This window comes from Pipistrellus kuhlii, unplaced genomic scaffold (genome assembly GCF_014108245.1).
Source record: "Pipistrellus kuhlii isolate mPipKuh1 unplaced genomic scaffold, mPipKuh1.p scaffold_m20_p_7, whole genome shotgun sequence".
Taxonomy (NCBI): Eukaryota; Metazoa; Chordata; class Mammalia; order Chiroptera; family Vespertilionidae; genus Pipistrellus; species Pipistrellus kuhlii.
In genome coordinates, this window is record NW_023425573.1 from 63,490,629 (window position 1) to 63,562,717 (window position 72,089).

A 72,089-nucleotide genomic window follows, 5' to 3' on the forward strand; every position below is an offset into this window, starting at 1 on the left:
ATGTGTAATTCTAGGATTAGATGAGCCTGGGATATCTTCTGTTTCTAGAAGGTTAAGGAAGTATTTAAAACAAAACAACCCAATGTGATGAGGGTATGGAAAAGGCACACAAGAGCCAACTGAAAGAGCACCACAGCTCCACTGGCCAAAGCCAAAGCTACTTGAGCAATAAAATATGTAATAAACCAAATAGTATTGGGTTCTATCTCAAAGTATAAAGAAAATACCTGTGATTTCATACTGATATAAATGATTGGATAAATGAATAAATGGGGAGAATAAACAAATCTCAAGTGCAGATGAACTGCAAATAACTTTAGTGGTAATCAGCCTTAAAGTAAGTGGAGCATTTATCCTACCTCATAAGTGGCTTTTTTTCCAAAGAGGGGAAAGAATAACTTTCCAGCTGACAAACCTTACCTCTGCCAGGTGATCAAGGTTGACATCATCAATGAAAGTCATATTGATAGATTAACCCTTGATGTGAAGTGATGATGAAAATAGAACTTTATCTCTGTGGTCTTCCTCACAAAATTTCCAAATCTCAGTGTAATCATAAATATTATCTACACTAATAAATGAGAAATATGCAAAATTGACTGTACCTCTGTGATGCCCACCAGTCAATCAGGAGTGAGTATGCAATTAACCCAACAAAGATGGTGGGTTAATTTGCATATGCAGGCATGGAGAGACCAGGCAGGGCAGGACATCTGCTATGAGGGGAAGGGTAGGAGGTGGAGGGAGCTATAGTAGTGGCATTCTGGCCAAAGTGAAGACTGAAGGGTCTGGCTGGAGTGAAGGCCTGGGTCCCAGGTACGGGAGGAAAACCAGTGCCAGCAGCCCAGGGAAGGAAGGCCTATTCTTGTATGAATCTTTGTGCAATGGGTCTCTAGGTGTTTTTATTATTATTATTATTATTATAAAACATTATTTTTTAAAGTAGGGACATTCTATAATGTGTCTGGGCTTTATTCCTCAGAACTACATTATTAAAAACAAGAAAAATCTGAGGAGCTGTCAGAGCCAAGAGCAGCCTAAAGAAAGACTGCTGACTAAAGTACTAATGCAGCATCCCTAGTGACAGCTTGGAACACAAAGAACATAGGTAAAAACTAAGTACATTTGAATAATGTATGCGATTCAGTAGATAATCATGCATCAAATCTCCTTTATTGGTGGCCAAACATATACCATTCTTAATATAAGATGTTAACAACAGGGGAAACTGAGTGTTAGGTATATAAGAACTCTCAGAATGAGTTTCACTATCTGTGCAAAAGACAGAGCTGAGCATAATACAGCCCATTTCCCCAAAGATGTTTTAGTCTATTGGGGAAGGCAGACTAAATGTTCTGTAAATTTAAAACTATTCTAAAATTAAGAGTTTATTTAACTAAATAAAAAGCTGATCTCACAAATGGTAAAAATCTGTCATCACAATCTCCACCCAAACAAATTATCTCCCACCTCAGCCTCCAGCTGGCTTTGCCTATGTTCAAAAGTAGATTTTCTACTTTTTTCCCGCTGGAGCGCTAAGTTGCCAAATTAATTCAAGTTTAAAAAGCTGGCAGCAAAACCATTAGCGGTGGAGGTAAGTGACTGAAATGATGCATTTTCAACATCATCAGAGCCCTCTGGCATGCAGCTCCTTATATAAAGCAAATAAAGTGTTATGAGACAGCACAATGAATATGATGTAATGCCAAATGATCAATTCAATGTGCCTTGTCAACAGAAAAATAACAACTCCCTGCAGAAAATCAGCCAAGTAATTGTGTATGACACAGAGAGTGTTCTCCTTGGAGCCGATGCTGAAATCCCCGAAGAGGAATGGCCAGGTGCTGATAAAGTCGCTGCCACTATTTAAGGCATTGTTTCATTTTCCCTGTAGTTTTTTTGTTTTTGTTTTTTTTTTGTTGTTTTTTTTTCCTCCTCTTTTGGTTGTTGTCACTAGTTGGTCTCTCTGGATAGAGGTCTACAGATTTGTAAGCTGCTCAGCACAGCTGAAGTTGAATAGCTTTCAGATTAATGCTCTTACACCAGTGTTCCTACTGTGATGGGCTACCTTCATGCAACTTCCCTACCCAGCTGCATTTCCCCTTGTTGAATAAAAGATATTCACATATCATTCCCCACTTTCCTGTGTGTCCAGAACTATGCTAAGGCATTATGTACATTAACTTAAAAAGCCCTCAGAATAGCCCCATGACTGAGAGATTTCATCATACTTGTTTATTAGATAAAATGAGCACATTTTAAATAATACTGTCTATTCCTGTGTTAAAATGTGTATTATACATATAAAACTACATTGACCTAAAAAAGCATAGTGAGGGCTCTCTAATATTTTTGTGTCTTTTTATTTTTATTAAATTGTTGACAGTATTACAGATGTCTCCAATTCCCACCCCTCCCACATGCCCCTCCCCCCAGGCCTTTTTCTTGTTATTGTTCCAGACATTAAAGGGCAAAGTAACCAAGAAAGCTTTACAAGCTGAGATGTTTAGAGAAGGAAATAGCCAGTGACAAGTGTGCTATTTTAGTTGAACAAAATCAGGTTTTGAAATAACATGTCCTTGAGCAATGGGTTTCAGGAAGGATGCTCCCTACTGGATATTTGCATAGCCAGCAGGGTAGTGTGATTATCTAGAGTAGAAAATCACTTTGTGAAGTGGCCCAGTGCTTCTCGGAGATGCAAAACATGATTAGTTGTGACACTGAGGACTGAGGGAAAATGCCCCATCTCCCCGGGACTGGTAGCATCCACATGTTCACATGTTTCAGGACTTGCTAATCGTCTGCAGCACACTGACTAACTCTCTGATGGAGGGAGATGGCACGTCTCTGAAGACATAAAGATGCCAGAGGACCAGGGAAACATATGCTTCCACATCATTAAATGGGAGCAGCGACAACTGCTCTGAGACTTTTTCATCGGTTCATGCATTTTGTAATATGGACTGAGAGGAGAGTTTCTGAACCTTCTAGGCATCCCTTAGCATTCATAAATAAATGGGCACCTTTATTAAATAACTCTGCCAGTATTTCCTGCAAGGGATCTATCAGGATGTCAGATCTGGGAAATCAACCTAGTAGAAAGAAATGGTGGCAGAGTAATGCTGTTTTTATTCTTGCCACTGGGATCCACACTAGAAGGTGAGTGAGAGGTGAAGAAAAAGAATAAGAAGTAGAGGGAGAAAAAGAGGGATAAGAAAAGAAAGAGTAAGAGAGAAGCAGGTGAGTGAGGAAAAGAGAAAGAGGTAGAAAGACTGTCCTAACAAATTGCCAAAACAGGATGTCTTAAAACTACAGAACTTCATTGTCTCACAGTTTATAAAATAAGAAAATGTCAGCAAGGTCACGTTCTTTCTAAAACGTGTGGAGGAAAACTCTTCCTTGCTTCTTTTAGTTTCTAGTGTTTCCTGACAAAACTTAGCATGCTTTGGCTTGTAGATGCATCACTCCAACCTCTGTTCCCCTTGTCACATGGGCTGTCTTCTCCTGTCTCTTTCCATTGTCTTCTCTCTCTGCATCTGTGTCACAATTTCCCTTTCCTTATAAGGACACGGGTCATATTGAATTAGAGGTCTACCCTACTATAGTATGACCTCATTTTAACTAAGTTCATCTGGAACAATACCATCAATAATAATAAAAGGGTTATGTGCTAATTAGACCGGACATCCTTCCTGACAAATTTGAGGCCAGAAGAAAGCCAGTCAGAGTCTCAGGTGGCTGCAGGTGGCCTGAGGGAAGCAGGCCAGGGTCCCGGATGCCCAAGGGAAGCTGGCCCGTATCCCCGGTGCTGAAGGGAAACTGGTGTCGGCAGCTGGGGGAAGCAAGACCTACTCTTACATGAATGTTCATGCATTGGGCCTCTCATTTCCAAATAAGGTCACATTCTGAGCTGTTGGGGATTAAGATTTCAATGTATCTTTCAAGGGGACTTGATCAAATATAATGGAACATTTTTCCAATTAAAACTAGTTTTAAAATGTGCCATGGAAAGAATACAGTTTATTATTAAAGTTCATATAATCTCCTGACAAAAATAAAAAAGTGCCTACTGTAATTGGCCTTGTGAACACACATATGCCTTCACTACCTTCCTAGAGAAGCCCTGGGGAGGGAGCTGTGTGCGGTTAGGTGGCACCTGGCCCTCTGAAGAAAGCTGAAGGGGTGTGATACTTAATTTTGCATGTGCAAACTGACAGCCTTGCACATTAGACTTCGTAGATGGGAGATGAGGGTGAAGAAATGAATAAAGATCACTCATTTGGGGATAATCTGTGAGTCATAAAATTCAAGTGACTCGTTGGACTAGAAAGAAGCTCCATAATCTGGTTTTTTTTTTTTATTTTTGTTATTGATAATCAACATTGAATTCCAGTTCCTAGACCACTGTCTGGCACAGAATCATCTCTTGATACATTTCCATTGTCTGAATAAATGGAGGAGTTGATGGAAGCTAGTGTTGGGTGATAGAAATATCAGAGGTTAGTAATCAGAGATGCTAATGCAACTTCTAGCTTCCTCACATATAATTGTAGGATAGTAGCTGTATTCCTTGTCATACTAAGACATCATATTCTCATAAGTAATAGCACATAATTATTAAGAATTTTATGAATATTAAATTAAATTATAAAGAATACAAAGAACCCAGTATCGTTCTTGAAACATGGTGGTATTTAGTCATAAGTAACCCTCTTTTATTTGGTCAGTGACTTCTTCAAAAATATTGCCATGAATTCAGGACAACACACAGACAGGCACTGGGTAGGAATAACTTTTATAAATATACAGAAATCTTTACTTCAAAGGACTTTCACTACAGCTAGCCAGGCATACAAAAAAATCAGTACCTTAAATTATTAGGTTAAAATTACACTGTGTAGCTCTAACCAGTTTGGCTCAGTGGATAGAGCATCAGCCTGTGGACTCAAGGGTCCCAAGTTTGATTCCAGTCAAGGGCATGTACCTTGGTTGTGGGCACATCCCTAGTAGGAAGTGTGCAGGAGGGAGCTGATCGATGTTTCTAACTTTCTATCCCTGTCCCTTCCTCTCTGTAAAAAAATCAATAAATATATTTTTAAAATTACACTGTGTACTAAATAACTATTCAAAGAAATAAGACACACATAGAAAAAGCCATCTGCTCATTTCCTAATAACACACACTTTCCACAAGAACACACACTTCTAAATACCCTATTAACTAAATGGCTTGATGTCACTTAGAGTCATTATTGTTTTTAAATTAATTTCCTCAAACATTTCTGTTCTGGTCTGTCATTATTCACTATTTTTCATCTATCTGTCTCAGTGCTATGTGACATGGTTTATTTGAGGCATTTTTCTCGAAAGGAACTAATAATTATGTAAGAAACCTCCACATGCCAGAGGACCAGTGAAACGTATGCTTCCACGTCATTAGATGGGAACAGTAACAACTGTGCTGAGACTTTTTCATTGCTTCCTGCATTTTGTAACATGGACTGAGTGGAGGGTTTCTGAACCTTCTAGACATCCCTTAGCATTCACAACTACATGGGGACCTTTATTAAATAACTCTGCCAGTGGTTCCCAAAAGGAAACTGCCAAATATGGAGAGATGGTAGTGACATTGGAAGATACACACACCCAAGCATCCAAGAGGCTCTCAGTGCAGCTTAAGAGAGACCACATGGTAGGGGAGTCCAGTGAGCCTGCCTTCAGGAAGGGGAGAACATACAAAACCTATCCCCTATAGGGTTCCCCTGGGAGGCCATGGAGAATGGAGACGACGAGGGGGACCAGAGGAGCAAACGCTCTCTGATCCTCGTCGTGCTGAACCTGCACTGCCACGTGGGCATCTCGCTCTATTTCCCCCTGGTATTCAACTTTCACTTGGCTTTTTCACCCTCCAATCAGTGAGTCTTTCTATATTGCATAGCTGTTTCTGCTTTCTGCTTCCTAACAAGTGCAGGTTTGTGTGACAGATCTGATGCTTTCTAGCAGAACCTGCTGCTGCTGTCCTGTTTTCTTCACTTATTTTCATCTCATGTTCTTGACAAGGGTTTCCCCAAAGGTCTGAGCGTCTGACAAGCACTATGATGGGCTTTTTTAAAGCCCCTTGACATTAACCAGAGGACCTTTAGAGCTATACATCCCACATTGAGGAGAGACCACTGGCAGCCTCAGTGGAAAGATCATTGGACTGAGCAAGAGGAGGCTGGCATTCCAAGTGGACTGTTCCAGGGTTATCACTGCTCACGCAGCCAGGTTGCCCATGCTTCATGGACCCCAGTTCTTGGTCTGTACAATGGGAATAAGCATATCTGAAGAATAAATGAGATAATATGTGTGAAAAGTTATTGAAAAGTCTAAAGTTTCATATTTTTACTATTATTGTTGCATTATACAAGAGTCAAAAACCATTAAAATAAAAGAACTTAAAAATTTAATCAGGGAAGTAGAGAGCTATTTCTCTTCCTTAGACAAATAAAAATTTTAAAACCCTATAAATTTTTTTTCTCTGTGCTCCTTTGTATAAAAATTTTATACTATATGTGAGGTAAACACAGTATGATACAGTTTAGCATCCACTGGTCTGCATTCTGATTGGAGGTGTAGATATCATAAATCAATAGTGAAATCAGTATTCCTAAATACCCTCCTGCAATCAGCTGCCACTTTCCTTGGGCTGGTAAGCAAAGGGCCATTTGCAAAGCTGCCAAAGCTCAGTCCCTTGTGCTACATTCTGAGCCTATTTCTTTTATTTTATCCATCACAGAAAGGAATAACAGCTGGACACATCAATTTGCATAATAACCTCGCCTGCTTGGAGATTGTTACAAGGTTAGGTCTCCACTCTTGCTAACAAATCTCAGGAAGAATCTGTCCCTTTTTCTTTTGTTCTTTTCATAGCATTAACTAAAGCCGTGTTTCCCTCAACACTGGATGCCTATCTATGTACAATCACTTTTCCAATTCTCTTACATTTTCTTATGGAACATTTTTAAAAAAAGAACAATCAATCAAACAAAAAAACACCCACTCCTTCTTTTAGGAATGATTCCTGGCTAGTATTCTGGAGTCGTTTGGAAACATTTTACCTCAGTCACTGCTGAGACATACGCAACATATCAAATTCAACCGAGATTAAAGAAAAATTGGGGAACTAATTTTTCTCATACTGAGAAATTTTGGAATCTCAGTGACAAGGGATATGTACTGACTTCCAACTTTACACAATATTTTTTTAATATGGATAAGCCAAATAGAATCAGGGGAATAATTTGATGTTCATATAATAAAAACGAGACATAACACAAGACAGAATCTTTTTCTCATTTCTCTGGGGAGACCACTCAAAATTCTTGGTTTGTAGTTGACTTACAGATAGCTAAATTCGACAAAATGCATAGATATTTTTATCATTTAGAGTGGGAAACTTTAGAATTGCTAAAAAAAAAAAAAAAAAAGGTTGTGGTTCATTTTAAATTTGAAAAATAGATACATTTTCAACTTCAAATAATTTTGATTTAGTTAGGAGTGACTTAAGGAGATACAGATATAGGTATAATGATTTTTTTGTAGATTTTAAAGAAAGTTGGAACTGATAAAAGACATTCATATAAAAATTTAAGTTAAACAAACCCAATTAAGCAGGCTTTTACTTTTGGTCATGATGAAGTAACTGACACTGTACAAAACCTCTTATTTAAATGAACAAAACAAAACTACAAAACTGGGAGAAATATATGAAATAACAGTTTTCAGGCACCAGGCAAGACTGTTCTCCATGAAAAAAAGTAAAATTCATGTTCTCCCTGCTTCTTTGTATGTTGCCATTTTCTTAAATCGAGTGTAGGTAGCTAGATTACAAGAAAAATAGTAGGTCCACTGATTTTAGGAAAATCGAGTTCAGGGCTAGTGAAGTGGCTGGAATCTGATGAGCATATACAATAAGTACACAGTATCTCCAAAAATGTACACACACTTTAACAGCTGAAACCTCAATTTTGAAAATCAAATGTATTTTAATAAACACTGCCATTGTAATTACTCAAAGTGTTTGTATACATTTTTGGGGGGACACCCTATATTTAAGAATGACTTTAAGAAAAATTGACCAAGACATTCTCACTGAAAACTATAGAACATTGCTAAGAAAAAATAAAGAAGAGCTAACTAAATGGTAATTTATACCATGTTCATAAATTGGAAGATTTAGTATTATTAAAATGTTCATTCTCTTTACATTTATTTATAGATTAAGCACAACGTCAGTTGAAATCTTAGAAAGTTTTTTTTTGTATAAACTGGAAGTACTTTAAAAATATATCTTGATATTCAAAGAACTAGAATAGCCAAATTAATTTTGGGAGGAAAAAAATATATTTGAAGTATTTATACTACCCAATTTCAAGAACATTTTATAAATGTTTTACTTATTAAAACTATATGACATTTGGGTAAAGATAAACACAAAGATAAATAGGAGGAAATTAAGTCCATAAGTAGACCCTCACAAAACCCCCAAAACTTGTTATATCTCAAATGTCCAGCTGAGGTGGATGGATAAACAAATTGTTGTACATTTTTTAATTTTTTATTATTTATTTATTTTTTAAAATATATTTTATTGATTTTTTTACAGAGAGGATGGGAGAGAGATAGAGAGTTAGAAAGATCAATGAGAGAGAAACATCCACCAGCTGCCTCCTGCACACCCCCTATTGGGGATGTGCCGTTTGTGTCCCACAAGGGATTATGTGGTTTCAACTCCTCATTGAGCCAGAGAAAAGCACATTCAGTCTATCTTATCCCTTTGTTTATATGGGGCTTGAAATCTGTTAGCAGATTAAAAAAAAAAAAAAAAAAAAAGTCAGGGTTCAGCCTCAGTGGCTCAGTGATTTAGCATTGGCCTATGAACCAGGAGGTCGTGGTTCGATTCCTGAACAGGACACATGCCTGGGTTGGGAACTCAGTCCCCAGAAGGGGGCATTCAGGAGGCAGCTGATCAATGATTCTCTCTCATCCTTGATGTTTCTATCTCTCCCTCTCCCTTCCCCTATGAAATCAATAAAAATATATATCTATATCTATATCTATATCTATATCTATATCTATATCTATATCTATATCTATATCTATATCTATATCTATCTATCTATCTATTTATAAAATAGAGAAATATGATAATTAATTGGGATGCCATCATGGGTCAACCAGATAGGAGGAGGTTGCCAAGGCAGCATCAGAGGCAGGGCAGCAGGGGCCTCCACACACCTGCGCTGGGGGAGGGCCTGATCAGCAGCAGATGCGGCTCCTTCAAGGGCCAGAGAAAGAGTCAGGGCAGGACCAGGAGCAGCTGAGGCTGCTGTGGGGCCCAGGGAGTGAGGCAGGGCCAGGCCAGCGACTCGAGGGTGAGCAGTGCTGCACGATTTCAAATCGCATGCTGGGATCCTAGTATATATTAATAATAATAATAATAATAATAATAATAATAAATGGAATCCGTTTTCATTACAGGAAAAAACATGGAAAAAGAAATCAGATACCATGAAAAGCAAAGCATATTATATTTAAAGTACCTCAAATAAATAGATAGGCCTTAAAAGAGTTTCATTTTAAGTTGTTGTTTTAAGTAAGTTCACTTCAAAGAATATAGGAATTACCTCCTGAATACAAATTTGCCGCAACTCTAAATAGAGAACATAGTTTTGGCCACTCGTGACATAGCATAGCCACCAAATATCACAGGTAGGGCTGTTTGTATGCTGTGAAATATTCTTGTAAGCCCCCAAAAGCCCTATTCTATACAGAATTCTGGATGGATCATTTCTCTAGTCTTTTCTACTTTGCTTTGAGTCTTTGAAGTTAAGCTTATTTACTTAGTTTCTTGACACAATTGGATCTTGTTAGGGAGAAGCTCTTTGAACAGCAGTTTTACAGGCAATTTTTCCCTACAACAAATTCAATTTTTTGATGCATTAATGCCCCCCATTGATGCATCAGCTATTTTCTGTTTAACACACCATCTATGACCGAAGCTTTCAGTGTTGTTCATGGTTATTCAGAATTGGCTTCATCATTGCTAGCTATATTCACAGGAGGGAAGTGTTTTGTTTTTTCATCTGAAAAGAGTCTCCAGCCACACACTATTTGCTAGTCAGAGATCCAAGTTATATTTGACATCTGCAAATATTAAAATGAAAGTGACAAATACTCAGGTGGCAAACAACTTATGTTGGAATAGGAGAACAGAACAGGCAGTGAATGTGATGCATCATTTATCTTTCTTAAACTTAACTGTAGCTAAGTCAAATATTTCTTGTTTCTACATCTTTATGGGAGATTTTTGAGAAACTCAGTTGTTCTCCTAAGTCATTTAATAACAAGGGCAAATGGAAGGGAAATTACATTTGAAAAGCCAGTATGCAAATTCTAAGAACTGGATAATATAAGTTTAATTTGAAAAAACTATGTTATGCCTAGAGTGTAAATTTTCAGGCTGGGGAACATTTACAACAATATAGGACTACATATTTGCTACTTATAGCCTATGTTTTGGGGACTTAAATTAAAGATAACCTTATTTCTTATACTTGTTTCATTTGTTATCTCTACAAATATTTATTGAGAACTCATCATGAGCTAAACAAATTATTCATATATGACTGAAAAAGCAAGGTAATCCATATTCTCATAAGGAAGTTTCTAGAGAAATCCTGGAGCTGAACAAGTAAACAGGCCAATTGCAGCACAGGGAGATATGCTCGATAATTACTATAGATAATGTGCCATAGAAGCCTATAGGGGGGTAATTAATTTAGTTGTCAATAGTTAGGGCAGTCTTATAGAAAAAGTGAATTAGAATTTGAGAAGCTACACTTGGTAGAGTTGTATATGGAAATCAGGCACACACACACAAAAAAAATTGAATACACTGATGACAAGAGAGCGTGGCACCTGACAAGAACAGCAGTAGAAAGTGAGGAAGGTCATCCTCAAAAATGATATTGCAGGAGTTTTCAGAGCACAGAGCATAAAGACTTAGGAAATGATTAGGTATTTTATCCCAAGGGAAATACAAATAAGTGAAGGATTTAAAGTAGAATTGTAATTTAATCAAGTCCATCTTTTAGAATACTGTTTCTCTAGATTAGTGTGAAGAATGAATTGGAGGGAGCAAAACTAGAAATAGTGTGACTGTGGAGCCAAGCATCAAATCATCCTTTAAGTCACTGCCTCAGATTTCTTGTTTTATATGAGGGATGCAAATGTACCCGTCAGCTAAGCACTTCCACTACAAAATACATTGTATTTAAGGTAGGTGGTAAAATCCCACTGCTGATCATTGTCAAATATCCTGTCATCAATATAGAATGTTTCTTGAAAACATATCCAAATGGACAACCTTCTGGAATCTTTTTTTAAAAATATATTTTATTGATTTTTTTTACGGAGAGGAAGGGAGATAGTTAAAAACATTGATCAGCTGCCTCCTGCACACTCTCTATTGTGGATGTGTCCACAACTAAGGCAGATGCCCTTGACAGGAATTGAATCTGGGACCCTTCAGTCCACAGGCTGACGTTCTATCCACTGAGCCAAACCAGTTTTGGCCCTTCTGGAATCTTTATGAAGTAAGCTTATTTGTTGTACGAAGCGTGAATGGAAAGTAGGTTCTTGAAAAGAAAATGTTCAAACTTCAAATATTTACCATAAAGCAGTTATTTATTTAAAAGCCATTTTTAATATTTAATAATATGTTGATACTTTATTCTTATTTTAAAACCAGTGAAGATATTTTACAGCCTACTACTTAACTTTAGATAATGAGATGCCAGATTTCTCATAATAGCTTGATTTGGAATGGAAAATATTCCAAATCCACTGTTTGGGTCCAAATTAACTGTATTTTAGGTAATTTTTTATGTCAGCATTATACAATTAGTATGTACCTTATAACTGAAGCATCATAAATAAATAAACTTGAAGCTTTTGTTGTCAGTGGGGAGCTCTCCTTGTCCCCACTGGGTGTTTGTGGGAGTGGCTTCCTATGATATCAAGAGAAATAGAATGTTCTGAGAGTCACACAGGAGGGTGAGGTATTGTAGAAAGCTTTATTCTATAGAATTACACCTCTGAATTCTCAAGGTCCCATGTCTGTTCATCCCCCAATAGAAGGTGTAGCCATGACTTCTTTAGATCTAGAATTAAAGCTGTTGCCCAGCGTTTTCATTCCACGTCTGCACAGTCCAATACAGCATCATGCTAGCTTAATTTGTGTTCATTAGTCCACTGTGTGGGGGGTATGCAGGGCCACGTAGCTATTCAGGGAACATGGGTTGCAACACAGCCAAAGGCTCCAGAGAGCCAAGCAAGTGAGGTGCTTTGTCAAGGGGATCATGGTTTCCCACATTTTACAGGCTTGCATTGGCCCTGTCCTCTCTAGCCAATCCATGGTTCCCTGGGCTACACTGACAAGCAAATACCTTGACTACATCACCCCAACTTTACTGCGCATGTGCCCATCTCCTCTTTGTTGGATCCCTTCCCACAGTGTTTTGCAGGGAGTAGGCTGGCAGTTCCCTGAGGAGTGTGAAGTTGCAGCTTCCTGGTTAAGCTGCCCAAATGACATGCCTGTAATGTCTGGCCTTCCTTATGTTCCTGTCTTATCATTAATAACTAGCTAATTACAAGGTTAAAACTTTGACAAGTTTATAGTTATGTTCATATATTTAATCTTTAAATCTGTTTATTAATATTTGCAGGATTATCATAATTCAGATATATTTTATTCACATTTATGAGATATATAGAATTAAGGCACATAATACAGGAAGCACACTAAATCACCCAAACCAAAGTAGGTTATAGATCTTTACAATTGATTTGAAATGTACTTGAACTAGAATTTGCAACCATAGTTCTAAATCCCAAGATCAACTGAAGTGTAAATAAACTACAAATACTTCCTAGAGCAATTTGCTATTTTGCGGGATTTATTATTAATATTTTTTAAAATATGAATTTATTGGTTGTTTTGTAAGAAATGGGAAATTTGAAGTTATATGTTTAACCAAAGTTGTTTTTGCACAAAATAATGTAATTTTCCAAAAGCTGATTCTGTCATCTTAAGAAAATCAAATACTGTGAAAATTCAAATGTGCTCTCCTTCTGGGAACTGGGAACTCATAGTACTTTTAGATAAAATATACTCTTTCATTACGTGAAGTGAAAGGGCTCATGTTTGTGATAGGAGAAAACACAAAGAAATGAGTGGCTTAGATGGGATCATAAGGATGAAGCATCTATATCACAAAGAAGACAAATATTGTTACCTACATAGCAGAGAGCTTATATTTATGTGAGTTAGATTTCTAATTCCACAGGGAAGGAGGCAGAGCCAGAATAAATGAAAGCCAACTTTTAACTTTTATTCACTTCCACAACTTAAAATCTCTGAATTTAGAGCCTTATTGTCAAATGTAATTACCTTAACAATGTGGCTGTCCAGAGTCAATCATTATTTCATTTACCAAGTATTTATTGAGTTTCTTTCCCAAAACTAACGTTTACCTTACACATAGAAATTTATATTGCGTTTAGATATTTCATCCACATTGACTGGTGTTTTTTAGAAACTTGATAAAAGTTTGATGATCTTATTAATTAATTAAGTGCAGCCTGTCTTTTACAATAGAAATTGGCTAAAATAAAATTTAGTTTATTCCCAGTATTTCTTTTAAAAATGACTATTAGAAATATTGTAAAATAACTAATTCATGGTGGCAAAAGGCATATCTTTTTTATTTATTGTTATTGACACCTCACTGGAATAAATGTTTATAGGCTAAATAAAAATAAAAATTCAGGCTCTACCTGGTTTGGCTCAGTTGATATAGCATTGGCCTGTGAACTGAAGGGTCCTGGGTTCAATTCCAGTCAATGGCACATGCCCAGGTTTTGAGCTCAGTCAACAGTAGGGGGCATGAAGGAAGCAGATAATTCATAATTCTCTCTCATTGTTGATGTTTCTGTCTCTCTTTTCTTCTCCCTTCTTCTCTAAAATAAATTTAAAAGTATTTTTTTAAAAAGTAAAAATTTATTAGCACCAAATAAATATTACCAGTAAATTTGGGTAAAAATGAATACCAAACAGTCATGGATGGCAGATGAGACAAGTTGAATTTGAGTGGGATTGTGTGGGCAAAGATAAGGTGGGGATTCTTTGCTATGCCATGTAACACGGAAGACTGAGATCAGCAACTGTGCCCGACCAGTGTGGCTCTCTGGCTCTCTGGCTGAGCATCTACCTATGAACTAAGAGGTCCCTGGTTTGATTCCTGCCCAGGTTTCTGGCTTTATCCCCAATTCTCTCTCTCTCTCTTTCTCTCTCTCTCTCTCTCTCTCTCTCTCTCTCTCTCTCTCTCTCTCTCTCTCTCTCTCTCTTTCCTTCTCGTTCTCTCTTCTCCCTCTCCTTTCCTCTATGAAATAAATAAAAAATACATTTTTTAAATGTCAGCAACTGTAGCAGAAAGAATGGACAGTATAAGAATTTGCTTTGGAAAAAACAAACAAATAGTGAGGAAAACAACTGTTGCAGTCAGTGCCCATAATCCTCATCTCACCCCTACACTGAAAAGACAGGTGATTGATAATGATTTTCTGATGAAACAAACACACCACATAAAAACAGGTAGAATTTCTTTCTCTAATAAATTTTGGCCTGAATAATGCTAAGGTTTCTTCTGGAGAAGTTAATTCAAGCGGGTAATTTCATTTCATCTTAAAAATACATTTTCTTATCATGTGAAACAAAAGGACATGTAGATTGAACATATAAACAGAAAAGGTATAGTTTCAAAAAATAATTGCAGAAATATTATACAACTAGTTCCTAGAACTGGAGAAACTATTTTCTAAAACTGGAAAAGCTCACCAAATAACCATTTAACACACACACACACACACACACACAATGGCCACAGGTAAACTTACATAATCTTGAATTTCACCAAAGCAGCAATAAAAAAGATGATAAATACTTCTAACTTGGGGCAGGAAATAATAATTTTAAAAAAAGAAATGAAAACCAGACTGACATCAAATGTTTGTCTGCAACAAGGAATCTATTTACATAAAAGCCTAAATGTCCATCTGACCGTTTGACTGGTAGCTATGATATGCACTGGGTCAGTGGATAGAGCGCCGGCCTGCGGGCTGAAGGGTCCCGGGTTTGATTCCAGTCAGGGGCATGTACTTTGGTTGTAGGCACATCGCCAGTAGGGAATATGCAAGAGGAGCTGGTCAATGTTTCTCTCTCATCGCTCGAACTCTCTCTCCCTCTCCCTTTCTCTCTGTAAAAAGCCATAAAAATTATTTTTTGAAAGTTCATGAAAATTAACGTAGTAGTAATTTCTTCTAAAAACACAATATATCCCAGTTTCTAATATTTCTATTAAGCTTTCTGGAATATAAAAAAAAAAAAATATTAGGTCACTATTTGCAAAAATTATCATAATTAGTTCACAAATATTATGGCATTTTCTTTAAATAAGAAGAAACATGGGGTTTTTAATTATTACTTATAATTGTTGTAATAGAATTTTTGCCCAACTTTGATGCATACCTTTCCTTTAGATACTGAAGTGATTTTCTGCCAGAAATACAATAAGGTAAAGGTTCATATACTATTTGAAATGAAAGTAAGCTAGACACTTGTTTAAATCTGACAGGATCATTTGCTGCTATTGTTTCTCAGGTTTATGAGTACTTAAGATTCAAGGCTATTTACTTAGGTAATGTTCTACCTGACTTTTCCTTTTTCTTTACTGATAGGAAAGAATTTACTGAGCTTAGGAGGGGAAGATAAAAATATGGTGGGCTGCTTTAAGAACTTAGATGGTGAAGTGTTTACCAAATATCTATGTAAGGTATCAAGGTTCCTCTGAATTTCAGCAAAGGCATTTATTTAACAGACATTTTATAGGAGTAATTCTGTAAGTCTGAAAACAAAACGGGCTATTTACTGTTTCCTTTGTGTCAAAATCTTTACAAATAAGATGGTTCTGTTTTAAGCCAAATAAAAAATTTTGTACAAATAGAGAAAGGCTCAAAATTACAATTACAAAATACCCAAAGATATACTCTTCAATGTCCTTTGTAATTGATCCCTTCTTAATACCTGAGTCACTTTATACTTATTTTAGCCTTTTGATAAATAACACAAAATTTAAAGACCAATTAGAATGTAATAGTTATACTATTAACAAGAACTATATCATAAATGTTTACTACTTTCAATACGTATCTTTTTTATTAGAATATATTAAAGTATTTTTTAAAATATTTGTTAAATGCTAATTCAGGCTTCTGGTTGCATTTAGAATCAGGTAGTATTACATGGCAATAGTTTCACTAAAGTATTTGTAAAATACCAAGAAGATGAAAAACCATAATAGTAGTAACATTTAAAGCAAAAAATCCATTTCAGATTTTGGAGGTGTGTTTTCTCACTGTGAGAGCCATAGAGTTGAAGTGGAGATTATAGTAAATAGCTGTAGTGGTTAATTTTATATATGTCAACTTGGTTTGGCCATGAGATGCCTGGATATTTGGTTAAACATTATTCTGGGTGTTTCTGGGCGGGTGTTTTCAAATGACATGAGCATTTTAATCAAGAGACTGAGCAAAGCAGATTGCTTTCCTTAATGTCAGCGGGCCCCATGCCATGACATGAAGGCCGAATAAAACAGAAGGCTGGAGAAAAAGACATCCTGAGGAGAGAATTTGTCCTGTCTGCTGGCCTTAGAACAGGGGCACTGGCTTTTTCCTTCTTTCTGGCTCAAACGAAAACATTATTTTTCTGGGTCTTGAGTATACCATCATCAACCTGGAACCTACATCATTGTCTCTATTCTCAGACTGTTGGACTCAGACTAGAACTAAACTATTGGTTTTCCTGAGTCTCCAGCACACTGATTCACCCAGTAGATCTTGGAATTTACCCAACTCCACAATCATGTGAGCCACTTCTTATAATTTATATGTATAGCATATGAAATATATTTACAAATATAACACATAAACATGTATTTAAAGGTATTTTATATATTTAAACTATATGTATTTTTAAAATATTCTATCATCATCTATCTATCATCTATCTATCTATCATCAATCAATCAATCTATCTATCTATCTATCTATCTATTTATCTATCTATCTATCTATCTATCATCATCTCCTATTCATTCAGATTCTTGAGAAACCTGATTAGAAAAACTATATATTCTTACAGTTGAGTTGTGGTAAGAAGAATAAAAAGATTTTCAGTTTAAGAAAGTTTAGAAAGCCATGATCTTCATCAATTTGACTTTCTTCCATTTATGGCATAATGCCCTTAAGAGATCAAATATTACTTACCATTATGTTTTCAATAAGTAAGTTATTTTTACATTTATTCTAGAGCTATAATTTCTAAGCATGTGACACACACGACAAAATGAAACTCACTAGCTCTGTCACTAGGAGAAATAGAAATTAATATTACTACTAATGAAATTTTGAAACTATAATTATAAGCCTTCCCCCCAAAAAAATATCTGGGACAGATATTTTCTATGAAAATATTAAGAAATCTATCAATCTTAAGCAAGTTCTTTAAAAAAACAGAAAAAAAAATATGCAATATATATTGTATTAGTCATCTATTGCTGCATAAAACATGCCAAAACATAGTATTTTGAAACAACAAACTAATTATTTCACAGTTTCTGAAAACCGGAAATCTTGGGGTGGGGGAGGCTAGCTGTATCCTTTGACTCAAGGTCTCTCCCCGAGGCTGCAAAGAATGTGCTATTAACTGAGGGAAACGATGGGGGAAATCAGGGCATCAACTTGAACATTTTACCTTTGAGATGTTTATTGACCATCCAGGTGAAGATTAAAAGTAGCCTGTTGGATATAAGGGTCTGTGGTTCAGAGAAAAGGTCTGAGCTGGAGATATAACACCTTGAGGCCAGAAGAAACCACCTAAAAATGAGTGTGAACTGGAAGGATATGGGGCTGATCACTGGGGCATCCAGGTAAAAAAGTCCAATAAATGAGGAGGGACCTGGATGGAGATTGCACAGGGCACCCAGAGAGCTGGAGGGAAAACAGCAGACAGAGGCCAGAAGCCTGGAGGGGTGGGCCAACTAATCAACTAGATCATCCAGACTAATCAACTGGATCAAAAGCTGCTAAAAGACAAGAAAGATGAAGATGGTATGCCTCCTACCTGCTCATGTTAAGAATGTATTTTGTAGCAACTCTATATCACTATTAAGCTGTATTATACAAATTAGGTTAACAATAATACATAATTTATCTCCTGTAAGACTGAAAAAAAAAGCTTTACAAATTGATAATGTTAGTTGCTTGCAAGGATGTATGCAAAGAAGCATGTTGCTCAAGAGATTGTAAACTATAACTGCCACAAAACTCAATTTGACAAATTAATAAAATTGAAGATGTTCCTATTTTTCTAATATCCATCAATGTTTTCTGTCTTTACAAACTCTTTCGAAGTTCTCCTGGAAACAAAAATAAAATAATTTACTGGAGGAAGTATGGAGATAAATAAATTAATTCTAGTGTATTACTGTGATAAAAGTCCATATAGAAGTTTTTTAGCTTTTTTTTTTTAAATAAAGAATATCAGCCATGGAAAGAGCTAAAGAACATAAGGTATTGTATATATATAAAAAATCAAACATATGTTTAATAAAATTCTGTAGATTTTTATAAATTTTCTAAAAAGTTTTATATATCTATATTGCATTTCTAGTAAAAGTCCAAAAATCTAAATATAGAGGAATAGTTCCTGTAGATTAGAAGGAAAGTCATGTGCAAAGGCCATGGCAAACCAAAGATAGGTTCTAGTGACTGCAACAAGATGGCTTTGACAGGGTCCCAGAAGCAAGCTTAAAGGGATATGAGATGAGATTGACATGAGAGCATAGGGGCTTGTAGACCATGTTAAAGAACTTTGAACAATTGGAAACTAAAGCGCAAAATACAATAGTTACCAATCACAGAGTGCATTCATTTGAGTGTTTTAAATTAAAACATGATACATTTTACGTATATATTTTTAAATATATATACATGAAATGTATCATGATGACCATATTAAGCATCCTGTTTAAAGGTATTAAATGCACTCACAAGGTTGTGCAACCATCACCACTATCCATCACCAGAACTTTGTTTTTTGTCTCTTCCAAAACTCAAATTCTTTACTCATTAAATACTAGCTCTACCCTCCCCTACCTACCCTTGGCATCTCTGATAGTCACTCTTCTACTTCTTGTCTCTATTTGACAGGTTTAGCTAACCTCATACAAGTGGATTCATACAATACTTGTCCTTTTGTGTCTGGCTTATTTGATTGAGTATAACGTACATATTTGAAGTTCTTCTATGTTGTAATATGCATCAGAATCTCTTGATTTTTTAAGGTTATAAAATATTTCAGTGTATGTATATACCACATTTGTTATTTTACTCATTCACTGAGGGGCATCCTTGTTGTTTGCACCTTTTTGGTTATTGTGAATAATGTTGGTATGAATATTGATGTGCAAATATCTGTTCAAGTCTCTACTTTCAGTTATGTTTTATTCATACCCAGAAGTGGAATTGCTGAATCAAATGGTAATCTATGTGTAATGTTTTGCATAACCACCATAACTTTTAAATTCCCACCAATAATAGAGTTTTATTTTTTTTTCTTCTTTTTTAAAATTAATCCTCACCTGACGACATTCTTAGAGAGAGGAAGAGGATGAGACAAGAAAACATCAATGCAAGAGGGAAACATCTATTGATTACCTTCCATATGTGTCCTGACCAGAAGTGAATCAGCAACCTTTCAGTGCACAAGATGACACTCAACCAACTGAGCCATTCCAGCCAGGAAAATGTTCCATTTTCTTCACATCTTAACTAGTATGTTGCTTTAATAACAGCTATTCCAGTGAGCGAGAGGTGATATCATATTATGATTCTGATTTGCATTTTCCTAAAGAGTAGTGATGGTGAGCATTTTTTCATCTATATAAATAAAAGGCTAAGTGACTGCCTGCCTTCCAACCAACTGGAAGGTATGATGTGCACTGACCACCGGGGGCAGACACTCAATGCAGGAGTTGCTGAGCTGTAGTGATTTGTCAGTGGTGGTTCTCCGGTGACACACCCTGGAACCAGAGAGGAGGGAGACTTAGCCACTTGGTTTTGGATTCCACTGTTGGCCCCAAATCTGGTTTACTGCCAAGCTGTGGTGGCCACAGATGCCCTCTGAGCTGGGGCACCGCCCCAAATGTGGCTGGCTAGGAACGGACTGGGTGAGGTTGGCCCATCTCGCCCAGTCCTACCTCGCTGGCCGGCCACCTACTAATTAATTTCCTTTCATTGTGCACGGATCTGTGCACAGGGTTACTAGTGTTAGAATAAAATAAAAGGGAGACTGAGAAGAGGAAAAATTAATGAGGCTTCTGTTCTCCATGTGATATGGATTAGGTCAGAGTCCCATGGAGAAGGGGATCATTCTCTCCATTTCTGCAGAGAACGTGGCAGCTTTGGGAGACAGCAGGTTCAGCAGGTCTCCTTAGAGAAGCATGAGCTGAAGCAAGGGAGGAGGGAGGAGGTGGTGCCCTGCTCAGTGGGCATGACGCCACTCAGTGCAGGCTGACGGAGATCTCTATACCAGATGGATCTGAGTTTGTTTGTGGCTATATGTGAAAGCCTGGGACAACCAGAAGGAACAGTGAGATGAATAGAGACAATGTTAAGTAAATGCAGGTGGAAACATAGAGTGCTCACTGAATTCATGTTTTATCATGGGAATGACTCTGCATGTATACGGGGCAGCACTTAGAGTGGTATTTTAAAAATCTGGCATCAGGACTGGGTCCCTAACATGCAATTGCCTACTTTATGACTTTATGGAAATCACTTGGCCTCTGTGCATCCTACTTTCTTTTATATGACATTTGGAGAATCGGTAAGATTTTCAGAAAATCTTCAGAAAAGCAGAAAGCATGTAAGGTATGTTTATGCTAAAGTTGACAACTACAAGGAGACATGATCAATCCCAGTGTTCTCTACAACAATGCAGTATTATTTGCTCCAGGAGGTTTAGGGAATGATGTGCCTGCTTCAAATCTAGCGCCAACCAGAAATAGACTAAGAATGGCTTCCTGCTTTCTGAAGAGTACAGAGAGTGTACTTTTTGTCTGGGAGTAAAATCTAGTATGTATAGGCTGAGAGAAATTGAGATTTGTATTTCTTAATGTGAATTGCTGTCTCCACTACATGAGACGTGGGGGGTGAATGGACCATGCGACATATTGCCGGGACATTCAAAAAAGATTTCAGAAAATCCAACTGCTACTTATTGCAATGCTTTTAAGTCCCCAAATGAGTAACAAGTTAGAATTGGGTATTCTGCACATCACATCACCACAACATCTCCAATATGCATACAAATGAAAATTAGATAAACAACAGTATGTGAAACTAAACCTGACATACCCAGAGGAAGCCAAAGGATGCGAGTCTGTCATTAGGATTACCACAGCGGCAGGTCTCTGACAACTGATGACAGTGAGAAAAAACTGCTGCCTTGTACAGGACAGGGAAGACCCAATGCCACAATATTTTCAGAACTGAAGAAATGTCAGAAATTAGTATTAACAGAAAGCTTAAATATATGGTAGAGCAAAATGGGCCAGCTTTATTCTATTTGATTCATGTTTTTTTAAAGGCCTAGTTTTCTTAACCTTGATTGATGATGGATTCTACTCTTTAAAAGGATTGTTGACCTCAGGTTCTTATCAGAAGAAGTACAGTGGATAGAAATGTAAATTTTGAGTATTCTACATTTGTTTATGCTTTGTTGCTCATTTGGAGGAAAAAAAAAGTACTTTGCTTGCATGCGTTATCTATTATTATAGTCATCAACCAAACAGTTATAATTTATCAGAACTATACATATAATAAGGTTTTAAAATATTTAAGTATTTTTTAAAAATATCATCTGTGAGAGTGTGTGTTTGGAAAAAGATTTAACAGGTAGAGTAGTGCTGGAGGGTAGGTAGGTGGGGAAAATGTCCAGGACTCAGCTATATGATTCAGTAAAATGCTGTGTACCCAATATTCTAAGAATTCAAAGATTCCTATCGTTGTGAATCTTAAATATAGCTGGGGAACACCAATAATAATAATAAAAGCACACAAACAAATAAAATAAATAAGCAAAGAAAATCAGATCATAGTTTGGAATGCCAAAATTATAATCTTGAGGGTGGCTACTTTCAATAAAGTGTTCAAGGTAGGCATCATGGGGATGGTGACATTTGCACAAATACCTCATAGAAGTGGGGGAATTGGCCACATCAGGTTGGTCAGTAAAGGATTTGCTGGCAGAGGGTGTAAAGGCCCTGAGACAGGATTGTGTCCAGTGTACCCTAGAACCTAGAGCGATGGGGCAGGAGCATGAAGAGGAGCAGAGAAGAGAAGAAAGAGGTGGGAAGAGGGGAAGGATTGGGGAAGGGCTCCCTGGACTTTGGAAGGTGTGTGCTAAGACCTAGAGCTGGGAAAGGTTCTAGCACAGATTTGCCTTGCGTGTAAGAATTACTCTGGCAGCTGTGTGAAGGATTCACTACGGGGCAAGGAGAGGAGCAAGAAGACCAGGTAGGAGACTTTTGAAAAGGAGGCTTTGCAGCTCACACCAGAAGGGAGAGAGGACTGAGAATGATGCACCTTCTGAGGTTTATGAGGTGAGCCCAGAGAAACAATATTCGAAACCTGACTGAAATAAAAAATCTAAATCAAGATAAATGGTGATTTATTTTTGGAACAGAAGGCCTGGGGAAACAATTTTACTTTTGCTTCTCTTTCATAATGTTCCTTCTTTTCACACTGGAAACTTTTATTTTCAGCTTGAAAAATCATTACTAATTTGAGGAAAGATGCAGATCATCCATAAACTTTCAATGGGTGCCCTTGTCTTCACAGAGCTCTGCCCCTGCTGCCCTGGAGCTAACAGCAGGATGCATAATGCACAGGGCGCTCCCTGCCTCACACAAACACTCATAAAACTTCAGCAGTTATGAGGATGGAGCTATTAAGGAAAACATGGGTATAAAACAGTTTTGCAAAGATTTAAAAAAAAAATTAAGCCAGGGGCTTTTTCTAAAAGAACAGATTGGATTCTGATTAGAGATTGGAAGAAATGATCACTGAAATATTCATTTTAATACCTTGTGAATCTGTCCAACTTAGCTAGAGAGAGAAACAAATTGTGATCACATATTTCTTTGAAGTGCATAATTATTTTTCTACACTTTGTAGCCACATTCTGCAGCATGGACAGATTTTGCTTTTGTGGTTGGTGCAGTTTTTAACCAATTTACAGTTTGCATCTACTATTTCGTTTTTCATAATTTTGTTTTGAAGCTCATGGAGTTATGACTTAAATGGTGAAAAAAAGGAGCATAAAAGGACAAGAACATATTCTGTGTAATGATTTTCTGACTTCTTCATCTTTGGGTCAACCATTCATTTGACCTCACTAATTATCAGGCAACTATTATTGAGAGTGACAGACAGACACGGACTTTTGATTAATCAACATGCTTTATTTAAGATCAATATACTTGTAGGTTGCATAATTATATTTCAGAATGGTCTGTTCTCTAAGTAGAGGAATTTTTAAAAAATATATGTTTTATTGATTTTTTTTTACAGCGAGGATGGTAGAGGACTAGAGAGTTAAAAACAATGAAGAGAGAGAAACATTGATCAGTTGCCTCCTGCACACCCTACTGGGTATTTGCCCACAGCCAAAGTACATGCCCTTGACCAAAACTGAACTTGGTACCCTTGAGTCCACAGGCCGATGCTCTATCCACAGAGCCAAACCGGTTAGCACAAAATAAAGGAATTTTTGAACACTCTTTATGACACAAGATCCTAGATGCCATATTTTGGGATATATATATTTTAGCTTTGATTAAAATAAGAGTATATTTAATTTTTGAAATTGCAGTGCTCAGCTTTCTTTCCATTTATTTAAAATTATTGAAAGTGGCAATATATCTTTTCCCAAAAAACCCTACAAGCCTGCCTGGGAGAGCTGGGTGCAAAGTCTGGATACAGAAAAGTAAACAAGACAAAGTACTACTTCACTTTTTTTTTTTTTCTTTCTTAATTTTCACCTAAGGATATGCTTTTGTTGATTTTTTAGAGAGAGGGAGGGAGGGGGAGAACGGAGGGCAAGAGGAAGAGAGAGAGAGAGAGAGAGAGAGAGAGAGAGAGAGAGAGAGAGAGAGAGAGAGATGAGAAACATTGATCATTTGCCTTCCATATGTGCCCAAATTGAAAACTAAACCCAGAACCTAGGTATGTGTCCTGACTGGAAATTGAACCTGCAATTAAACTCCCTGACTAGGGCTATCCCTCACTTTTGAGTGATAATTCTGCTGGGTGTGTCATTCCACTTTGTTTAATCATTCAGCACTTTGAATATTTCACCCTCTGTCCCCTTCCTTGCAGTTTGGATATAACTCTGTCCCTTGTCCTTCTATCCTCTGTCCATCCCCCCAAACCTGGTTTCTTTTCAGGGTTTTTCTCTTCATTAATTATCTGAAGTTTTAATATAGTATGCCTAGTTATAATTTTCAAATTCACTTATCAAGCTTCTAATTCTTTATTCTGGATCTGTGGTTTTGTTTGTCATTAATTTTAGAAAATACTTCAACATTTTTTCTGTTTCTTTCTGGTACAGCATTGCATGTATGATGCATCTTTGGTATTGTCCCAGAGTTCCCTTGCTTTTTTTTTTTCTTTCTTCCTTTTTCTCTTGGCTTTTTAGTTTAAGTTTCTATTAACGTCTCCTTAAACTCACTGATTACTTCCTAGATGAAATCCAATCTACCTACAAGCTTATTCATTTCTATTATATTTTAGTTTTTGTTTGTCTTTTGCTTGTCTTTAGTTTAATTATAGCTGACAGAGAATATTTTATTAGTTTTGGGTGTAGAATATAGTGGTTAGATATTTATATAGCTTATAAAATGACCCCCCAATAAACCATACACCCATCTGACACCATATATAGTTATTACAATATCTATTACATTACATTTTATTTCTAAAATTGTCTTTTTATTTTTCTTTTTTATTTATTTATTTATAATTTAATCTTTATTGTTCAGATTATTATAATTGTTCCTCTTTTTCCCCCCATAGCTCCTCTCCACCTGGTTTCTATCCCACCCTCTTTCTTTACCTCCCCCCCATTGTCCTCATCCATAGGTGTACGACTTTTATCCACCTATGGACAAAAATCTTTTTATTTTTCTTAGAGTTTCTATCTCTCTGTTTTTATTATTTATTTCTATCTCATCTGTTCTTTCATGTTACCCACGTTTTTCATGAGATCTCTTAGAATTTAATCATGGTTTTTTTGTCTTGTTTTGTTTTGTTTTGTTTTGTTTTTAATTCCAAGTCTCACCTGTCCTGCATGGCTCAGTGGTTGCGTGTCATCAACCCAGGAACTAGGAGGTCACTGTTTGATTCCCTGTCAAGGCACATGCCTGGTTTGCGAACTCAATTCCAGTGGGGGGCATGCAGGAGGCAGATGATCAATGATTCTTTCATAATTGATGCTTCTATCTCTCCCCCTCCATTTCTCTTTGAAATCAATAAAAATATATTTTTAAAGAAAATTTCAAGTCTCATAATTCAAATATCTCAACCACAACTGACACTAAACTGATGCTTGCATTATCTCTTCAAGATTTGGAAGTGCCCGGCTAGCTCAGTCGGTAGAGCATGAGACTCTTAGTCTTTTAGCATGACTTGTAATCTGTGCTTGAAATTCATATGCGATGTACTGAATAAAAGAAATTGGAGGAAAATAGCTTTAGGGTGAGATTTTTGTATCTCTGGCTAGGAATTAGACCGTGTTTACTGTTTGCTGTAGCTGTGGTATCAGATGCTAAAAACCCCCTCAGTGTCCTTATTTTCGTCTCTATTACCTTTGGGTTTCCCTAGAACCTTTTGTTAAATAGGGTCTGAGGGTCGCAGTCTTTCAGCTCTAATCCTTTTATTAGAAACCCTATGTGATGATTAGGAGGAGGGGGAGAGGAACTATCTATATTCCTATGCTCAGATCCCAGCTCTCTAGGCAGACGTGACCCTAGACTGTGACTAGAGCTTCTCAGTCACCTGCTGCCCATCATGAGAAGGAAAACTAGAAGGGGTGAGATTGCGACCTGGCCAGTTGGTTGAGGGTCCTCCAGTGCTCTGAAAGGCCTCCGGTTCAATTTGATGTCAAGGCACATGCCCAGATTTCAGGCTCAAACCTGGGTTGGGCTGTGTGCTGGAGGCAGCCAGTTGATATTTCTCTCTCACAACAATATTTCCCTCTCCCTCCTCCCCATTCCCTTCCTCTCTCTCTATTTCTAAAAGAAGCCGAAACCAGTTTGGCTCAGTGGTAGAGAGACGGTCTGAGGACTGAAAGGTCCCAGGTTCGATTCTGGTCAAGGGCATGTACCTTGGTTGCGGGCACATCCCTGGTAGGGGGTGTGCAAGAGGCAGTTGGTCGATGTTTCACTTTCATTGACGTTTCTAGCTCTCTATCCCTCTCTCCTCCTTTCTGTAAAAAATCAATAAAATATATTTAAAAAAGAAAAGAGCCGAAACCGGTTTGGCTCAGTGAATAGAGCGTTGGCTTGGGGACTGAAGGGTCCCGGGTTAGATTCCGGTCAAGGGCATGTACCTTGGTTGCAGGCACATCCCCAGTAGGGGGTGTGCAAGAGGCAGCTGATCGATGACTCTCTCTCATTGATGTTTCTAACTCTCTATCCCTCTCTCTTCCTCTCTGTGAAAAATCAATAAAATATATTAAAAGAAAAGAAAAGAAAAGAAAAGAAAAGAAAAGAAAAGAAAAGAAAAGAAAAGAAAAGAAAAGAAAAGAAAAGAAAAGAAAAGAAAGGAAAAGAAAAAGGAGGGGGGGTGGGGAGACCTGCAATTGGGTATTTCCCTTCCTCCGGGATGGCTAGCTTTGGTGAAACCTAATAGTCTATTCAACAGCATGTCAGATATCTGAAATCTTTCAAAGATTCTTCTTCCTGGAATTTATATTCTTTTTTTATTTATTAAATTATTATATTCTTATTTCCCAAGTTTTTGTTTCTGAGTTCATTATGTTAAGTTGGAAATCCCTCTCTCCTGGTACTTTGCCCACATGTCGTCCTCATAAATTGTTAGGATTTCTTTTCTTAATTAGTATAAGAACTCAGTGAACTCTCCATCACTGAATGAAGGTGTTACATTGGAGTTCTTCTGGGGAATTACTGCAAAACAAATTCTTCTGGTGTTAATGGCTGTGCTGTGACAGACTTCAGCAGTTGTTAGAAGGGACTTGTATGTCAAGGTAAGTGTAACTACAGAAGAATTCCATATTATTAGGTGTGGAGTGATAATTACAATCATTATCACAGCATGGAATTATTTTTAGGTAATGAAAAAAATTGTCTCTGAAAGCCATAAGCTTTGTGAATCCCAGTAATACGTTTAAGTAAAATGTACATGTGTAGTTGAGATAACCTATTAACTAAACAGCTTAAGCTAAAAATATGAAATTTAAGCAATATAAAATTAAACAGAGACAAAATAACTCTCCAATGAAAATGAGACAGGTTTGTCAAGAATCATATGTGATTAGAAATTGCATGATAACAATTTTAATAGAAAGTTTGAAATATTTACTGTGATGTTTTAACTCTTTTTAGTCATGCTTGTAATTGCTGTGTGTTTGGAAGAGTTCCTGAAGACAGTATGGTGAGTGAAACAAAATATTTCATTTATTTTAATATTACTATAGCACAGCTCAATAGAGTAACTCCCTTCCCCTTCTTACCATTTCCCTAAGGTCTTTGTTATCACATTTTTCTTTCATTATTATGATTTTACTAGAGGCATGGTGCACAAATTCATGCACATTGAAAGACAGGTATTTAGAAGAAATATTTTAATGTCACTATTCGCCCTTTCTCTTTAATAGAAGTGTCAACCAAATCCAGGATTAACAATGATAGACCAAAACACATGCATGTGATTGGCTTAGTGAGAGCTTTATATACGTATAGATTCTGTCCCTTCTAACTCAACTTCCTTCCTTAAAAGTTCTTTTTTTTTTTTTAAATGGAAATTTTAAACAATCTTTGTCTGATTCTTTTTCTTCAAGTGGGGGATGAAGTTTGACTTTGGTATCCAGTGGTCGGCAAACTGTGGCTCTTGAGCCACCTGTGGTTCTTTGGCCCCTGAGTGTGCTCTCCCACAAAATAGCACAGCCTGGGCGAATCTATTTTGAAGAAGTTTAAGTTTAAAAAATTTGGCTCACAAAAGAAATTTCAATCATTGTACTGCTGATATTTGGCTCTGTTGACTGATGAGTTTGTCGACCACTAGTATAGGCAATTGATGGAATAACACGGAGCAACAGCCAGACTATAGAGCCTCAGTAATGCTGTTATGAATGGATTTCAAATTTGGTTCTTTGTTACCTCTTTGCTTTGGAAATGGTGTTCCAGCCAACTAATCATCTCAAAATATTTTCTCTTTTGTTTATTTCCACTTAGAGGACACTTCGATATTTGGCACAAAATATAATTATCTCAAATAGGCAACTCATTACAAAGAGATGAATATCTTCAATAAACTTTCAGAGAGACTATGTTCTTAAATAAAATAGGAAGACTCTAATATATTTTTAGGATATAAGAAGAAGAGAAATCCTCATTCAAAAAATAACACTGTAGGATTTCTAACAAAGAAAAAATGTTTAATCTTATTTACTTCTAAACATTCACTTCTTAAGCAGTATGCACGCCTACTTACACTATTTGCAATCTGGTATCTCAACTGTAGATTAAGTAAAGTGCTCCAGAGATTTTTCTTGTAGGATATCTTACCTCTCAAGTAATTAATATATAATATTTTGTTCCTAAAAGGCTCTATCTGCTTAGTATACATAAATTTAATCAAATCTCCATTATCAATGTTAATCAGGAAAATATTGGCATGAAATATCTCAAAAGATAATTGATAAAACTTTTTTTGTATTGATCTTGGAAAAGGATTTTGAATTTGCACTTGTGTGTGTGTGTATGTGTGTGTATGTGTATGTGTGTGTGTCCAAAATTCTGGTCAATCACCTAATCTTACATCAAACCATTTTGATGAAGAAGTGGAGGTAACTAGATAAAGTTTGATCAGGACTGTTTCTTGTTTTCAATAGCCATCAATATATAGGCAGACTTGCTGCCCAGAAAAAAAAAAAGTGAAAACAGAACTAAAACATAAAGAGAAGAAAAAAATGTAATGCTCAATATGTCTTCTTTCTTAAATTGCAGCATTATCTTCATTTGTCTCAGGAGTTAGATAGCATAAGAGGTAGCTAATTAAGTATGTGTGTTTCTAAGGTCCACTGCTGAATAAAAAGTTAGAGAGAAGGGAAAATAACAAACTAAATAAGAGTCAGAAAAAAAATCATGGAAAAAATTAATCAAAAATTATTTATTATGTATTATCAAAAATTGACCTGGCATTTGTATTTATAAAAAGGAAACCTTGGTAGATTCAGTGTACTTGGTTAAATGCCTACTGTGCAAAAGCTCTTTGCCAGGTGTTCATCATAATTCTTAGACCTTTCACATTTCATTTCAACTGCTCTCATAAGTCTTGGGCAAAGCATAACATACATTTGTGAAGACTTTTTGTGTTCTTTTACGTTATCAAAATAAATTTTATTAGCAATTGTCAAACCAACTTTCACCCTCCTTATGAAGAGATAAGCATCTGTTGTACAATACCTGTCCTCATAGCAGAGGGTTTCTCATTTTTCTTTCTTAAACAAAGAGAAGGGAAATAGTTTGCTACTTCTCAGGACTTATTCCCCCCTGCCCCTTTTTTTTAAGTATACAAAGAATGGAAATCTACTCATAAGACAAGGAAATAGCAACGTTTTGAACAACCTTTAATATACCTCTGTAATTATATCCTCTATTTTCATCCCGGTTGAAATATTTACTGTGATGTTTTAACTCTTTTTAAATGGTGGTTGCAATTGCTGTGTGTTTGGAAGAGTTCCTGAAGACAGTATCATAAGTGAAACAATTTTTTTTTTAAATATTACTATAGCACAGCTCAATAGAGTAGATTTTTAAAAATTTTTTAGTAAAATGTTCTACAAATTATTTTTATAAAATATATTTTATTGATTTCAAAGAGAGGAAGGAAGAGGGAAAGAGGTAAGACATAGCAATGATGAGAGAGAATCATTGATTGGCTGCCTCCTGCACGCACCCTGATGGAGATTGAGCCTGCAACATGGGAATCAGACAGTGACCTCCTGGTTCATGGGAAGACTGCTTAACCCCTGGGCCACGCAGACTGGGTAATTCAAATTATTTTTAAGGAAAGATAAAAATGATTTCATCTCTACCAATTTCACTATTATTTTTTGCAAACCAGGGACATGGGGAAGGTGTTCATTGCATGTTACCAAATGTAAGCACAGATATGATAGCTATCTAAGACACAATCCTTTCCCAGATCCTAAAATATACCAAGTTTCATTCATAACCATCCTTATTGGCATAAATGTATGCAGCACTTTTACATTTTTGGGTTACTGAGTAAAAATGAGCAAGCACAAATGTATATGTTAGAAAAATAGTATGCTATTATTTATATACTAGAGGCCAGGTACACAAAATTTATGCACAGGGGGAAGAGTGTCCATCAGTTCAGCCTGGACCCTCTCCAATATGGAACTGCTGGCTCCCAACTGCTCCCCTGCCTGCCTTCCTGATTACCCTTAACTGTTTCTGCCTTCCAGCCTAACCACCCCCTAAACCAGGCGTCTTCAAACTACGGCCCACGGGCCACATGCGGCCTGCAGAGGAGTCTGATCCGGCCGCCAGGTTTTTTGGGCAGTGAGCGCAGCCAAGGTGTTACTGTAGGAATTAGTAGTTCATATAGTCCGGCCCTCCAGCTCTCTGAGGGACCGTGATCTGGCCCCCACTTTAAAAAGTTTGAGGACCCCTGCACACTACCCTGCCAACCTGATTGATGCCTAAATGCTACCCTGACAACCTGATTGCCCCTAACTTCCCTCCCCTGCAGGCCTGGGTCTCCCCCAACTATCCTTTTCTGCCTGTCCAGATGCCTAACTGCTCTCCCCTCCTGGCCTGATTCACCCACTACTCCCCTTCCTTGTAGGCCTGGCCCTTCCCAACTGTCCTCCCCTGTTTGCCATCTTATGGTGGCCATCTTGTGTCCACATGGGAGCAGCCATCTTGTGGGTTGGAGTGATGGTCAATTTGCATATTACTCTTTTATTAGATAGGTCAATTTGCATATTACTCTTTTATTATAAAAACCTAAGTACCATTATGACCGAATGACTGGAATAATCAGAATGCCTAGTTGCTATGATGCGCACTGACCACCAAGGGCAGATCCTCAATGCAGGAGCTGCTCCCTGGTGGTCAGTGCACTTCCACAGCCAACCTCCCATGGCCCTTCCCCACTGCTGGTCTCGTTCACGAGGCATGCTGAGGGACCCCACCAGTGCATGAATTTGTCCACTGGGCCTCTAGTGTTAAAATTTGAACAAATCCATAATTTTATGTTCTGTTTATGAATTTAGCTAACTGATTTGTCAGATTACTGACATTTTTATTGTATTCCCTAGATGTTATTTTGTTTTATTTTTAATGAAAGCAATCTCTCCTAAAAAAAAAAAAAAGGTTGAATGTTTACTCAACTAACTTCTTAAAAGTCAAAGGGAATTAGAACTCTAAACATCATTGGCAGCAGAAGGGTTTACAATGATAATTTAAACTCCTCTTATTTATGGGGGATTGCAATACATGTCATAAACTAACAAATCTGTCTTTATGTAAATTCATTGGAATTATCCTGGCTTGGTATCCTGCTGATTGCTTTAAATCAACACAAGTATGTCCTGGATTTTGAGTCAGGTGGTTTAGACTCTTCCAATGGTTAGCACTGTGTCTTTGGGCATATTACAGTTTCCTGGATTCCACTTTCTTGTATGTGATTCTATGGGTGCCCCAGGCAGATTCCCTTGGATCCCTCTACTGATACTGTATGCTTCTTCCATAACATCTGTGGTCTTTCACTTCTAAGGACCTACACCTCTGCTGCTCCTCACTAGACAGGACACTTTTTTTGCCTGAAAAATTCAGAGTCACTATTGTGTGGAAATGAACATGTTTCTACAGTGTCTCTTAGCCAAAGACGAAAAGTCCTTCATGCAGCAGTGTGCAGACTCAGCCCCTTTTTTTCCAATTGGAATAGTTGTACGTTAGGTACACTTCAGAGCTCTGCTCCATGATCAGGCTGATGCCTGAAATCAAACCTCTTCTTGATTTCTTTCCTGTCCCACTTCTACTATGTCCTTGTTGGTCTCCCTGAGAGAGCTTCCTAATACATCACTCACTAGAACCCAATCCAAGACATCTACCTACAAAATAAGATGCTAGACTGAAGTCCTCTTCTGCCCCAATATTCTGTGATTCAAATTATATATATATATTTTTTTTTTAATTTTTTTGATGCTATACTCATTTCTAATGAACAAAGAACAGTGATAACAAAATGTTTCAATACACTTTATTTCCATGGCATAGAGAAAAGGCTGCAATTATACTTGCACCTACCATGATACTCATCAAAATTAAAAAGCAGCTATTTTGGTAGGCTGTCTGTTGATACTGAACTTTTATTTGGATTCTTTTGAAATTAGAGAAAGTATACATGCAATTACCCAAGGGTGATGCTAAATTACTTGAGGTTGAGGGTACAGAGATTTTTTTTGTAGTTTTCACATGCTGGTTCTCAGGAAGAAAGAAAATAATGATGTACATTTGTGGGTAGCTTTTTAGGCTTTGTCTTGTGGTTTTTGTGTGGGTTTTTTTTTTTTGTTTTTGTGTGTGTGTGTGTGTGTGTGTTTTTAAATACTGAAAAGAATTGCAAGCAATTTGTGATCAGAAAAAGGTGTCAATTACAAGAATGCAAAGACACAGTAGGTGTGTACACTTATACAGTTATTATCCAAATGAAATGTGGAAACATAAGTTGCACTCCAGTTGTACTGTATAATAAGGGCAAATGCTCAGAAATAAGCAGTGATATTTACCAATCTGAGCAGCTATATATGCTTAAAGTTCTATGACCCTAATGTTGAGAAATGAAAGAAATATGTATCAACAATTTAGGTGTCAGAGCCCCTCCCCCCCAAATTGCTCCACTGGTGACCCTGCAGAGGGAGGCTACTGGTGGTGGCAGGGCAATCAGAGGTAGGGCCAGTCAGTGAGCTGGCCAGCACTGCCCTGCTGCCAGTTTGTGGGGCTGGCAAGTTGACAGCACCAGGCTGGCCAAGGCCAGTGTCAGTGGGCCTCCCAGATTGCTGTGCCAGTTATCCCACAGAGCAGTCCTGATCGCCAGCCAAGCCTAGGGACCCTACACATGCATGAATTTTATGCACCAGGCCTCTAGTTAGAAATAAAGATTGCCCAGCCAGTGTTGCTCAGTGGTTGAGCCTCAACCTAGGCACCAAGAGGTCACAGTTCAATTCCAGGTTAGGGAACATCCCAAGTTGTTGACTCAATCCCCAGTAGGGGGCATGCAGAAGGAAACCAATCAATAGTGTTTGTCTCTTATTGAAATTTCCACCTCTCTATCCCTCTGCCTTCCACTCTCTAAAAATCAATAAAACCATTTAAAGTAAACAAATAAAAATAACAAAGCATATAAAATCAGTTACTGTGAATAAGTGAACTGAGGTAATATATGTAAAGTTTATAGTGAATTAAAGAAATAAGTTAATTCCTCCAATATCAGAGTACCTGGTGTAAAGTAATAAAAGGCCAAAATGCAAATTGACTGAACAGTGGAATGACTGGTGGCTATGACATACACTGATCACCAGGAGGCAGACACTCAGTGCAGGAGCTGCCCCACAGTGGTCAGTGCATTCCCACAGGGGGAAGCTGGGCTCATGTCTGGTGAGCTCAGTGGTGGTGGCGGGAGCCTTTCCTGCCTCTGCAGCAGTGCTAAGGATGTCCAACTGCAACGGCCAGCTTAGGCTGACTGGTACTAAACCATCAGTCAGACATCCCCTGAGGGGTCCTGGACTGCGACCGGACACAGACCAGGCTGAGTGCATGAATTTTGTGCACCAGACCTCTAGTTTACATATGAAACTACAAAAAATAGTGATGTGTGGTTCTTCATGTTACTGAAGTCAGGTATAAGGAAAACTATAGTCAGTTGAGGCAAGCTAGAAATTTTCAGGGTTTATGGTTTTCTAGTTATTGCCAGAATTCAACAATATTGATAATGCTTCATGTATAGTTTTAACAAATTGAGTATTTTACAAAACATATTGAATAAATATCAGCATTTAGCTTCTTCAAGTACTTTGTTTTTATTGATCATTTATATTCCAAAGTAATAAAAATATTTCTTATTTATAACTGCATTTAGAAAATTCTTATGAATTTGTCAAGTAATTGTGAAGAATGGGATGGAAAAGGCAAAGCCTGGAGCTAATCTTACTAAATAGGTAAAAGTAGACTCATATTTTGCTTTTATGTGTATTTTTTTAACTGCAGTGGAATGCAATCTACATTTTTTTCCAGCTTGTTTTTATCATTCTACGTATATTATAAATATCTTTCCAAGTCAATAATTATGAATCTACATCACTCTTAATCACCTTTATTATTCATTGTATTGCAAAATTGTCATAAACTTGTTTTTAGATTGCCCTCACTCAAAAGTTAATTGATTATATCCATGTAGAGAGAGAAATATACCCATTTTCTATCACATCAATCCTGGTATTTGCAATCCTTCAAAAATTAGGCCACACAACTTATGGAAAAATCTATCTTCTTGTCATTTTAATTGCAAAAATATTGATGACTCTCAGCTTTATTGCTCATTTGTAGTTTTGTGTGATTTTTTTTAATGAATTGCTTATTCATGTTCCTATGTTAATTTTCTTGTATGATTTATGATTTGAGAAATTTTTTTGAGATTATTATATTGTTATATGAAACTATATCATTTTCATATTGTTCTTTAAGTAATTTTCTTTCAAATTTTTTTCTATTTTCTCAAATCTGATTTTAAAAATGTTTTAATCCTCATCTGAGGATGTATTTATTGATTTTTTTTTTTTTTTTTTTGGAGGAAGAGGAAGGAAGAGAAAGAGAAACATATTAATGTGAGAGAGAAACATCAATCAGTTGGCTCCCATAGGCACCCCAAGCAGAGATTGGACCCACCATCTAGTATGTGGCCTAACAAGGTACCAATGCCACAACCTTTTGGTGTATGAGACAATGCTCCGACCAACTGAATCACACCGGCCAGGGCTCAAATCTGACTTTTAAGTTAGTCACATAATTTGTGGTTTCTGCCATGGAACTAAAGCATTAAAGATGCTATAAAAGCCCTGATAGGTGTTGCTCAGTGGTTGGAGCATCAGTCTGTGCACCAGAGGATCTCAGTTTGATTCCCAGTCAAGGGCATGTATCTGGGTTGCAAGTCCAATTTCTACCCCTGTTCAGGGTACCTGTGGGAGGCAATCAATCTCTCTCTCTGATCACCAGGAGGTGATAATCATTTCAAAATGTAATTATTGTGATAATTCAAATTATGTCATTAATTTCTCTAGATATTTTGTGTAGCTACTTTAGAGAGTCACTGACCCAAAGAAAACAGGGAATTAGAGAGTGTGTGTGTGTGTGTGTACCTGCGCGTGCATGGAAATGTGTGTGCACACACACATAAGCCTGCTCACACATTTATAATGATAGATCTTCTCTTCTACCTAGATGTGTGCTAGGGAATATGTCTCTTGCCCTCTCCTGGCACCAATTTCTTCACATGTAGAGGAAAATAAGTAAAGTAAGTGACAGCAAATTTTCCTACCACTTCTGAAATGCTAAAACTCTATGAACAGAAACAGTGTGTCTATGGCAACTCATTCCCCTAAGACCTATTTCCTCTTTTCTTTATTACACCCACCCCCATGGATGATTATCATCTGTGTCAAAACCTTACTGTGATTGCCCGCTCAGAAGTCCAGTGAATTTTATATCATCTTGATTAGAGGACCTTTAAACTACGTTAGACAGTCTAGCAGATCGGTTTTGAAATTTGAAAATGACTGCTGCTCATTTACAGTATCCTTGGGGAACTTATGTGATACACATTCAGGTAAGGCTAAAATTGTTTTAAAAACATGGCTCAGATGCAATTAATGAATGTGGAACACGCACATAAAACCCCTTTGGAAACTGAAATAAAATTCATGGTTTTGACATGATCTGACCTTTGATATATAATGTTTTCAATAACATCTTTTATCTCAGTTGGAGAGTGAAAATGAAGGAAACCAAGCTGACTCTAAACACCTGAGTTAAGAATGTTATGGCAAGTAATGTACTTCCTGAACTACTATAGCTGGCAACTTCTTTATATAATTGACAGAGTCAGATATAGTACATACTCAAAAAATGGTTGTTGATTGATGATTTTGTTTTGATTTTATTCTATAAAACAATTTAAAATCTTTCATTTCCCAACTCCATCCTTTTTTTTAATTATTTTTACTCAAGGGTATTTTTCCATTGATTTTTAGAGAGAGTGGAGGGAAGGATGAGAGACAAAGAGAGAAACATTGATGAAACAAACAATTGGTTGCCTTCTACACACACCCTGACTAAGGCTAAGGATCTAGCCTGCAACTTAGATATGTGCCCTTGACCAGAATCGAACCTGGGACCTTTCAGTTCACAGGCCAATAGTCTATCCACTGAGCCAAACCAATGAAGGCCCAACTCCATTCTTTAACCAAATTTCAGCATAGAATGTACTAGTACATTGATGTTAGATGTAAAAAGCAGCTGTAATCTATCCAAATCTGTGTATTGCATAGATATTTGGCAAATAAAGACCTGAGTAAATAAGTTTGTTTATCTGTGTCCAATTTCATCATCTATGAAATGAGAAAATTGTGTTAAATGAATCAAAAGTTGCTTTCTACATTTGAACCCCTATTAGGCTTCATTGTTTGAATTGTGCTTTCAGTTTGAGTCCAGAAAGACACATCTTATATAATAAAGCAGTAGTGTGCAAATTGACTGTCATACCCTCAAAAGATGGCTGCCTACAACTAGACAGGCAGGGGAGTTAGTGAGGGATAACCAAACAACTGAACAAGCAGGCTGCGTGGAGTGACCAGACTGCCAGGGGGGTTATTGAGGAACAACCAAACGACTGAACACTAGGCTGGGTGGGGTGACCAGGCTGGCAGGGGGGCTGTGAGGGGCAATCAGGCAGTCGGGGGAGGGGGGGGGGAGATGAGGGCTACCAGGCCAGCAGGGGGTGCAGTTAGGAGATGAACAGGCCTGCAGAGGGGGGAAGTTGGGGGCAACCAGACCAGCAGGGGGGTCAGTAAGAGGCAACCAAGCAGGCAGGTAGAGTGCATTGGGGGTGACCAGTTTAGCAGGATGGGCAGTTAGGGGTGGCCAGGTAGGTGAGCAATTAGGAGCCAGTGATCCAGGATTGTGAGAGGGATGTCCAACTGCTGGTTTAGGTCCATTCCCCGGGATCAGGCCTAAACTGGCAGTGGACATCCCCCGAAGGGTCCCAGATTGGAGAGGATGCAGGCTGGGCTAAGGGGACCCTTCTCAATGCACGGATTTTATGCACCAGGCCTCTAGTCTATACATATAAAAGCCCAAGTGGCCAGTCAACCAGTTGCTTTGATGAACACTAACCACCAAGGGACAGACACCCAATGCAGGATGGGCGCCAGATGCAGGGCTCACAGCTGACCACCACAGCCTGGAAACTACAGTGAGCCTACTGAGTGGCAGTGGCAGTAGGTGCAGCGGTGCTGGGATGTTCAGGAGTAGCAGGCAGGAGCAGCAGATGGTGTTGGACTGCTAGTTTCGCCCAATCCCCGCAGGCCACACTGAAGGACCACACCGGTGCATGAATCTGTGTATTGGGCCTCTAACATGTTTATAATTTGCTACCTGTTACCCAACCCTTCTGCATTCAAAGCTCATTGTCACATTGCTTCAGAAAGTTAGCAATGTCCTGTGAAGACAGAAACACTGCATTTGTGTGATCCTTTCAGTATCAAAGGTGCAGCTTTTACTTTGCTTCTTACTCTTATTATTTTATTTATAAAATAATTTTATTTGGGCAGAAAGGAGAGAGGCAAAATTGGTAACATTTTGAAAATACTTAATTTACATCCCCAAATTATATATTTTTAAAATAAGACAATTTATTATTTGGTGAAATGAATACTAGCAATCATAACTTTCAATTCCCTATGGAAATATAATATATAAACTTAAAGAACATTTTTTCATAACTTTTGGAATAAAGAAAAACTATTTCAAGAGATCGAAGTAGGCAAAATGCAGCATCAATAAAATGTTATTGACAGCTTCTACTAGAAGCAATGTAGTAATAATATTCACAGAGTTTCTATGGGAAAGTTGGCAAACCCATCTCACAGTTTCTGCTCCTGAAGCCGAAAGATAATCAGGAATGATGTGCAGGGGGGGAAAGGGGAATCGCAAAAGACTGAATTGTGATACAAAGGGTATTGGGAAGGGTAAGGAAGTTTTATGGCACTTTCAGGTGGATTAATATTGTGATCAGACTTCAGCTTTCTGACTACTCTGAGCTTCAGGTTTTCTCATCTTGAAGTGGGTATAACAGCTCATGTATCATCAAAGTGTTGTAACATTTCAAATAAATATTAATAAATAATACAAACATTGTGTAATATTTCAATGTTTAAAGGGGAATAATCATTTTACCAAAAAATGCCCTTTACAAACATCATTTTACAAACATTATATGCATAATAGTCCTGGACATGATCCATATATTTTACTGGTTTAGACTATGAGGCAGAATACAAATCTCTTCTTAAATTCTTAAAATTTTAAACAAATAATGTAATGGAGAAATATGAAATGTTGAAATTTCTAATCAGTCTGAAAGAGTAACAGCATGCTCACTAGTCAATATTATTCTATATTAGTTTCAGATGAATGCATAGCAGTTAGACAATCATGTACTTTACAAGGTGGTATCCCCAATATTTCAAGCACCCAATTAATACAGAATAATATAGAATGTAAACTACAATTAAAAAACAAAAACTGAAAGAGTAGCTGCATGTGAACTGTAAAAATGAAGAAAATAAATAGTTTGATAGGGAATGAAGAGGTGGTTGATTTATAAGTCTATGCTTCTATTAAGATAAGATAGAGACAATTCTACTGATTATTTCTGTAGACCCAGACAGGCTGCTGAATGCATAATAATGGCTCGATTACTGTTGGCTGAATAAACTTGAAGGGAAGACAACTCAAAAATATAAAAGTAGCTTATACATTGATGTGCATAAATTCTCCTTTCCTAAGTTGAAATAGAGCCCAGTTGAGGTATTCACATTTCTTTCTTGTTTGTTATTTAATGCAAATAGTATGAAATGATGATAATATTTTGAACTCTAAAATCATAAGAATTTTGTTAAAATTAATTTACCATTTTAAGAGTAATTAGGATAGCCTTTGAGAGAAGGAGTTGAAAACTTATTGTTATCTCTATATAGGAATAGAAAATTTATATCTGCCTTTTATAACCCTTTTCAGAAATAACTCAAATTCCTTCCACCTGAAATTCTATTTTCTTTTAGAGAATCATGTATAACACTAAAGAGAATTAGTGATACCCCAAACCTCTTTCTCTTCTGTATTCTGTCTAACTGTTGAAAGCCCCTCTATTTGATGAGTCACAATCTTGTTAATTATAAATTATATTGATTCTTTACTCTTCCCCACATCCAATAACATGCCAAATATTTCTTATAGAATGACTTCTCCATTATCATCACTGATACTCCTCTAATATAGGCCCTTGACTATAGCAACGGCCTTCAGCATAGCTCCATGTCCTGTGTGTTTCAAATTAATATGCTATGCTACAAGCAAATCTATTGTTTTAAAACTGCAGCTATTGCCTTATCACTTCCACATTCAAAAGCTTTAATGGTGTACAAAAATATCTTCAGAATAAAGCTGGCATTTCTTTAAATGTGCTATAAAGCCATCTATGATCTTTCTGCTGCCTCATCTCTTAATATTCTTTGCTTTGAGTATTATTCTTCATCAAAATTGGATAGCTTGTAGTTTGCAGAATACATCATGCTATTTCATAACTCCATTTATCAACACATAATTCTAAAAATCAAAATTGATTGTATAAGTGAATGAGATTTTATGATGTGTCAACTAAGTCCTATGAAAAATGACTAGACAAAGTCTGTTTGATTGTTTTTCCCCTTAGCCTATACAACTTCTCTTCTTTCACAGCCAGTGTATTTTTTGTTGTGTTAGTTGATAATCCTGGAGCACTGATGGAGCAACAGATTAAAAAAAAAAAAAAAAAAAGACAATTCAAGAATTGTAAAATGTTTATAGAAACTGGAATTTATAATTCATCTTTTCTTTTCAGTCTCAGCTTCCTCAAAATATCTATCATTTACCCTCCAGATTTTTTAGAGTCCATTTATATGTACACCAAATGCTCTATTTTTACTTAATATCATTACTCACTTTTGATATCAATTAATTGTGGGAATAAACATTACTTAAAATAGGTTTCTACTTGTCCTAGATGGTATTGCTCAGACCCTGCTGACTGAAGGGTCCTGGATTCCATTTTGGTCAAGGGCACATTCTTGGGTTGCAGACTCCATCATCAGTAGGGGGCATGCAGGAGGCAGCCAATCAATGATTCTCTCTCATCATTGATGTTTCTATCTCTTCCCCTTCTCCTTTCCTCTCTGAAATCAATTATATTGTATATATTAAATAGGTCTCTACCAATAAATAGCAAGGTCCATGAAGCCAAGGATCACGTCCCTCACATCCATTACTATATCTTCAGCTCCTTACACAGTATGGACACGTAGTAGCTACTCCAAAATGGAGGATTTTTTAATCTTTATAGTTGAGAATATTACAGATGTCCATCCACCCCTTTTTTACCCCTTGTTCCCCACCCTCCTGGTTCTGTCCATGCCCCAGGCATTCATCAACCTATTGTCTGTGTCCATGGGCAATGCATATATCCATATAAGTTATTTGATTAATCTCTTCCTCCACCACTTCTCTCTGAGATTCAGGTCTGTTCCATTTTTCCATGATTTATTTTAATAAATAAAAGGACTCAAAGAGCAATTGATGATTGACTGGATGAAAACTATCAATCTAGATGGTACTAAACTAAAAATAATATATTTTTTTCTTTCTTTCACTCTCTTTTCAATGGAGCATAAATATAACTCCATATTACTTGCTTTCTTGTCTACCTAAATAACTTATTGCAAAGATGGATATGGTAGTTTGGGCCTGATATGAAATTCCAAATTGCTATATGCAAGAGATAGCCACAGGAGCAGGCAGAAAGCACACTGTGGAGTTTGCTATGCACTAATGCATAGTGAGGAGGAGAAATATTAAAATGAGCTATAGAGGAAGCAAATCAGTATGGGATTGTGTTTTAGGATGTTTGATAATAAGAAAGTGATAAGTAATGCCCTCCAAGGGAGAGCTGGCATTTCCTGGGATTGAACCAGTCAAATTCACAGTAAGAGAGGAAAGCTTCTAAGAAACAAAACTTATTTGTTTTTTAACATCTGAATGCTTTCAAAGTGGAATGATTATAAACTCATAACATTTTTCTTGCAAGTTCTGTCTCTGAAAACAATGTTCTAATAGCATGACAACTACCCTACAGAATATTTCAAGAATGGTTATTATTGTTACAATATCTTAAAATCTGATCTGAAAATCACTGGTTCTTGAAACTCAGCTAACTATGGAGGCTGACATGTCCTTGATTTAGAAGAAGGCTCTGGTTTTGTGCAGGACTGGTGCACCTTTTCATTCTAATTAGCAGACACGTGACTCTGGAGTGTGAAGAGTGCAGGCAAGTGGTAGAGCCGCAAATGTCAGTTTCAATGAGGAATACAGTCCTGATGTTGGAAACTGAAATTATATCTACACCATGAAAAGTGAGGGAAGCTCTGTAAAGCTGTAACAAAAGAGGATGTGGCTTTAATGAAAATTTTAAATTCTCTTCAATATAAAGGAAACTACGATAGATACATTTTCCAAGAATGCAATTTCTCCAGGCAGTTGGTAACCAGAATGAACCATCTTGGACAAAAAGTTATGGCTGAAGAATTATCAGATACAGGTGGGGTCTGAATCCTAGCAGGGGTTCATGAAGCTAACACAAGTCTTCTCAGATTCTCCTGGAAACATGAGGGCACTGAAATAACTAAAGAACTCACCAGATTGTCTTCTAGCTTCTATAGCCATAGCATCCAGTGTTCATCTCTGTCCTAGTGTTTATGATCGTTTTGTTATTCATGTTATTTTCCAAGCATCTATCCCTTAATACTGTCATCCTCTCAAGAGCAGAAACTGTGATTCATTTATTTAGGCCTTTAGCACCTAGTACAGTCACCTATCACGTAGCAGACCATTTATATACTGAATGATTAAATAGATGCAAAAATAAATAAATTCCTTGATTGTTGCAGTTGACCAAGAGCAATGACTTTCTTTATTTTGCATTCAGGCATACATCACAGAGATACCAAAGAAAAGTGAAAACTTGATTCTGTAATATTTTATTATCAACTGCCACAACTTTAAAAATGATAATTCAGCAGATTCTGTACTCTGTGAAGTTAGAGTTAATTTTTAAATAATTTGTACTGTTTGCAATAGGCTAATGTTCAAATATTTGGGGTGCCTATTTTCTTGCATAAAAACCATTTACTGCCCTATCCTGTTTGGCTTAGTGGATAGAGCATTGGCCTGCAGACTGAAGGGTCCACGTTTAATTGAAGTCAAGAGCACTTATCTAGGTTGCGGGCTTTATTCCTGGCCTGGTCAAGGCACATGCAGAAGGCAACCAACTGAAGTGTCTCTCTCATATCAATGTTCTCACATCAATGTTTCTCTCTCTCCCCCTCCCTTCCAGTCTCTCTAAAAATCAATGAAAAAATATTTACTGGCAAATACATTTCTCAAACTAATGAAATGCTTGTCTAGTCTACTGTGCCTCATTTAAAAAGTGGAGGATAGTGTGACTTTCAGAAAGAAGCTGAGTGATAACACATATTAATACAGGCAAAGTGTATGCCATGTCAATTTAGGTCTCATTGGATTCAAAGCATAACTGACGTAAACATATGATGTTCTCCTTGTCCCCATATTCATAGTATGGAGATCTGAAGGGGGATATTCTGTGTTAATGTTGGCAAATAGTGTTCATTGCTATCAATATGCCATCTATTTAGAAAGAGCAGAGATGACATTTTGCTGTTTTTCCTTTAGGGTCATAAAACTGCAAACTGTCTCTGCTATAGATATTAACACCAGGAGCAAAATCACTCCCTTAAACCCTGAGAGTCCCCCCTTCCCCCCCCCCCCAATATGTGGATTATCAGTGATGATAAGAAAAAAAGAATAAAGTAAAATCAAAAGTATCTTTGAAATTTGTAATAAGTCCTTTTTGACAGACTAACCACTTCCTTTGATTTTTTTCAGTGTGATTAATAGCCATAGGAGTTATGTAAAAAAAAATTAATCCAAAGTACATTTGTATTTGATTCTTTTTTATCTTTCTTTATTTCAAGGAACACAGGAACTTAAAGGATTTCCTCTCAGTGTGTTACTTTGCTCTGTCAGCATCAGCTTGGATGAACGTACTGTGGAGACTGGCATATCAAGTAGCATAAAGCACTGGAGTGCTAGATATTGCCTCTGGCACGAAATGTACGGCACTAATAATACCTCTTTTATCCTACTACTGCCCGCAGAAAACCCGTAAGTGCTAAGCATAATTTATTTTGTCTGCACTAGCTCACTAATCCTTTTGCATTAGCACTTTTCCAAGGTGTCCATTGTTGTTGGCAATTGTCTTCCTGGTAGGAGACACTCCAAGTTCTAGGTGCCAAGGAGTTAAAGTGGTATGGAATTATTAAATCATTGAATTTCCTCTGTGAGGGATGCCCGGTAAATAAATCTTTTTGTTATGCAAATTTGGCCCATGGGAAGTCTGTCATCATTAAAGATGTAGAAGCAACTTTGCCAAGCATGTAATGCTTTGTCTTCTTGGAAAATTCAGTATCATAGTTAGGAAAGTTTTAGGAAATGAACTAAAGTACAATTGAAACAGGTTTCGGTGCTATGGGAAGTTACCTGGTGCCACTCTCTTATTTAGCTTTGCCTCAGTGGTTTTGGTGTATATATTTTTATGTTTTTTGTTTTTAAATTTGGGGTCTTGGAAACATTTATTCAGCTGAAATATTTGGAAGAAGTCCAATGCAGAAAATGCACACCAGGGACTTTTCTCTGCAGTCTGGACTCCTGCCTGCTTGGCCCTTCTTGTCTTTCATCAGCTGCCCCCAGCATATTCCCATCACCCGCTGAGGACTCCTCAGAGTACAATTTAAAAAGCACTCCGCTAGACCATAACTACTTGAGGGAAAAATTGAATTGAATTTCATTGTCAAAAATCACCCTGTAGTGAGAGAGGTAGCAATAATAAATTAATTTATTTGTTTACTCATTTAATTAGGTTTACATATGTACAGCAAGCATGTCAAACTCAAAGGCTAACACAGGCCAAATGAAGAAGGTTTAAGTTGATGTGGGCCGCCAAAAAACAAAAGCTTCAATTTTCATAGAAATGTAGGTTTATTTCCCTTAGAAACATGCTGAATACAAAAAGCTGAAATAAATGGGTAATTGTTAACATAAAGTAGAACAAGTTAATTTTTTTCTTGAACATTAACTTACCAGACACTGAATAACTACAAAAATTAATAAGTGAAACACAAATAAACCTATTTTTCTTGTTCTCTGAAAGCAATGTATTTCCTATTGCACACACCAAACAAGTCCATCCAAGACTAATGTTGTGACAATCGGCTGCTAATATATTTGCTGCTAGTATTAGTGGAGAGAATGGTGCAACTCCTTGTAAGGTGCGTAAGGTAAATGAATGCAACACAATTATAGTAATAATGAACGTTGTAGTTCCTTTTTAATAATTATACTGAGTAGCCAGATTATTGCATATCTGAATGCAAAATAATCTAGCCACTCAGTGTATATCCTATACAATAAAAGGCTAATATGCAAATTGTCTTCTGGACCAAGAGTTTGACCAGCAGGCAGGCCGGTCAACCACCCACGCCCCCTCCCTCTGGCTAGGCTGGCTGAAACCCACCCATGCACAAATTCATGACCAGGCCTCTAATATATATATCATAGATAGATAAATAGACAGACAGACTGATAGATAGATAGATTTCAATCTATCTATCTATCTCTATATATGTACTGAGTGGCCAGATTATTATGAATAATCACGGATAGAGTGATTATTATTATCTCTGAATGCATAATAATTTGGTCACTCGGTGTATATATAACAGGGTATTGTAAAAATTAAGCTATGAAATTTTTATTAAAACATTTCCTACATATGGTTATATTGGCTGGGCTGCAAACATATTCAATATAGGCCACATTCAGCCCATGGGCTGCGAGTTTGACATGCTTGATGTACAGTATTTTTTATGCTAGGCATAAACATAATTTCTCACTTCTAAATGGACTAAGGAAAGAAAATAATGTCCAAAAGAAGTGCCTATAGAAGACTTTGTTGTTGTTTTTTGTTTGTTTGTTTTTTTAAGTGCTTTTTCTCAACTGGGATTCAAGATTCTAGATTATGCTGAAGCTGGTTTAGCTCAGTGGATAGAGTATTGGCCTGGGGACTGAAAGGTCCCAGGTTCGATTCTGGTCAAGAGCATGTACATCCCCAGCAGGGGGTGTGCAAGAGGCAGCTGATTGATGTTTCTCTCTCATTGATGTTTCTAGCTTTCTATCCCTCTCTCTTCCTCTCTGTAAAAGGTCAATAATGGATGATAGATAGATAGATAGATAGATAGATAGATAGATAGATAGATAGATAGATTCTGGGTTATGTATTACTGGGTGAGTTTCTAATTTCCAAAGAGGGAAATTAGAAAGAATCCAAACTCAAGCTCAGACTAAATGGAATAAAGTTGAAGTCTCAGGAGAGAAAAGAGCATCAATATAATGCTAGAAGACAAGGAATGGAGGCAAGACATGACACATGCAGGTTCCGGACAGAGTTGAGAGCTCTCTTCTCAGTGGAACTCTTCTGGAGTTCCTGAGGGGTGGGTGGCAAGAAAAGACTTTCACAGATGCAGATACCTGTCACATCAAGGTGCCCTCAATGCATATGTATCGTGTGAACAAACAGGCATTTGCTAGTGCAGACATATTGTGCAAAGTTCTGAGGGAAGAGAAGAGGAGGAGTTAAGAGAGGGGCAATGTTGAGTTTAGGAAAGCATTTAAGATCACCTAAGTAGGTAAATAGAAGTATGTCATTTAGACAATATGTACCAATACATGGACAAACCTGGTAAGTAGTTGAGTATTGTTGAAATTCAAAGTAAAAAGAGTAGGAGGAAGAGAGTGTAATGTATGAAAGGGAGGAGCAGCCTGATCAGGAAGGGCAGTGCTTCTCAGGTAATCAATTTAGAGACTGCCATATCTTGGGCACAGAGGAAGGGAAGAGAGAAGTCTGAGGGGGGAAAGGGTTCATGAAGAAATATGATGCAGGAGGTTAACAAGATCAGATTTTTATGCTAGAATAACATAGCTGAGTGAGGGAACACCAACAGTACATTGACTGATAGAGTGATTATTATAATTATAAAATAGACATTTCCCAAACTGTTTTAACTTGAAGCATTCCATGCTTAAAAGTATTACAGATTACTACTAGGATAATAAAGTTCTTCATAGCCTTTGTTTTTAAATTGAGATAACATTAGTTAATAATACTATATAATTTACAGATGTACATTATAATTCATTACTGTATACACTATAGTGTGCTCAGTAAGCTGGCAGATAGATAACTCTTTAATTCACATTTCCTATTGAATCAAAATAAAGTTGTCTGCAGAATCTGGTAACAGAATAAAAAACCCACTTTATTATTCCTGGCAACATTACACTAAGGAAATAAATGCAGACTCTGAATGCATACTTTGCATATTGACTATATTTATAATTTACATCTAAGAGTAGGATTATAATGAATGAATAGGAAGGAATTCTGGAAAAGTTGTTCATGATATTCAATCAGCAGAGTAAAATGTTTCAAGAGGAAGAAATAGAAAAATATGATAATGCCTTTTAGAAGATTCATTAACACTATTTTTAATTTTTCAGCTTTATTAAGGTACACTGATGAATAAAATTGTAAGATATTTAGCATGTACAATGTGAAGATTCAAAAGATATATATATACAGTGTAAAAGGATTCCCCCCACAGGGTCAATTAACACATCCATCACCTCACATGCTTACCTTTTCTCTGTGTGAGAGACATATAACTTAAACTCTCTTAGCAAATTTCAATTATGCAATAGTGTTATCATCTACAGTCATCATGCTAAACCTTAGATCCTCAAAACCATTCACTTGTTATAACTGAAAGTTGTACCCTTTACCAGTCTCTCCCCAGTCCTCCCATCCCAAACCCCTCACAACCACTTTTCTATTCTTTTTCTATGATCAAGAGTCAAACTTTTTTTTTCTTCACTTGTGATAACATGCAGTATTTGTGTTTCCCTCTCTGACATACTGCACTTAACATACAGCCCTCCAGGTTCATCCATGTGGTTAAAAATGGCAGGATTTTCTTTCTCATGACTGAAAAATATTTCATTATATATATATATATATATATATATATATATATATATATATATATATATATCCATTTTATATGTATTCAATTTACTCATCAACAGAAACATAAGATGTTTCCATATCTTGGCTATAGTAATTATGATGTAATGAACATAAGCATACAAAAATCACTTCCATTGAATGGTTCTGTTTCATTTGGCTCTTTCCCAGAAGTGAGATTACTGAGTCATAAGTGCATAGTTCAATTTTTAATTTTCTGAGGAAACTTCATATTGCATATCAGTTCACATTGCCACCCACAGTGCACAAGGCTTCCCTTCGCTCCACATCCTCACCAGTGTTTGTTAGCTCTTCTCCATTTGATTATAATAGATATTTTATCAGTTGTGAGGGGGATCTCACCATGGTTTTGTGATTAGTGATGATTTGTGATGTTGAGCACCTTCTTTTCATGTAGTTGTTGGCCACTTGTATGTCCTCATTAGAAAGATGTTCATTCAGGTCCTTTGCCCATTTTTTTTAAGTTCCTCAGCAGAAGGGTATACTGTTGCGGACCTGTACGATTCATGTAATAAGCTGATCAGAAACATGCTGGCAAGTATATCAGAGGCCAGCACTGTGATTCTGAGGGATGTGTCCTTGGGGAAACCAGCAGCTGGCCTTGCAGTGCACACAGACAAGGCTCAGACTCTACAGTTTCATCCATTTGAAGCATAAGACTCCGATTTCCGGGTCATAAGATAAGTCGGTGGCTTTGTATAACTGCCAAACTCCAGAGGAAAGCCTTCGAATGTGGCGATTCAGCGGGCAGATTGAGAGAGTGACTTGGAATCACTTTTCACCTTGTCGTTTTTTGGCCGGTACAGATGACTGCTTTGTGTATAATTTGGATGCACGTTCAGATGAGCCAATTTTTACACTTAATGCACAGAGTGATGAAATCTCTGGTCTTGATCTCAGCAGTCAAATCAAGGATTGTCTTGTGACCGCGTCAGCAGACAAATAGGTGAAGATCTGGGACATAGTGGGAGATAGGCCAATCTGGCTCAGTGCAGAGATATGAACATGAGAGTTCTCTTCTGTTCTGCCTGTTGCCCTGCCCTGCCATTTATTTATGCCTTTGGAAGTCAGAAAGAAGGGCTCCGGGTCTGAGATATAAGCACAGTCTCTTCAGTCAATGAGGCATTTGGAAGATGAGAAAGGCTTGTTCTTGGTAATATAAGCAATTCATCTATGAGTGGCCTTTTGGGAGTGGGAGCTCAGGTACAACAATGGAGTCTTGATGAGGATCATACCATTTCCTGTTTTGTTTATCATAACTCTTAGAGTTTGGCCTAAAAATATTCCATAGAGTGACCGGAACAAAATTCATTTCCTACACCAGACATCCCTCTCTACAGCTGTGGTGGCAGCAACACAGGGCCGCTCTGCATGCTTGCCGTTGAGTGTGTAGTGTACAAACTCCTGTTGCATATCAATTTGGAAAGGGTAATAAAAAAGATTTTAAAAAAAAATAATCCCTTAAATATGCCATCTGTCACAGGTAACCTAAGTTTGTAAACTAGCTACTAATTTATGTAATTTTTAAAAAGAGGGAAATCCTGTAATTTTAACAGAAGGGTTAGCCCAGGCCAGGAAGGGTGTGGTTTGGCCGAGATTGCACAGTAGGCCACAAACAGAGGCAGGAGCCACAGGGAGAGCACTTTCTAAACCAACTGTTCTCCAGTTAATGCCCATGACTTAGCGGTGTTCTCAGTCAGTGCTAGTGGCCTTAAACAACTCGTTAGACCAGTGGACCTGACATATACAGAACATTCCATGCAAAAGAACAGAATACACATTCTTTTTAATCATACATGAAAAATTCTGCAGGACAGATCATGCTACCCCACACAACTTGTCTCAATTTTTACTTATTTATTTATTTTAGGTTTTCTCTCCTCACTCCCCATTCCCTCTGGTAATCACCATACTGTTTTCTGTGTCTAAGAGGTGTTTTTTTGTTTGTTTGTTTGTTTTTCTTAATCCCTTCAACTTTTCCATCCAGGCCTCCCCTTACCCCCAGCCCCAAAACCTTTGCCCTCTGAAAGCTATAAGTCTCAATAACATCTTTTCCAATAGTATGAAACTAGAAATCAACTACAAGAAAACTGGAAAATTCACAACTATGTGGAGATTAAACATCATGTACCAAACAACCAATGGGTCAAGAAAGAAATAAAAAATAGAGACAAAAAACAAACAAACAAATAAAAAACAATAGAAAAGAACTAAGAGCTAAATTTTTGAAAAGCTAAAATTGACCAATCTTTAGACTCAGAGAACTCAAAAATCAAAAAGTGATATCACAGAAATGCAAAGGATTATAAAAGACTACTATGAACAAATTATGTCCCAACAAATTGGACAACCTAGAATAAAAGGAAAATTACTAGTCTTTCAAAGAAAAATAAAATCTGAAAATAGATTACTATTAATTAGAGAGATTGAATCAGTCATCAAGAACTTCCCAACAAAAGTCCAAGACCATATGGCTTCACTGGTTAATTCAGCCAAACATTTAAATAATAATTAATACCAGCCGAAACTGGTTTGGCTCAGTGGTAGAGCATTCGTCTGTGGACTGAAAGGTCCCAGGTTTGATTCTGGTCAGGGGCATGTACGTTGGTTGCGGGCACATCCCTGGTAGGAGGTGTGCAAGAGGCAGCTGGTCGATGTTTCTCTCTCATCAACATTTCTAGCTCTCTATCTCTCTCCCTTCCTCTCTGTAAAAAAAATCAATAAAATATATTTAAAATAATAATAATAATTAATACCAATCCTTAAACTCTTCTTTAAAAAAAAAAAAAAAAAAGAAGAAGAGGGAATACTTCCAAACTCATTTTATGAGACCTGCATTTATTACCCTAAATTATGGCAAAATCAGAAAGGGCACCACAGAAAAGAAAATTACAGGCCAATCTTCCTGATGAACACCTATACTAATAAAAGCTTAGGTAGCCCTTGCGCCTTGCACAACTCCCTCACATAATCACAAGATGGCTGCCCCCACATCATCACAAATTGGTCACTCACACATCATCACAAGATGGTCACCACAAGATGGGGAGAGCAGTTGTGGGCGATTAGAGCAGCAAGGGAGGGCAGTTGGAGGCAAACAGGTCATCAGGGGAGAGCAGTTTGGGGTGATTGGACCAGCAGGGGAGGTCAGTTGGGGGTGACCAGGCTGCCAGGGGAGGGCAGTTGGGGGCGATAGTGCTGGAAGGGGAGCTGTCAAGCATCAATCAGGCTGGCAGGGGAGCATATAGGAGGTGATCAGGCTGGCAGGCAGGAGTCAACAGTACCGGATTGTGAGAGAGATGTACGACTGCCTGTTTAGGCTCCATCCCTGTGGGACATCCCCCAAGGAGACCCAGACTGGAGAGGGTGCAAGGCTGGGCTGAGGGACAACCCCCCTCCATGCATGAATTTCATGCACCAGGCCTCTAGTAAATATATAAATCCTCAGTGAGCCAGACTGGTATGTCTCAGTGGCTGAGCATCAACCTCAGGAGGTCACTGTCAGAGTACATGCCCAGGTTGCAGGCTTGATCCCCAGAAGTGGGCATGCGAGAGGTAGCCGATCAATCATTCTCATCATTGATGTTTCTATCTCTCCTCCCTTCTTCTCTGAAATCAATAAAAATATATTTTTTTAAAAAGAAGCAAAATCTGTTGACCAAATACAGAGTGGGTTAAATTAGATTTATTATTGCTTGTATGGAAAATAATACAATAATTGATAAATATTAATACAAGAATAAATTCATGCGTTGCATATTCACAACTGTAAACCTACTTTTGCCCCACTAAGTATGCATAGGTTTTACCTGTGTGCTTTCTATTCTGTTCTATTGTAATATGTATCTGTTTTTCTGCCAGTATTATAATATTATATGTTGGTTACTAAAGTTTGAAATCTGGAAGTATGTTGCCTCTAGCTTCTTTTTCTTTCTCAAGATTGCTTTGGCTATGCAGGGCCTTTCATGTTTTTGTTTCTTTGTTTTCAACTTATAAATTTTAGCATTGTTTGTTCTATTTCTCTGAAAAAAATGACATTGAGATTTGGATAAGGATTGCACACAATTTATAGATTACTTTGGGTAGCACAGACATGATAACAATATTAATTCTTCAGATACATGAGCACCAAGTATCTTTCATCTTTAAATTAAATTGATTGAAGTAACATTGGTTAATAACAGTATATACATTTCAGGTGTACAACTTTATAACTTAATTATCTGTATACACTATTGTGTATTCAAGACAAAAGTGTCATTTCTTCCTTTACTATATATTTAATCCCCTTTAACCAATTCATGCTCCCCTTGTCTCATTTACTCCCTGGCAGCCACCAGCATGTTCTCTGTATGTATTCACTTGTTTGATTTTGTTAGTCCATTTGTTACATTTTGTTTTATATTCCACATATGAGTGAAACCATAATTTTATTGTCCTTTTCCATCTGACTTATTTCACTTAGCTAATACTCTCAAGATCCATTCATGTTGTCACCAAAGGCAGTATTTCATTTTTATGGCCAAGTAGCATTCCATTGAGCACATATATTTTCTTTCAATAACTTTCCATTTGCTTGTGTTTTTTTCAATTTAATTTTATTCCTCAATTTTTTATAATTATCATTGTACAGATCTTCACCTCCTTCATTAAAATTATTCCTAGCATTTTATTATTGTTGATGCTATTGTTTGTGATTGTTCTTTATTTATCTTTCTGATAGCTTATTGTCAATGTATAAAACATAAAAGATTTTATATTAATTTTGAATTCTACAACTTATTAAATTTTTTTAATTAATTCTAATAGTCTTTTGGTGGACTTTAGGGTTTTCTCTATTGTATATAATGAAAGCTTAATAAGCTAAGTGTCCAGTCGTCTAGTTGGCCATTCAGCCAATCAAAGCATAATATGCTAATGATATGGTAAGGCCACTCAACTGCTTGCTATGACCTGCACTGACCACCAAGAGGCAGATGCTCCAACCAATAGGTTAGCTTGTTCCTGGGGTCTGGCTAACGGGGACTGAGTGAGATGAGCAGGACACACTCTGGAGCCCTCCTGCAGTCCCTCCCCAGCTGACCAAACTTCTGCATCCCTCTCCAGCCCTGATTGTGCACCAATAGGGTTTCTTGGGCTGGCCTACACCTTCTCAGGATCTGAGACCCCTCAGGGGATATTGGAGAGTTGGTTTTGGCCCCATGGCAGAACGGCAGAACAGCAGGTTGCTATGATATGCACTGACCACCAAGGGACAGACACTCAATGCAGGAGCTGCCCTCTGGTGGTCAGTGCACCTCCACAGGAGGAGCACCGCTCAGCCAGAAGCTGGGCCCACAGCTGGTGAGGGCAGCAGTGGTGGTGGGAGCCTCTCCCACTTCCACAGCGGTTGACATTCCCTGAGGGTTCCCAGACTGCAAGAGAGCTCAACCCAGGCTGAGGGACCCCTCCTAGAGTGTATAAATTTTGTGCACCAGGCCTCTTGTATAATATAATGTCACTTGTAAATAAAGACAAGTTTGCTCCTTCTCCTCTTATTTGGATGTTTTTAATTTTTTCTTCTTTCCTAATTTCTCTGCTTAGGACTTCCATCACTACTTTAAATAAAAATGGCAAAATTGGGCATCCTTATCTTGTTCTTGAGCTTAGAGGAAAAAGAATCAGCTTTTCACTGCTGAGTGTGATGTTAGCTGTGGGCTTGTCACCTTTGAGGTTTATTATGTTGACATATGCTACCTCTGTATACAGATTGTTGAGATTTTTTTTTTTTTAATCATGAATGGAGGTTATTTTCTCTTCTTCTACTTTTTTTTTTTTTGAAGACTGAGTATTGGCATAAATTCTTCTTTAAATGTTTGATACAATTCACCTCTGAAACCATCTGGTCTTTTATTATTTTTTTTGTTTTTGTTTGGTAATCCCATCTTTCTTCTTATTGTTTTCTTTTTTTTCAGATGTTCTATTTCTTCATGATTCATATATGTAAGTTGTATGTTTCTAAGAATTTATTCACTTCCTCTAGGTTGCCCAATTTGTTCGTGTATAAGTCTTTTGATTCTTTGTATTTCTGTGGTATCAGTTGTAATGTGTTTTTTTTCATATCTAATTTTATTTGAGTCCTCTAAAGATTTATTTTATTTATCTTTTGAACAACATCTCTCTTTTATCAAAATTTTATATTTTTTATCTCTTATTTGTTTTGTTCTGATTATTATTACTATTTTCTTCATTCTAATAACTTTCAGCTTTGTGCTTCTTTTTATAGTTTCTTAATGCATAAAGTTGTTTATTAGAGATTTTTTTCTTAATGTAGGTATATATGGCTTGCTGCAAACTTATTTCTTAGAATATTTTTATTCTATCCCAATTTTGGTATGTTGTGTTTTCAATTTTATTATCTCAGATAGTTTTAATTTACTTATTGATTTCTTTTTTGACTATTAGCTATTTAAGGGAATGTTTAATCTTTACATGATCATTAATATTGCTATTTTCTGTGTAATTCTTTTCTAGTTTTATGCCATTGTGATTGGAAAATAAGTTAGATATGGTTTCAATTTTATTATAGTTATTGCTACTTATTTTGGTGCCAAACATATGATTTATCCTAGAGAATATTTCATATACACTTAAGAAAATGTGCATTCTGCTAGTGTTAGTTATGTTGTTCAGTATATATCTTGGAGGTTCATTCAATATAATGTGTTGTGTAAGTGTAAGTATCATTACTGATTCTCTCTCTAAAAGATCTATCCAGTTATGAAACTAGGTATTGAGTCTCCTGCTAAATCTCTATTGCTGCTATATCTCCCTTGAGCTCTATTAATATATGCTTTATATATTAAGACTAGAGGCCTGGTGTATGAAAATTCATGCACTGGAGGGAGGGTCCCTTAGCCTGGTTTGCCCCCTTTCCCAGTCCAGGAACCCTCAGAGGTAGGTGACTCAGCGATCAGGGGAAGGCAAAGTCCCCATCACACCTCTGCTGCTGCTACTGCCAGCAGCGCAAGCCTCAGCCAGCCCTGTTTACCTGAGTCTTGGGCCAGTCCTGGGCAGCTGGGCAGCCAACATCTGAGGTTTGCCTGTGACTAAGGCCAGCCCTGGGCAACTGGGGGGCTAAGGGGACTACAGAAGCAGGTGCACAGAGCATCTGGACCCATCTGGGGGTGGGCCTGGCCTTGATGCATGCCTGGCACCCCACAGGGGACTGGGCACTGCCATCTTGTGGCTGTGGCCACTGCCATATTTGAAGGTGTGGCAATCATTTATTATAGTTCCTCCTTATTGGCTGTGGATGCCACCATATTTGTGAAGGTGTGATGGTCAATTAACATAGTCCCTCTTTATTAGATAGGAGTAGAGGCCTAGTGCATGAAATTTGTGTGGGGACGCAATCCCTAGGCCTGGCCAGTGATCAGAGTGCAGTAGGGCAGGTCCCTGCTAACCCTTTGGTCCTGGGCAGCACCTGTGCCCCAGGGCTCCCATGCACCCCCCTCAACCTGAGTCACAGCACCTGAGTTCCCACTCAAAGATGCAGTGAGTGTGGCTGGACACCAAGGGCCAGGGTGCTGCATGGGCCTCCGGGCTGCCCAGCAGCACCTCATAGGACTGGGCAGGCAGCATGCTATGTCTCACCTGGCCTCTCAGACCAGCTCCTGTGCGAACCCACGGGATGCTTGACCAGCCCCTGCCGTTCCTGTGGCTGCAGCCCTTCTCAGAGAGGCTGCACTGTTGCGGGGTGGGGCTCCTCGTGGGTGCTTGGCACCTGAGTGCAGGGGCTTCCCTGGCACAGGAGCCCTGAAGGGCAGCAGGGGGAGTGAGTGCACATCAATGAGTGGTCAAACTCCTGGTCTCCCAGTTGAACTCCAAGTCCAACAACTGCCTGAGGGGACAATTTGCATATTAGCCTTTTACTATATAGGATGTTCTTATATTAGCATAGAAGTTTATATATATTACACACACTTGATTAATTGATGCCTTTATCATCATATAGTGACTTCCCTTATCTCCTGCTACAATCTTTGACTGCAAGTCTTTTTTATCTGATATAAGTATAGCTGTATAGTTTCCTCTCCCTGCTATTATTGGATTTTCATTTGCATGAAATATTGTTTCTATCTCTTCACACTTATGTATGTGTTTTTTTTTTAAGCTGAATTGAGTCATTTATAAGCAACATATGAGTGGGTTTTGTTTTTTTTATTAATTCAGGCGCTCTATGTCTTTTGATCCCAAAATTTAGCCATTACATTTCAAATACTATTAATGGATATGGAGGTACTATTGCTAATATTGGTATTTCTGTGCAACTTGTGAATGCAAGCCCTGATGACTACCTGAGATAGGTGGTTTGGGGCCCATACCTTCTGTGGCAACTGGAAAAGCTGGGGCATCAGACATGTAAAGCTCACACTAGGGATATACTGGCAACTTGCTATGATTGTTGTGGTGAGCTGGATGAAGAGAGGGAGGAAAATACCCATTGATTCTTCAGTCTCTTAGGAGAATCACAGCTAAATTAGCAGCCAGACCATCAGGCAGCAGCTTGTCAAGTATGCAGATAGATCCCTTTCACGGAAAGACTCAGGGATGGGCCTGTTTGCCTTCAGAAGCCCAGGGAGAGAGCCAACGTGTTTTGACCTGCTTCCCCTGCCCCCTACAATCTTGTAAGACTCATGAATGAAAGCTGCTTTGCTATCAAGTCCAGGTGAACTGGGTGACAGCTCCTCACACATCTCCCGCAGAAGCTAAAGCTCTAGCTTGTGTGTTACAAACTCCTTTCAGGGAGATATGGATCACTTTGTTTTGTTGTGAGAACAGGCTAGACAGATAAGGTGGAAGAGATGTCTGCTAATATCCCTGGTCTCTCGGGAGGGTCACAGCCAGACCTTAGATGTCTGCTAAAACTGGAAGCCAGACCCATAAGCAGCTGCTTATGAGGTATCAGATGAATCCACATTATAGAAAGATGGGAGATAGGCATTTACCGTATTTTTCGGACCATAAGACGCTCCTGACCATAAGACGCACCAGTTTTTAGAGAAGGGAAATGAAGAAAAAAAGATTCTGAAACAAATAGTGTCCTAAAATATTTTATGTGCATTAAAACCCAACATCACAGTCATAAACACATGTAATCAACCCTGTAAAGTAAACAGCAGCATTTAGAATCATTTTAGAGCCGGGCAAGCACACAGAGACCACACAGAGCCGAGCAAGTAAAAAAAAACTTTTTTTTTAAAGTATATGTGTAGGCTATATTTGAACCATAAGACGCAGGGACTTTTTTCCCCCACTTCTGGGGGGGAAAAAGTGCGTCTTATGGTCTGAAAAATACGGTATGTCTGTTCTCTCCAAGCTGGGCCTAGGGAGAATAGCCGTGTGCTCACCATTAGCAACTGCCTCTTGGGCTCAAGGCTCAGGGCAGAAGCAGCCAGGGAGGCAAGGGCTCAGTGTGGGAGCCTCCTCTGCTTTTCTGGACCATCCAGGACCATCCAGGGAGAGGCATCTGATCTGAGTCACATCCTGTGGACTCTTAGGTGTTCTCTAGGAGGACACTGGCCATGAGAGACGAATTGAGGTTGTGCATCCTACACCTGCTGACCAAGTTCTTGGAGCACTGTGCCCAGAGGTCCTCCACTGCCTCTCAGCCGCTGGCCACACCCAATGCCACTGTAATGTTGACTCAGGATTTTTGGACTGGAACACACAGTGTTGCCCTGGGTAGGATGGTTCCCTGGATTGTTTGTCCCTCAGAGTTGAAGAATGAATCCATGGATAGAAAAGGTGGACATGTATGAAAGAACAGGTACAAACTCCCAGGTCGAAAGGACAAAGAATCTCACAGCAAAGACACCCACGTGGGGAGGGGGAAAGAAGCCCCCACCCAGCCCCTCCTCCCACACTTTATAAAGGCTGCAAGTCCCTGTTTCCTGCCCTCTGATTGGCCACCATCCCCCTTTTGATTTGGTCACTACAGCAACTCCTGAGAATAAAGGTCAAACCTCACATGGGCCTTGCCAGGCCCTCTTCCCTCATTTGTCCTATTCTTTCTGGGCTTTCTTTGGGCTTCTTTATTTTGTAAATATAAGCCTTTTGCTACCCCCCCTCCCCCCTTCCCTTGTCTTATGTAAATATAGCAGTTGCTGCTCCCTTGTCTTATGGAAATGTTACTGCATTTGGCTTCCTTGTGTTATGGAAATGTGCCCTCTCTCAGCTCTGTAGCCCTGTGTTTTTTCCATGAGGCCCCTTAATTTCTAACATTTTTCTAAACCTGCCTATTTCCCCTTAAAAGTTTCTATTTTTACCCCCAAACTCCTTTCAATGCGCTGCCTGGCTGCTCATTCAGGGCTGGGTACCCTGAGCTCCTGGTCTGAAAGGCAGAGAAACCGCATGGAGCAGATGCTGGACCAGATGGCTGGGTATAGGCCCCAACTGGGTCAGCGTGGTGGCGCTTGTGTCTTCCTGGAGAGACCACTAGCAGGTCACACACGGGCACTGAAGGGATGGAATGCCACTGCTGACCAGGACTGCCAGAGTTTGGTGACCTTCCTGTGTGGTTGGGAAACACCTGGATGGAGGCACAAGGTGTCTGGGATGGCTTTGGTCACAACTTCATACCTGAAGAGCCACCTTGGGGCAGACTGCTGGTTCAGGTTCTGATGTCATGTCTTTTACTAATAATCTTAACCTACTTATGGATACAATGATGGTTGCAAAATTTTTAATCAATTTCTACCTGCATACCTGTGACCAGCCAAGTGAATCTGACATGTGAAAGAACAGAGTAAAGCACCTTTTTGATAGATTAAATAGAGAAGTGCGGAGACAAGGATGGCAGGACACAGGCTTTATTGGAGTGAAGGTACCCCTACCATCTGCTTCCAGAGAGAAGGGCAGAAGAGAGCGAGGGCCGAGGGCCAGGGTATAAGCACCTTTAAGGATAGGGGACGGGGCTTAGGGCACTCAGCACACTCTTATTGGTGATTAGGGACCTAGGGATTTAGGAATTGGGGGCTTAGGGCATTTGGCAGGTGTTGATTGGTGGTTAAGAGCTCAGGAATGTCTGGCCACAGGTGGGGTTTACATCTGTCCATCAATGGAAGAAGAAGGGAAGATCTATCACTTTTGAGACATTTTTACCTGCATCTCTATAAAGGATAATTCAGCCAGTGTTTTAACTCCTGACAAATAGTTAATGGTGTGTTAGGACAAAGGCACCTGTCCTAACACACCATTAACTTCTCTGGTTGGGGGCAATGAGAATGTAAAGACTTGTTTCTCCAAAGAAATGTAAAAGAGAGTGCAGTTCATAAAATGGGAAACCTGGTGCTGGTTGCTACATTTACATAAATATCAATGTGAGACTCATCACTCCACAATTTCATATGCTACTGCCAGTCAGTTTATCAAGGCAATGGGTCAGGGGTGAAATGGTGAAATTGAAACAGGCATTTTAGGGGAAAACACACAGGCTTAGGAAATTTTCAGAATTGCGGTCCATGGATAAACAGGGCTTCAGATTAGGAGAAGGTACACCTCCATAACACAAGGAAGCCAGGTGCAGGGAGCAGCAACAGTAGCATTTGCATAAGATAAGGGACCAACAAGTAGCCCAAAAGGTATATATTTACAAAATAAAGAAGGAAGAAAGCCAGAAAGAAAGGACAATGAGGGAGGAGGGCACCCCCTTTTCCCAGTGGTATTTAACTTTTGAGTTCAGGAGTTGCCTTGGGGGGACGTCAGGACACAGGAACTGCAGCCTTTATAAACCATGAAAACAGGAAGTCCATGGGACCCTTTCCCCCTCCCCACATGGTGCCCATTCTGAAGGACTCTTTTTTGTCTCCCCACTTGGGAGTCTGTACTTGTTCTTCAATAAATTTCCACCTTTGCTATACCTCCTCTGTCTGTGGATTCATTCTTTGACTCTGGTGGACAAAGAATCCAGGTTCCAGTCCAAAAACTTCATTTCAAATGATATCAAAATTGTTCCAAGTACCAGCCTAACAAAAATATAGTGTTTACCCAAAGCATTTGAACTTGAGTTTTTGTGTTTTTAAAGTTAAGAATTTATATTTCTGACTGAAAGAAAAGAGCCACATGCTAACCTGACAAGCTCAGGGAAGGTCTGGGGGGCAGTCTTGCAAACCCAGAGACCTAAGATAACCACAAAAGATGGTTTGAAAATTAAATATCTAACAGGTTATAGTAGGTAGTCATGTCCCAGATATTTCACCTGACAAAGATCAACTTTGATCTTTTACTGAGCCCCTCTGCCCTCTGGCATCTGAGATAACCTATCTGTGAGATGTCTGGGTAACTTGTAACTTCCTTTTTACCCGGACCCCTCAGGGCACAACAAATGGCCTCAAGACATTCCCTCATTGTTATTGTTATCAATTGTCAACTGTTAATTACATTAGAGTATCCTGTATCCATCTCTGTAAAAGAAGCTCCTGTCCATCATTTAACCTTTTACCCAATCCCAGAGGTTCCCCCCCTCAACCCCCCCCCTTTGCTTTGTCCCACCTCCCTAATCTATCACCAACGGATTTCATGTAACTAACCTATGTCCCTTTCCTTTGATTGCAATGTAAAAATATAGAAATGTAACCGCCGTTCTCCGGAGCATTATCTCAGTCCGTTGAGGTTCTGCTTCCTGGCATACTTGCACAGTAAGGCTCAAATAAACTAAAACAAAAAATTCTTTACAGGTTTCAATGTTTTTGTTGTTGTTGTTGTTAACATGACTTTAATAAATTGTTAACTGTCTTAACAGTTTTAATAAATTTCTGCATTTAGAGAAAAACAAACAAACTGCTACTTCCAGGTCCCTTATCTTATGCAAATACAACCATTGCTGCTCACTTTATTTGCTTTAGTCTCACAGTTCTCATGGGCGCAAACCCTGTCTGCTTGCAGAGCGAGGTGTTTTATGGGCCTATCCATGAGGCAGAAGTGAGCCATGGAAGAAATGGGCTGAGGATACAAGTTACAAAGAAGAAAGAAGGGCTTTGGGAGCTTAGGGGAGGGGGGAGAGAGAAGAGAGAGAGAGAAAGAGAGAGAAAGAGAGAGAGAGAGAGATGCCTGAAAGAGCAAAGAGAAAGCAAGAGAGGATGTGAGGGGTCCCTGCCTTAAGAGCTTTTCTATGGAGGTGTTAGGGGAGGACCTCAATAGAATATTTTCCAGCTTTCCAGGTATGCCCCCTCAGGGCCTGGGTCTCCACGGACCACGGACGGACTGACTGGTTGGAGCCAAGGCACAGGGTTCATTAATCATCGCAGCTGGTCCTGCTGTCAGCCATGGTGTGGCTCCATCTCACTTTGCTGCTTCTCTGGGCCTGGGGCTGAAACACAGCAAAGGCCCACATGTCATCTCCAGGGGTTAATGCTTAATGGAGTGGTTAGGCGAGGGCTATAATTTCGCCTGTTGCTAGGCACCTGCGGTTCTCTGCTCTAGTGATCCTCTGCATCTGGCCTATGGTTCTGCTCAGCTCACGCCTATCTAACTACCTCCTACAGTGTCACACCACTCCTTTCTCTCACCCATCCCCAAGACATCATTTTGTCACAATACCTTATACACTGAGCACAGCACTTTTTAAATTCTAATGCGCATATAAATCTCCTGGAAGATCTTGTCAAAATGTTGATTTTAATACAGCAAGTTTGAGATGAGCCTTGAGATTCTGCCTTTCTAACAACCTCTTATGTGAGAAATGATGCTATTCTAAGAACCACATTATAGTGGCAAGGTACTGGAGTAACTAGACTAATGATTCTGAATGAAGGTGCTATATTAGAATCATCTGGGGAGCTTTTGATAGCATCTATGTATAATCATCCTTTCAGATTAACTAAATTAGCATTTCTGGGGGTGGGGCCTAGTACTGACATAAAAAAATACTGTGTAGGCTTAGTCTAATGTGCATTCAAGAATGGGAATATCTGGGTTAGCCTAACCTGCCTAAATATTGCATCTGAAAATCCTCTATAATAAAGCCTAATATGCTAAGTGTCTGCTAGTTTGTTCAACCAATCAAAGCATAATATGCTAATGATATGCTAAGGCCACTCAACTGCTCGCTATGATGTGCACTGATCACCAGGGGGCAGACTCTCCAACTGGTAGGTTAGCTTGCTGCTGAGGTATGACCATCGGGACTGAGAGAGATGGGCCAGATACACCCTGGATCCCTCCCATGGTCCCTCCCCAGCTGGCCAACCTCCTGTGGCCCTCCCTAGCCCCAATCTTGCACCAGTGGGGTTCTTTGGCCTGGCCTGCACTCTCTTGCAATCCAGGACACCTCAGAGGATCTTGGAGAGCCAGTTTTAGCCCTATCCCACAGGACAGGCCAAGGAACCCCACTGGTGCATGAATTTGTCCACTTGGCCTCTAGTATATTGCTAATATTTGTTCATTTGAGGCATTTGTCCATAGCCAGCTAAAATGTTCTTGCTGCCAATTCAGCCTGATACATAGCAGTGTCTGTCTCATAAAAGACTCTCAAATCATATTTGTTGAAAAGCTCAGAAATTCCTCAGAACATGCCTGTGACTTGCATGAAACTGGATTTTTCTTTGTCAATTTGAGCAATGAAGAGAGAAATACTATTTATTAAAGCAGTCTTTCAAAATTTATTCAGCGTCTATTCTCTGTCAGGAGTTTTGGGAATACAAAGAGCCTGCCCTCAGGAAAGTTGCAGACTAATGAATTCAGCATCTATTTGTCTTATTGCTTCATATTCAGACTGACTTTGGAGTCATTCTTTTTACAGCTTTCAGCAGTATAAGCATAATTGTAAAACAATAAAATAAACAACTAGCAAAGATGACATTCTTAAAGTAAGGCTCTCAAAGGATCTAACTGTCAAATTATGTAAATTTGATAGCATACGAATGTTTGTAAAGGTCCTTTAATTGGGTGACTTTTGTAGGAAACAAATGAGCTGTCATGCAAAAGTCTTCTTCCATAGCCAGATTTAAAAACAGAAATAGGAGTTTAAAAGGCTCAAGATAAAATGAAAATCAATAAATTGTGGCATATTTTTCCAAAGATAAAGATATGTTTTTTTTTTAATCCTTACCCAAGAATGTGCTTTTATTGATTCTACAGAGATAGGAAAAAAAGAAGAGAGCAGGGAGAGAGAGAGACATTGTGCCCTGACTGGGAATTGAACCTGTGACCCTTTGGTGAAGGGGACAACACTCCAACAATTGAGGCATACTGGCCAGCGCTAAAGTATGTATATTTTTAATACATCACACATAGTCTTCTTTACTATAAAAATTTTATTTTATCTACTAATAATAGCATTTGATAATATTTTGAACAACATTATGTAACATTAACTCATGAAGATATATAAAACATTGATAACCTTTATAACTAGTTATCAAGTTTATATATATTCCCTTCCTTCCTTACTCTCTTTTATATTCTCCAGGCTTCCTAAAATCATTGCTTATTTGTAATTGAGACATTAGTAAGCTAATACATTTGCTACTATTTCTATTTTATTATTAAACTATATAGAGGCATTACATACAATAATTTTTCAACTTTTTTTACTTTTCCTCTTATAAGATTCTACTTTCCTGCCTATTGTTACAAGACTTGTTTCATTGACTTTTGGTTTGTAAGCGGGACATGTTTTAGTGTGTCTTGGCATTTGTATGGTAGATAAATGCAACTGTGTGATTCAATTAGTGGTCTCTAGTTCCTATTTTCTGTATGAAATAAAGGTGTGCCCAGGAATGTGCTGCTCTTTCTGTCCAGACCATGGAATAAGAGGGAGGAGCAGAAACTGAGTTTACCACCCGGCCCTTGTTGCTCAGTGGTTGAGCATCAGCAAAGAACCAAGAGGTCACAGTTTGATTTATGGTCAGGACACATGACCGGGTTTGTAGGCTGGATCCCCAGTAGCAGGTGTGGAGGAGGCAGCCAATCAATGATGTTTCTCTCTCATTGATGCTCCTAGCTCTCTATCCCTCTCCCTTTCTCTCTCTCTAAAATTTAATAAAAACATATTTAAAAAAAAATACCTGCAGCCTAGCAGAAACAAACTGCGATGACGAAGAGCCATCACCTAACATGATTAAGAAATACATTTGACAACATAAAAATGAAGAAAAATGTGTGGTTTGTGGAATAAAACCACAACATAAGTGAAGGCTAAAGGCAAACAACACACCAAAAGAAAACATTTTGGAAAAAAAAAAAAAATATATATATATATATGCCCTAAAATATAAAGGATTCTGATACATGAGGGAATATAACCAAACAATTTTGAAAAATGGGCAAAAGACAAGAACAGAGTTCACAAAAAAATAATCAAGTTTTCTTTAAACATATGAAATGATGTTCCAATACGTTCAGAATGAAGGAAATGATAAGGGATGATAATAAAAACCTTTCTCAATCATCAAATTGACCACACACACACACATACACACACACACACACAATAAAATGCTTGACTATATACTTTGGCAAAACTACAGGAAAGCAGAAACTTTATTCATTGTTGGGAGAATGCAAAGTGGTGTGAGCCCTGGCAGGGAGAATTGGGTGATATCTTAACAGAGCTATATATATACCATTTGACTCTCTCACCCGACTCCTAGGAGTTTGCCCTAAAGATACACCTCAGACAACGTGAGAACAAATGTGCAGAAGATATTCCTTGCAGCATCATTACACCAGTGACACGTGAGAAACAGCCTGTGTCACCCCACAGAGGGCTCCGGTGAAAAGACAGGGCATTCTCAGGGCAGAGAACTGTGCAGCTGCAGAAACAGAATCAGGAGACCTCTGAGAGTCAGCATGGTGATGTCCTGGGTACATGAAGAGGAAAAAATAGAGTAAATTATGGTACATTTCCTGAAAGAGAGAAGGGATTCTTTTTATTTTAGAAAGAAGGAATGCAAGGGTAAAATAAAAATCAATGAAAATGGTGAACAACAATGTGTGGGGCTTTTTTTTTTTGGCATATATTATTTAATATAGACTTAACTTTTCAACCATGTCAACATTTTACATGTTAAAAATTGTAAAGTTTACAAGGATTAGGAAAAGGCCTTAAAAATGTATATAAACTGAAGAACCTACTTGCCTCGGCTCTGGTTCCAGGCTCTCTTCTTACCAGCGTCTGGGGACACTGGTGCTTGAGCCAATCTGAAGAGCAGAGCCCTCTGACAGCTTACATTCGGCCTGTAGAATGAACGAGAAGGAAGCCAGCTGGTTCAGCAAATTCATGATTTTGTTTTGTTCCTGCAGCATAAGTTAGCCTACACTGAGGAATGAAACAAAATCTGAAAAGAATGTGATGTCATAGCATTTTAAAAACAGATTATTATCAACCTCCAAACCTTTATTCTCTCTGCTACTAGTGCATGAGACACAATCAATTTGGATATCAATCTAAAATTATTATCATAAACTTACATATATTTCTAGACATTATGATTCAGAGATGTGAATTGTGGATGAGTGTAGACATAATAAGGCACCAACCGGACTGAGAATCATGGCAGCCAGAATCTCTGAGGTGATGACAGGGACCTGATTGGCAGCATTCATTCCAGAAACCAGGGTAACTAAGGAATATTAGAAAATATTAGAAATACTAGAAAATAATAGAAAAAAATCTCCCTTTGGGAACCAAAAGCTTTTGGGGAAATAATTAGAGAAGTAGAATACAATAGGTACAAAGAATGGGAAAGTATGCACCAGGTAAAAGCATGCTGAGAGATTCCCTAAATGTAATAATTAAAGGAAAGAAGTAAATATGAGGATCTGGATACCAATGGGGATAAAAATAATAGGTGGTATAAGTTATTTCTGACAGTTGTTTTTTTTTATATTTTGGATGCTTGATATTAAACTGCATGTACTAAATCCAACCTATATCCTATTTCAGAATTATAATCATTAAATAGTTATGATTAATTAACCTTCAAACAAATCATTAGGCACTAGGAATTCTTATAAAATTAGTCCAAGTGCTCAGCGCTAGTGAAAACACACTTTGGCGATGTTAAATATTGCACAGCTCATTACAAATGGCTGATGCTCTGTAACCAGTTCTTTTATAGTTTATGGTGCAAATTTTAAAGTCAAGTAAGTGGTGTTTTCAGCAGTACTACATGTGTTATGAGTTGTTGAGGTTGTAAATAATTTGTAGGGCATTTATGTATTTCTAGAATTCATGTACCTCTGCTTATAAATCTATTTATTAACCCTCATAAATAATTGATGGCCATATCTTAAAATGAATCATTTCTAAAATTGCTTAACTGTCTGGAATTTTTCTTTAGTAATCCCATTTCTCATTTTCTTTTCATATCTCAATCAGGTATAAATAGAAGAACCTTACATGCACCTTTTTCCTTCTAATTCCCAAGTCTAAGTGTCTGTGTCATTATTCAGCTTTATGGCGAGAAGCTATGAATTCATGTCATTAATTCTCCTGTGTCACCTTCATGAGTAATTGATTTTCTTCCCAACCTCTCCTCCATGTCAGCTTTACAAGTAATTTCTCTCTTTTTCTGCTTTTCTTCTTCTCCCTTCTCTTCTTTCTTCTTCTTCTTCCATCCCTTCTCCTTCTCCTTTTTAATACCCTACCAATTCCTTCTTCCCCTTAATATCAGGGTTCTGAACATCTAATTTCGTCATATAACCAAGATGCTTTTCATCACAGTGATTCTGAATATACCATGTCAAATAACATGGAAGTCTTCGAATAGAGAGAAGTGAAATGTAGAAAAGAGACAAAGAATGGTAAAAGAAAAGGAAAAAAAACAAAATGCATGACAATTGCTTGAAAAAATTGTGAAACGATTGTTTTAGCCATTTGCTTCTGCCCTATTTTGCCCATTTTTTCTTACTGAAATCCAAAATCTTCTCACCTTTAAGCTATCTACTAGGAAATCAATTCATAAATTAATACATTTTCTTTTCATTCACTCTGCCTTTGTTCAACACTATTTTTTAATTTTTATCATTAGTTATTGTTCATATTTTCATCTAGTCCTTGGTTTGTTTCCAAGTATGTTTACAATAACATATGAAATACAAATTTAAATAAAATATGAAATGGGTGACACAATTTGGACTAAAGGAAGTTTAGAAGGTAAAAGTAAAATGAAGCCCAGTGAACCATAGATCCTCACTTCTGTCCTATAGTGCAAAATGCATATTCCAGAGCAAAGTTTATCCTTAAAATCACGGAGATGCCATCATTCCATCTCCATTTGGGAAATCTTATAGTGCTGACCTCTGTAGCTACCCTGTTTTCCCCAAAAATAAGACAGTGTCTTAAATTAATTTTTGCTCCCAATATGTGCTAGGTCTTATTTTCAGGGGATGTCTTATTTTTCCATGAAGAAGAATACAGTACACATTTATTGTTAAATGAAAATAAAGGAAATTTATTACCTGTATACAGTACGGTAGTTGTCAACACAAACCAGACAAACTGTGAATCCTACAGTATCAAGAATTTACTCATTTATTCAATGACAATCATGTCATCATCTTCTGGAACATCATCATAACAATCCAATTCCTGAATTTCCTGGTGAATTTCTTGTGACTCCATTTCTTTCAGAATCAGTGGACCAAATCTCTCATGGTTAGCCTGGGGGGGGGGGGGGGGAGGGAGGGCTTATTTTCAGGGAGATGCCTTATACTTCACTCAGAAGGAAACCTGTAAGTAGGTCTTATTTTTCCAGAGGATGTCTTATTTTCGGGGAAACAGTATGTTACTTCACTCTAAAAATTTCATCATAGAAATAATTTTTGCTGTATTCTTTTTGTATTCCAAATATGATAATACTCGATTTAATGGCTCAGTAGAGCAGAAAAGATTGTTCATAAATCAAGTAGGGTTTCAAGAAAATTATCCACACAGGCACCGTATAAATCAAATAGAGAAGAAAACTTCTTTTCCCACTGAGCGTGGTCTTCTCGTGAACACGAGGTGCACTGGAAGTTTCTTCATAGAATCACATACCTTTCCTGGGGTAGACTTATAGGGGGAAGAGGAAAAGTGATTTAATAAAATTTAAGTGTGGCCTCCCTCCAAATTATATTCTGCATTATACAATATTTGAATTAACTGCTGTTTGAAGGTAAAAGTTGCCACTAGGTGAGAGATCCAACCCAGATCAACATGGTTCGCTAAATCAGAAGGCAACCTCAGACAACGTGTCTGAGAAGTAAGAAAAGCAGTGTGAAGACTTACTGAGAAAAGTGCTCAGTTGACATATGATGAAACTTATTTGTAATTTGAGGATTTGACCCAAATGACACTCATTTCCTCATTTTGTATGAATCCAATTAGTTTTATAAATTTATTATTTCTCCTGATGATATTTGTACAAGGATTTCATTATAGTACTGCAAAAGAGATTTATTGCTTTTAAAATGTGAATTGTTTTTTTAAATTATGATATTTTGCTTTCTCTATAAATTATGGATATCTCTTTTTTATATAACAGGCTTATTGATAAAAACACTAAAGAACTTTTTTGAGGTAAATATTTATGCTTTGATCCTGAAACCTGTTTGGCTCACTGGGTGGAGCGTCGGCCTGTGGACTGAGGGGTACTAGGTTCGATTCTGGTCAAGGGCATGTACCTTGGTTGGGGGCACATCCCCAGCAGGGGGTGTGCAAGAGGCAACTGATCAATATTTCTCTCTCATCGATGTTTCTAGCTCTCTATCCCTCTCTCTTCCTCTCTGTAAAAAATAAATAAAATATATATTTTTTTAAATTTTATGCTTTGAGATAAAATTTTTAAAGCATACTAATTTAATGATTCTATTTCAAGCATGTATCTTGTTTGCCACCCACTCCTCATTTATATTATTTTATCTTTATTGTTGAAAGTATTTCAGATATCCCATTTCTTCCCCCATTGACCTCTCTACCTTACTCCCTACCCTCAGGCCTCATCACACTATTGTCTGTGTCCATGGGAAATGCAAATCCTAATATATAAAAACCACATATTTTTTTATCCAATCATCTACTGATGAACACTTAAGAAATTTCCAGACTTAGCTATTATAAATACCTTTGCTATGAACATAAGGGTGCATACCGTATTTTTCGGACCATAAGACGCTCCGGACCATAAGACGCATCAGTTTTTAGAGAAGGGAAATGAAGAAAAAAAGATTCTGAAACAAATAGTGTCCTAAAATATTTTATGTGCATTAAAACCCAACATCACAGTCATAAACACATGTAATCAACCCTGTAAAGTAAACAGCAGCATTTAGAACCATTTTAGAGCCGGGCAAGCACACAGAGACCACACAGAGCCGGGCAAGTAAAAAAACTTTTTTTTTAAAGTACAATATATGTGTAGGCTATATTTGGACCATAAGACGCAGGGACTTAAAAAAGTGCGTCTTATGGTCCAAAAAATACGGTATATTCTTTTTGATTATTGTTTCTGATTTCTTAGTATATCTTCCTAGAAGTAGGATTACTAGGTCAAATGGGAGTTCCATTTTTTTATCTTAGTTTTTAGGAAACTCTGTACCGTTTTCCACAGTGGCTGTGCCAGTCAGAAGCATGTTCTGGGGTTCTCTTTTCTCCAGCTTTTTCCCCTTTGTTGATATATTGATGGTAGCCATTCTTGCAGATGTGAGGTGATACCTCATTGTCATTTTAATTTTCATCTCTCTGATGATCAGTGACTTTGAGCATTTTACTCATGTCTTTTGTCTATCTATATGTTCTCTTTGGAAAAATGTCTATTTAGGTCCTTTGCCCATTTTTAAATTGGATTGTTTGATTTTCTCTTGTTAAGTTGTGTGAGTCCTTTATATATTTTGGAAAGTAACTTCTTACCTGATGTATCATTGGCAAATATGTTCTCCCATACAGTGGGCTCCATTTTTATTTTTGTTGATTATTTCTTTTGCTATGCATAAGCTTTTTAGTTTGATGTAGTCTCATTTGTTTATTTTCTCTTTTGCATTTTTTGCCCTAAGAGATATATCAGCACACACATTGCTATAAGAAATGTCTGAGATTTTGTTGCCTATGGTTTATTCTAGGATTTTTACAGGATGAAATCAAGAGCTGTTTCTTTGAAAAGATATACAAAATACAAACTCACCAAGATACAAAGAGAGAGGACCCAAATAAATAAAATCAGAAAAGAAAGAGGTTATATAACAACTAACATCACAAAAATACAAAGAATTGTAAGAAAATACTACATCAACTATATGCCAACAAATTGGACAACCTGGGTGAAGTGGACAAATTCCTAGAAAAAAAAATACAACTTTCCAAAACTCAATCAGGAAGAATAAGAAAACCTGAGTAGGCCGATAACTTCTGATGAAATTGAAGCAATAATAATAATTTAAAAAAAGAAAACCTCCCAGCAAACAAAATCCTTGGTCCAGACCAGTTCACAGTGGAGCTTTATCAAATATTCAAAGAAGAACTAAAACCTATCCTCCTCAAACTATTCCAAAAAATTCAAGAGGAAGGAGCACTTCCAAACTCTTTATATGAGGCTAACATTGCCTTAACTCCAAAACCAGATAAAACATGACAAAGAAAGAGAATTACAGGCCAATATCCCAGATGCACATAGATACTAAAATCCTCAACAAAATATTAGCAAATAGATCCAGAAATATATTAAAAATATCATACACCATGACTAAGTGGCATTTATCCCAGAGTTGCAAGGCTGATGCAAAATCATATGATCTTATCAATAGATTAAAAAAAAAATCATTCAACAAAATCCAGCACCCATTTTGTTTTTGATAAAAACTCTTAGCAAAATTGGAATAGAAAGAACATACTTCAGCATTAAAAAGGTCATATATGACAACAACCTATAGCCAACATCATATTCAATGGGCAAAAACTAAAAGTGTTTCCCTTAGCAATAGGAACAAGACAGGTTGTCCGTTTTCAATATCCTTATTCAATATAGTACTGGAAATGCTAGCCACAGCTCTCAGACAAGAAGGAAAGATGAAAGCATCCAAATTGAAAAGAAGGAAGTGAAACTATCATTATTTAGAGATGACATAGTATTATACATAGAAAACCCTAAATATTTCACCAAAAAGGACTAGATTTAATAAATGAATTCAGCAAAGTAGCAGAATTAACACCCACAAATTGATGGCATTTTTATACATCAATCATGAACTCTCAGAAAGAGAAACTAAAAAACAATACTGTTGACCATTTCAACAACAGCAACAAAAATAAAAATAAAAAGATACCTAGGAATAAACTTATCCAAGGAGGTAAAAGACCTGTACTCAGAAAACTACAGGACATTGAAAAAAAAATAAGGGAGATACAAACAAATGGAAGAATATACAGTATTCATTGATCCATAGAATTAACATCATTAAAATGTCCATTCTTCTCAAAGCAATCTATAGATACAACACAATACCTATTAAAATACCAATGGCATATTTCACAGATCTAGAACAAATACTGCAAAAGTGTATACATAACCAAAAAAGACTCCAAATAGCCACAGAAATCTTGAGAAAGAAGAACAAAGTAGGAGGGATTATAATAGAGATATCAAATTATATTACAAAGCCATTGCAATCAAAACAACCTGATACTGTCACAAGAACAGGCATATAGATCAATAAAACAGAGACCCCAGAAATTGATCCAAGCCATTATGCTCAATTAATATTTGACAAATGGGACAAGAGCATACAATGGAATAAAGATGGACTCTTCAATAAATGGTGTTAGGAAAATTGGACAGTACATACAAAAAAATGAACCTAGACCACCAACTTACACCATACACAAGAATAAACTCAAAATGGATAAAAGATTTCCATGTAAATCATGAAATCCACTGATCTTAATAACAAAAGCCAAAACATATATTGAAAATTTGTTATTTGATATTTACATGAATTCTTGTTTTAATTTCACAGCTAAATAAAGTACATTATCTT

At 37.7% G+C, this 72,089-nt stretch overlaps 1 pseudogene; it reads left to right on the forward strand.

Annotated features, from left to right (window-relative positions):
* Positions 1–5,771: 5,771 nt before the first annotated feature.
* LOC118709731 lies at positions 5,772–49,371 on the forward strand (annotated as a pseudogene).
* Positions 49,372–72,089: the final 22,718 nt, after the last annotated feature.